The sequence below is a fragment of the Apodemus sylvaticus genome, chromosome 2, assembly GCF_947179515.1.
Source record: "Apodemus sylvaticus chromosome 2, mApoSyl1.1, whole genome shotgun sequence".
Lineage (NCBI taxonomy): Eukaryota > Metazoa > Chordata > Mammalia > Rodentia > Muridae > Apodemus > Apodemus sylvaticus.
The window spans coordinates 100949690-101008425 of NC_067473.1; the positions used below are offsets into that span (position 1 = coordinate 100949690).

The 58736-nt window shown below is 47.6% G+C and overlaps 3 protein-coding genes and 2 long non-coding RNA genes across 5 annotated transcripts; 3 read left to right on the top strand and 2 right to left on the bottom strand.

Annotated features, from left to right (window-relative positions):
• The first annotated feature begins 1364 nt into the window (after positions 1-1364).
• LOC127677505 (zinc finger matrin-type protein 1-like) lies at positions 1365-2243 on the top strand. Its single transcript, XM_052172577.1, has one exon. The coding sequence runs from the start codon at positions 1365-1367 to the stop codon at positions 1947-1949; it is 585 nt and encodes a 194-aa protein (XP_052028537.1). The 3' UTR covers positions 1950-2243.
• Positions 2244-7306: 5063 nt separating this feature from the next.
• Positions 7307-8062, bottom strand: LOC127678027 (keratin-associated protein 5-1-like). Its single transcript, XM_052172869.1, has one exon. It carries the CDS (start codon positions 8060-8062, stop codon positions 7307-7309), a length of 756 nt encoding a protein of 251 aa, XP_052028829.1.
• A 7658-nt stretch (positions 8063-15720) lies between these two features.
• On the top strand, positions 15721-32751 carry Cd8b (CD8 subunit beta). Its single transcript, XM_052173886.1, has 6 exons — positions 15721-15872; positions 18922-19266; positions 22675-22764; positions 27797-27886; positions 29415-29451; positions 32277-32751. The coding sequence occupies exons 1-6, from the start codon at positions 15830-15832 to the stop codon at positions 32287-32289; spliced, it is 618 nt and encodes a 205-aa protein (XP_052029846.1). The 5' UTR covers positions 15721-15829; the 3' UTR covers positions 32290-32751.
• A 14313-nt stretch (positions 32752-47064) lies between these two features.
• On the top strand, positions 47065-51452 carry LOC127678749 (uncharacterized). Its single transcript, XR_007976624.1, has 3 exons — positions 47065-47187; positions 47275-47477; positions 50832-51452. It is a non-coding gene; the product is annotated as an uncharacterized LOC127678749 (long non-coding RNA).
• On the bottom strand, positions 50069-58139 carry LOC127678748 (uncharacterized). The gene is made up of 3 exons (XR_007976623.1): positions 57908-58139; positions 51447-51549; positions 50069-50896 (listed from the first exon to the last, which is right to left on the bottom strand). It is a non-coding gene; the product is annotated as an uncharacterized LOC127678748 (long non-coding RNA).
• Positions 58140-58736: the final 597 nt, after the last annotated feature.

Here is a 58736-nt window from a genome sequence, read left to right on the forward strand (position 1 = left end):
ATTTTCTGTATAGACCAAGCTGGCCTTGAACTCAACTTGAAGATCAACTAAGTGAGACAGCCTGCAACACCATGCACAGCTCGATTTCAGCTTAGTTTAGTTGCATGATAGTCCCTTTTAACTTGCAATTTAACTAGAGGATTAAATGACTTATTTTTATACATTGAATAGTATTTATGGCAGAGGAAAGGTCTAAAGTTATCTGATTTTTTTAAAATAAGATTTGTGTGTGTGCTTGTATATCTGCATGCAGTGCCTGCAGAGGCCAGCAGAGGGCAGTGGATCCTCTGGAATTAAAGTTGGTTATGAGCTGCCAAGTGGACGCTAGGAACTGAATGGTCCTCTGTAAGAGTAGCCATTGCTTTTAACTGATGAGCCATCTCTTTAGTCCAAATTATCTGATTTTTAAACCTGTCATTGCAACCATGATAAGCCTTATACTCATCAGTCTATGTAACATTTGAGCTCTGGGGGTAGCTCAGACAGAAAAGTACTTGCAGAGCAAACTCGAAGAGCTGTTCGATCCCCAGCACCCACGTGGAAAGCTGGGTGTTGGTGGTACATGCGTAACCCCAGTGCTGAGGAGGTGGAGACAGAAGGTCCCTGGGATCACTGGGCAGTCATCCTAGCCTAAAGGGCAAGCCCTGAGGAATAATACCTGAGCTTAGCCTCTGGCCTGCACGTATACAGCTGCACATATAAATGCATACAAGCAAGGTGTGCATGCACACACACTCAGAGCACCTACAAACACTGTATGCTATTGTCTATTCCATTTATTATTTATTCATGTATAGATACTAACATTTATAGTGCATTTTCCACCAGCTAAGACAGGTGCTTGCATCCTAGCGCTCTGGGGGCACTAACAGAAGGAACAAGTATGAGGCCAGCCTGTTAAATAGCAGCCAAGGCTACTTAGTAGGACCAAGTCACCATGTTGAATGAAAAACGAACAGGCTTGGGAGGTGGCTCGACAGGTAAAAGAATGCACCGCTCTAAGAGAGTTTGGTCCCTGGCGCTTACACGAGGTGGTTCACATCCACCTGTCAGCCCCCAGAGGGTCTGATAACATTGGCCTCCTTGGGGCCCTATGTACAAATCCATACCTACATACATAGACATAATTTAAAAAAATTTAAATTAAAACCCAATGAGCAATCATTTTCCTCCATTGTAGTTTCCTGTCCCCAGACTATGTCAAAAGTACTCATGTCCAACACCAGTGACTACGCTCTATTTACTGTGTAAGTCATGTCAAACACTCTCTCTTAGGACAGAGAAAATGTCTTCAGTAAAATGATTCATCAACAGAGGGTCTTCTCCCATTTTTTTTCTAGAGAAATACATTCCTGGTCAATGCAATGGAAGAATCTCAGACCAATGACTCTTTTCAACTTGAACTTGAAGATTTCATTAGAAAGCAGAGGGCCCGAGGAGTACATCCAAATGTCTGCTTCAGAGAGATGCCAGAGGATTCTGTTCACCAAAAGAGAGGCAGCGTCAGCCATGGAGCTCCACTGCTGGGGTCACCATCCTGGTTCGAAGACGACTCCACATCCTCTCCTTCCTATAAAAGGCTGGCAGTGGAAAACCAGGCACCTTACAGCAGACAAAGACCGGAATCTCAAAAACATTGTCTGGAAAACCAGCCCATCAGTCAAGACAGAAAGGGGAGGACGAGGAGCCAGGAGGAAGGAGGAGCCTCCATTCAGGAGCCAGGGATGCCAAAGGGGAAACGCTACGGAGTGAGGGGTTCAGACGGAGAAAACAGCCTCAGCAAACGGAAGGTCTCAGCAGAGCCAGGGGGTACACAGCTGTCGAAGCACAGAAAGAACCACCATGACGGGAGAGACTCCACCAAAGGCGGACGCCGGTCCCGCCGAAAGAAGAAGGAACCTGAGGAGAGCGATTTGTGGGATGAAGCCATCTTGGGCAGTCGCTACTGATGTTTGCGCATTTTGGGTCCCAAAAGTCAATGTGTTGATTCTCTTGGTAAGGATGGATTAAATGACCTCAAAGCAATTAGACGCCAGGCCAGCTGCTGTGGTCGGGTGGCCCATCTACTCTACTGGTGTAGGAACTGTGAGTCTGCACAGGGATGCTCTTCTGGGACTGGCAGTGACAGAGCCTTTAGTGTGCAAGGCCTTTGCTGACAGACACAGGGACTTTCAGTCACAAGCCTGAGTGCCAGGAGCTTTAGAAGCTGGCCAGTCCAGACCTAGGTGCTGAGGCTGGAGACTCCTCTGCTCTGGGCGTTCATCATCAGAGGCCCTAGCACTTGCTCCAGAGCAGAAGCCAGCAGGAGCCAGGTAGTAGCTGCCAGCCCCCCAGCAGGCCTTGTATTGGGATGCTTAGCTTCTGTAACAGGCCAGGGCTACAGTTTTGGGGATATTCAGACGTCTGGCATCTCCCAGAAACTGTTCCTGTGATCAGGGCCCACTTGCCCTTCTACAGCTTGTTGTTGTGTCTCCAGTACCTCTGTTTTCTATTGTTTCTGCCTTTGGCTACTCTGGGACTTTGAGCCATGTTCTTACCATCATCGCTGCTATTGAAAGGGCAGTAACACTAGCTGCTGCCACCTTTGCCATCGCTACCGCTCTGGCGATGCTCCTGTCCTTCACCGTCTTCTGGCTACTGCTCAGCCCCTCTACTAATGATAACGCTCAAAAGAAGACAAGGGAAGAATCGTGATCTGCACTAATCAGGCTGCACTTTTTTTCCTATGCTGAGGGTTTAATCCAGAGCCTTAGGCATGCTAGGTGCGCTCTCTCTCTCTCTCTTTCTCTCTCTCTCTCTCTCTCTCTCTCTCTCTCTCTCTCTCTCTGAGCTACATTTCACCCCAGTTTGAGCCTTCTTCTGATGGGCCACCAAGGGATGTGCCTTGCCACACCTAGTCTGGATAAAATTGGCTGCAGGGTTACCTAACATCCACCAAGGTTTATGATAAGCGTGTCGACATTCGCTGTCTTGGCGGTAATAGCTGGGCTCAGAAGCATTCTCCACCATGCCCGCTGAGAGAGAATTGTCTTACGATACACTAGCCAGATGCTATTAAACAACAAAGATTATACATGAACATTTATATGAAATCTGTCAGAACATTTAGAAGCAAAGCAGAAGGCTTTGCTATAAAAATCTATAAAAGTTGGAGTCTTGAAAATAAGCATTAAATAAACACACAGAAAGACATAGTACGAGTTCAGGGCTCAGGAGACAAGAATTTGGTGGGTAAAGGACTGCAGTGAGGGGCTAGTGAGAGGGTCAGCGGGTAGAGGTGCTTGCCGCCAAGCCTGGCTGAAACCTGAGTTTGATCCCTGAGATTCACACTGTAGAAGGAGAGCGCTAATGCCTGCAGTGTGTTTTTATGCAGAATTTTGTTTCATATGAGACTTTTCCCATAGCTATTTGTAAAGGCAAGAAACAGAGTGGAGGGAAATTTCTTGTTATCATTCTCTTAAATGTCCTGCACCGAGTATCAGATTATCATCTCTTAAAACAGGACCTTATGTACTAGTCTGGTTTTACTACTTGGCTTTTTAAACTCTCCCGGTAGTGGGTGGTAGAAGGTCATTGTAGAGTCAGGAAAGGGAGACTGCCCCTTTCCCTGGTGCACCCCTAGTTAAAAAAGTGGGGAGGTGCTAGGGAAAGGGTCCTACCTGGGGCCTATGAGCCTCAGCAAATGGCTTTGTTGGTGGCTCTGTCTGCAGAGTGTGCATCCTGAGTGGCTGCAGAAGAACCTTTCTACTCTGCAGCACTGAGTTGTGCCTCCTCAGCCCCACCCTGGAGCCCAGCCCCAGGCAGGTCACCTGCCACCCGTCGGTCGGTCACAGCCAGCCACCTGCTTGGTGCTCTTGATCTGACAGTTGTAGCAGCTGAATCTCAACTCTGCAAAGTGGAGATGTCTTCGTTAATTGAACGGTATTCCAGAGCACGTACCTGTGAGCCTGGCGGATGGCTCAGGGTGTGGAAGCACTGTTGGCAAGCCTGGTGACCTGAGCTCAGTCCCTAGGCCCCTCACGGTGGAAGGACCGAGGACCAGTTCCCCCGAGTTCTCTGACCACCACGTGCAGCATGCACGCAACCTCTACACCCCCAACACACACAGAGTCTTTTAAAACATGCACACATTTTATCTTGGATTTCATCAATAAAATGTAACCTGTGATATCTCTGGCTGTCACTAAGTCTTCATCTGTTTGTTTAGACAGTGAGTGCTGGAGAGGCAACTTGGTGGCAAGATTCTTGCTGTGCAAGAGTGAGGAGCTGAGTTCGAATTCCCAGATTCTATATGAAGTCAGGTGCAGAACTCCTACCAGACAGGAGTTAGAGACAAAGTTTTAAGAAGGTCGGTTAGACTGGCATATGCAGCCATGAACAAGAGAGGCCCTGCCTCAAAGTGAAGATGGACACCAAAGACAGTCCTGTGACCTCCACACAGCTGTAGACACACAGGCCCCCTCCCTCCCACGAATTGTACACACACACAAATTTTAAGTTCTAGGATCAGAAATGCCACTGCCTGGAATGTATGGGGTCTGGAATAGCAGAACGTGTGGCCCACAACCACATGCGTTGTCCCACGTCGGGTAGAACGCAGAGTGTTACACCACGAGCCAGTGTCCAGAGCAGGTGCAGGTTTGCGTCTCACACTCATGCGCAGGGCACGATACAGCTGCCGCTCAAACAAGGGGGTGGCTGGGGGTTAGCGGCTAGCCTCTGCTTGCTGGGGTAGAGCAAAGCGCTAAGCCCGACAGCAAAGCAGAGATGAAGACAAATAGCTACAGCTCGAAGTCTTCAGAACATGGGCTGACTTTAGATCAACCTCTCAGAGAGTATTTTGAGCTATGAAAATAACCTCACACACACATGTAGTATTACTTTAGATGCCTCGCTACATAGATAGCGAATGATGTGTGATGTAGCTACAGACAGGTGACATTGGTGCAGTTAGGGAGATAAACGGAGATGATGTAATGCAGATAGATACATTTCCTACCAGCTGAGGATCTGAGCAAGACCTGATCCCTTAAGTAACTCAGAGCCCCACCACGCATGACACGGGGTCACATCTCCTTCCCTCTCTTCCTGCGTGTGTGCAGAGAAGGAAAGAGCAAACTGGATGGGAGAGTTAATGTAAAACCCATCCAGGGGACAGATCAGTGCTGGAATATGTATACAATAAATGCAAAATTGGTTGCTGGGTAAGAGTGGCGAGGCGGCTCAGAAGCCAAGAACACCGGCGCATCTTGCAGAGGACTCTGGGTCTGTTTCCTAGAACCCACACGGTGACTCAAAAGCTGTCTGCAACTCCAGTTCCATGAGGTCTAACACGTTCTTCTCAACTCTGAGGCACTGCTCACACTGTGTGTCCTTGCTTATGCTCCACTGTCCACTAGGATCCAGCCCCTGGCCAAGACTAGGAGAACGCTTCAACATGACTGAAAGGGTGTGGGTGAGATAGCTCAACAGGTGATGACCCTAAATGCACACACACACGCACGCATGCACACACAGGAGGGGGAAGATCTTATTTGAATATTTTCTTTCTCTTATTACATTATCTATTTATTTGTGTGAGTTTGTATGTGGAGGTCAGAAGACAACTTTTACTTTATGGGTTCCAGAGATTAAACTCAGGTCATCCAGTGTAGGAGCAAGCATCTTTACCCACTGAGCTACCTTGCCAGCTCTCTCTCTCTCTCTCTCTCTCTCTCTCTCTCTCTCTCTCTCTCTCCCCCCTCCCTCCCTCCCTCCATCCCTCCAACCCTGCCTCTTTCCCTCCCTTCTTTCTACTGAAACAGGGTCCCACCATGTAGCTCAGACTGGCTTGAAACTCTTAACAATTCCCGTCTCAGCCTCCTGAATGCTGGGATTGCAGGCGTAAGTTACCATGTCTGGCTGGATAATTTCTTTTTAATAAGAGGTTTGCTCTAGGGCCGTGATGTGAGCTGATGAAAGGACATAGGTTTCCTTGTATAAAATTTAAGGGTTTTGAGACAGGATCTTGTTATATAGCCCTGGCTGTCCTTGAACAGAAGATCCTCCTGCCTCAGTGTGAATCACAGGCATACACCACTGTACCCAGATTCAAATAATTTTTTAAAACTCCTGAATATTTGCTTTTTTTGGTGTTTATCCATCTGGAGTGATTTTTCTGGGCGGTGACCATTTCAGAAGTTAGCATGATGCCAAGGCCAGAAAGATGAATTTGAAAACAGAGAACTGACTCCCACAGCTGTGCTTTGACGTACGTGCACGCACATGGATGCATGGAATAGAAGCCTTAAGAAGCTACCATGACATAAGGGAAGCCTGCACAAACCTGACAGGGTTGTTGACTGAGGGGTAAAGCGTGTATTGAGCATACGGGGAGGCACAGAAGCAGCCTCTCTGCTTGTATGTTTTAGTCATAGGAGTTGTGAGGAATTTTGTATCAGTCTCGGGTTATTGGCACAAGCTGGAATATACACACACCTCAAACAAGGCGTTGCACCCTTTGTAACCAAGTAACTCAAATTAATGTTTTAGAGTTAAGTGGGAATCTGTAAAACTTACAGAAAGATGTGGCTGTTATGCCAGATGTGTGGGTGCTGTGCAGTGATGGCCACCTGCTGCTTTTGAATGACAGAACGGTTCAGAATTAAATACTAAGACGACAACACAACCCAGCCAGAGTGGTAGCACCTAGGATCCAGCACTTGGGACGAACAGGAAGATCAGAAGAAGTTCAAGGCTATCCTCTCTGGAATGCGTCTGTGCCACATTAAATGCTGTCTTGAATGTTCAACACCACCTACCTTCTTCCACCACAGCCACACACAAAGCCAGTAAAACACAACTTGGAGTCAGACCTGAGCAGGAAACTGATTTAGGTTGGCTCTGGACCAGGTCGGTGAAGGTCGCAAGTCAAGGTGAAGGTTCCCTTTCAGAAAGATAGATCTGGTTTGTTTGCACATGAACTGAGACACAGAGGCCCAGGCTGAGTTCCCTTGAAGCTGCTGCAATAACCTCGGTGCTGGAGAAGTGAGGGAACATGAGGGAAAGCCGTGGGCTGTGAGGGAGCCCGGTGCTAGCCCCACATTCAGGAAACCGTGCTGCAGTGCCCTCACTGAGGGAACACGGTGTGAAGGCGCAGCCTGTAATCACAGAATTTAGGAGACTGGGGAAAGAGAGTAAGAAGCTCAAGGTCAGCCTGGGGTAAGTGGCATCTTGTCTCAAAAAACAAAACAAAAACACCCCAGGTTTTGAAAGGTCATAGTGGTGCCTCCAGTCTACCTCAGATGGTGAGCCAACCCAGAAGGGGTCAGGTGGATGAGGAAGAGAACTGAAGAATAATAGCTGGGGATGTCTCAGCAGAAGTCACCAGTGCACAGCAGCAGAAGTCACCGGTGCACAGCAGCAGACAGCCACGGGTACACAGCAGCAGACAGCCACGGGTGTACAGCAGCAGCCACGGGTGCACAGCAGCAGACAGCCACGGTGCACAGCAGCAGACAGCCACGGGTGCACAGCAGCAGACAGCCACGGGTGCACAGCAGCAGCCAGACAGCCACGGGTGCACAGCAGCAGACAGCCACGGTGCACAGCAGCAGCCACGGGTGCACAGCAGCAGACAGCCACGGTGCACAGCAGCAGACAGCCACGGTGCACAGCAGCAGACAGCCACGGTGCACAGCAGCAGACAGCCACGGGTGCACAGCAGCAGACAGCCACGGGTGCATAGCAGCAGCCAGACAGCCACGGGTGCACAGCAGCAGACAGCCACGGGTGCACAGCAGCAGACAGCCACGGGTGCACAGCAGCAGACAGCCACGGGTGCACAGCAGCAGACAGCCACGGTGCACAGCAGCAGACAGCCACGGGTGCACAGCAGCAGACAGCCACGGGTGCACAGCAGCAGACAGCCACGGGTGCACAGCAGCAGACAGCCACCGTTGCACAGCAGCAGACAGCCACGGGTGCACAGCAGCAGACAGACAGCCACGGGTGCACAGCAGCAGACAGCCACGGAGTCACTGGAGGCACGGAGGCTGGTCAGAAAACCACCTCCCAGGTGCATTGAGAAGCTGCCCTCCCTCCTGTCCCTGCCCTCCCCCCACCTCCTGTCCATGCCCTTCCTCCTGTCCATGCCCTCCCCTCCTTCCTCTCCTTCTCCTCCCCTCTCTCCAGGTCTGTCTCCTCTCTCCCTGAGTATGTCTTGTATATTCTTTATGGTTTTCAGTTGAAATTCCTTGCCATTTCTCCATGGATTTGAGGCTCTGGGGCTGTGACGGCAGTGCCATGTCAGCAATGCGAATCTTCCCAGGACTTCAAGACATTTTTTCCTGCTCCCTACACAAGCTAATGGCACACTTGGTAGGTGTGCTTCTGTTTTACAGGTCAAAGCACAATTCCATATCCCAAAGCAAGGTACCTACCTATAGCAGCTTCTCTCTCTCTCTCTCTCTCTCTCTCTCTCTCTCTCTCTCTCTCTCTCTCTCTCTGTGTGTGTGTGTGTGTGTGTGTGTGTGTGTGTGTGTGTGTATGTGTGTGTGTATCTGTTTATATAGTTTGTTTTGTTTGTTTGTTTTTGAAACAGGCCTCATTATATAGCCCCGCTGGCCTGGAACTTAGAGATCTGACTGTCTGCCTTCTGGCAGGTACCACATGCCAGGCAGATGTCCACGGAAGCCAGAGGGCCTCAGATTCCCTGGAGCTGCAGTTATAGGCAAGAGTTGCCTGCTGTGGGTGCTGGGAACCAACCCTGCCCTCTGCAGGGTGGTGAGTACTCTCTAAGGACTGCTCGCCTTTCCAGGGTCACTCTGCTGTTCTCTGTCTCTCTGTCTCTGTCTCCCTCTCCGTCTCTGTCTCTGTCTCCCTCCATCTCCCTCTTCCTCTCCTTCTCCCTCCCCCCCCCCCCATCATAGTCTTCGTTGTTCTGGAACTTTCTTCATCTTGCCTCAGGCCTTCACCCCATCTTCTCTGAGTTTCGTTTCTCTTATGGGTGACAGTGGTATCCGTGCAGTGACAGTGGCCTCATTAACATTTTACATGAAGCATTTACTCTGTTCTTCCCCTTCCCCTTGGTGCTGCCATTTACAACTTTTTCCAAGGATCTAGAAAAAAAAAAACATCTAGATTGTTTTTTTTTTATTTGGTTTAGACCTGACTGTGAGATTTCCAAGTGGCACATGAACACCAACCCGGTAGGCTTGTCCCCGCAACACGGTCCCAGTATTCTCGGACAGGTTGAGTTAAGATCAGTTGGATAGTTCCTGCTCGAAGCATTTTGACATCTGTTTGTTGGGCTGTGGGACTTGAACCCAGGGCCTTGCAGGAGTCATGCTCCTTCACCAAGCAGCATCCTCAGCACTGTTGATGTCTGTATGCATTCTTTCCCTCACTAGTCATTCCTTCCAGAGCTAACTCAAGAGTTCCTGCTGGTGCCCACCACAGCTGAGGTGGGCCGCACAGCCCAGAGCAGATCCAGCCTCATCAGACCAGCAAACTGCTGTCGCTTCACTTCATTCATTTTGTTCAGTTTTAAAACAGGATCTCAGCTGGGTGGTGGTAGTGCACGCCTGTAATCCCAGCACTCTGGGAGGCAGAAACAGGCAGATTTCTGAGTTTGAGGCCAGCAGGTCTACAGAGTGAGTTCCAGGACAGCCAGGGCTACACAGAGAAACCCTGTCTCAAAAAAACCAAATCCAAAGAACAAAAAACAAAACAAAAAACAAAAAACAAAAACCAGGATCTCACGAAGCCCAGGCTACCTCTAACTCAGTGTGTACTGGGGTGTAGCAGAGAGGACCTCAAACTACTAATCCCTTTGCTGCTACCTTCCAAGGCTTGCAGGTTTGGTCCACCATCAACTAAGATGTTTTGCTAAATGTGGGAATCACACACCTTCAGTCCCACGTGGAAGCAGAGGCAGGCAGATCTGTGGATTTCAGGCCAGCCTGGTGCACACAGTGAGTTCTAGGACAGCCAAAGCTGTGTAGAGAACCTGTCTCAAATATCAACAACAACGACAATAGATGATGATGATGATAATAATAATGCTTTACTTCCTTCTTTTAACAATTCTTTGTGATGACCTGTTTACTGTCTTGAAACAAAACTCACAAATAAGCTCTTTTCTATCCACTCATGAGGCAAAGCATGAGAATTTTCTCTAGTGGGAGTGCATCCAGGGGTATCATGCAAGACCCTACTTCAAAACAACAGCGACAAAATAGATAAATCAAAGAGTATTTCACACAGCCATCTCTCTGACACAATAGTCATCAATAAGGTCTCTGGACACTCAGACTGACTTGTGCTGAGCGAATTCTGTGCTGACCAGTAGCAAAGACCATGAATGTGGGAGAACAGAGGAACAATGGTGGCTTTTCAAAACATTTAAGGGAGGAAGATGTACCTTAGTTGAGACGTAACACAGAACTCAGTTAAGTATAGCCGATGACTGAACCTCTAGACGTAGGCTTCAGGGTCACAGGAAAGGCTCATGCCACACCCCTAGAGTTTTAAATCCTACTCTAACTGCCCATAGCCTACCCAGTCAGTGTGACTGTCTGCGTCCTCAGACAGTGTCCTTCAGAACTGCTCCCATAAGCAAGCAACTCTGCCAAGTATGTGCCGCTACCCAGAAAGATGGGGCTGAGCAAGGATGACTCCTTGAGCCCACGAGTTGAAGGCCAGCGTGAGCGACATGATGAGACCTTAGGCTGCCTGAGGTGGCTCAGCATGTAAAGACCTCCAATCCCGAAGCAGTGAGTTCGAGCCTCAAGATTCACACGCTGGAAAGAGGAAACTCCTGAAAGTTGTCCTCTGACCCCCAGTCTGCTGTGTGCATGCCCCACGCTCAGCAGATAAATAAATTGTAATAAGAAAAAAATGGTAAAATGTCTTATGTGGGGGTAGGGGTCAGGGAGAATGAATAGAATACCTTCCATTGTGGCCACTGAATCAGCTCTTCAATCAGCATGCCAGTACAAATAGCACCCAGGATCATCGAGGCCAGAGGACAAGTAACAGGATCAAAGCTGACAGGACCCTTCCTGTTATCTCAGGCATGGTAGATGCTGGTCACATGTCTACTGACTTTGTTTCCCATTCCTCTCGTGGTTCCAGCTAGATTCCCAGTGATTTTTGTTTGGTTGGTTTGGTTTGGGTTTTGGATTTTTGCTTGTTTTGTTTTGATCACCCTTGCGCTTTGGTGGGATTTAGGTCTTGGTCTCTAGGGCTCTTCCCACCACGCACTGTGAAATCGTCTGTTGGCTTCACTTTGCATGAAAGTTCCTGGAGCCATGAACTGAATCTGGGGATTCCCAAGACAAAGATCTTGGGCCCACGCAGACCAAACGGAGGACATACTCCGTCCCTAGCCTGGCATACTGCTTCCAGATGGCACCAAATGTATCAGCGGCTTTGTATTGAGTGAAATCACCAATATTTAGAGGTTAATTTATCACAAGAATGAGAGTTTCCAACTGCGGTATTCAGGAATTCCCTTTCTGTGGTTTTTAACCCCCTGACAAAACAGTTACTTTTAATCATCAACTGAGAGAGCTGCTTCCTTGGCAAGCTTGGTGTTCTAGTTTCACTTACGTTTCTGTGATAAATCACTTTGATCAGAAGCAACCTGAGAGAGCAAACGGTTTATATCAGTTTAAAGTCCATCACTAGGGGGAAATTGAGGCAGAAACTCAAACCTAACAGTCGAGCAAAAAATAAAAATAAAAATAAATGCGGTAATCTTTGCTTGCTTGATCTCTTGCTGCTTTCTCTAGGTTTATGTACTTTGGGGCCTAGGGAATTATGCTGCCCATATGCTGCTTGGGCCTTCCTCCATCGATCAACTGTCAAGAAAGTCCCCATAGACATGCCCACAGGCCAACCTGATCTACATAATTCTTCAGTTGAAGCTCTTCTGAGGGGGGGTCCTAGGCCATGTCCAGTTGACAGTTAAAAGTATCCAGTACAGCTGGGTGTCCACGAGGAGTGGAAAGTCACTGAGTGCACCTGGGCGGTCACGCTGAAGAGAGGAGGCACTTCATAATGGCAAGCTGACTGAACGGATTTGAGAGAATTCTGTGTGAGTAGCAGTGAGTGGGCAGGACCACAAGAGCAACGTGCAGAGCACGGACGCTCTCCTGAAAGAGGTAGTGTGAGCTTTCTAAATCACAACTGTTTTAAACAGATGTACACAGACACGCACACGGCCAGTAAGCCACGTGAAGAGGCTTGACATCTTCAGTTGGTAACAAAATGCAACCCAAACCCTGATGAGATAACCCTTCACAAACACTAGGCTGGGTACAAAACCAAAACCTGCATGTGATTGGCCTGGCAGGGGTGTGGGGACATGGGAGCTCTTTTCCACTGTTGGTACTCTTATGAATTGGAGTCACCATTGCGGAAAACAGATAGTTCCCAAACAGATTGACCCCAAAGACCCACCATTTCTCTCCTGTGCTGGGTGTGGTGGCAGATACCTGCTGCCCCAGCACTTGGGTACTTCCAAGTTTTTAAGTTGTGGGTCACAACCCTAGAAGTGACCATGTTACTGAATGTGAGGGTGGCACAGAAGTTGGCTGTGATAAAAAGTTTCTGAATGTGCACCGATCTCCTCCCCCAAAAATCAAGTGTCTGATGAATCCAGAGCAGACATCCACGGTGCTCTGACCATTCACGGTGGGCTCTGGGCCCTGCACGTGCCACCATGCCACAGCACATTAGCAGCTGAAGTCACACTTGAGACACGTTCATGTTGTGGATTATATGTTTGTGCTAGCATACTAAACTCTCTGATGTTGCAGAAACACCATGGTTTAATTACAGAAACAAGAACTTTTAGTGTTTTATCTATCATCCCTTACCGTGCAGATATTGAATCGGTGTATTTTATATTGTACTGTGTTAGAATGTTTGATTTTTTTTTGTTTGATTTTTTTGTTTTTTGTTTTCAGACAGGATTTCTGTGTATAACCATGGCTGTCCTGGAACTCACTTTATAGATCAGGCTGGCCTCAAATTCAGGTACTTGTCTCCTAAGTGCTGGGCTTAAAGGTGTGTGCCACCACTGCCCTGCTAGAATGTTTGATTTTTATAATTGATGTTTGAGTTGCTGAGCTGTGTTTTATCTAAAACAAAACAAACAAAAACCATGCTGAGATGACTCAGTGGCTAAGAGTGCGTGCTACTCTTACGGAGGAAACGGATTCAGTTTCCAGCACACACAGCAGCTCACAACCATCTGTAACTCCAGGGCCAGGGGACCCAACACTCTTAACTGCCACAGATTCCAGAGTGTATGTGATACACATGCACACATGCAGGTAAAACACATGCATAAAATAAAATAAATACACCTTTAAAAATGTTTTAAATTATTAAATGGATTTAGGCTTGGGATTAGGCCAACACTTTCTGAACTGTTTGTCAATATCCTTCTGTCATTTGTGCTATATTTATATAAAGCAGCTTTAACTGCATTGACAACTATAAAATCAAAATGCCAGTCAACTCTGATGTTCTATGGTCTGCAGAGTCAAATACTCCCGCCAGACTTAATTCTTCGTGTAAAAATAAACAAGTTCAACCATTCCTTTAGTATAAACTTTTACTTTAATCATTAATAAATGGTAGCATCATATGTGTAGCAAAAAATTCTTTAAAATAATTTTATTAGGACCTAGAGAGACAATTCAGAGGTTAAGAGTGCTTACTGCTCTTCCAAAGGACGTGAGTTAGGCTCCCAAGTCCTGTACCAGGTGCCTTATAATGTTTCCTGACGCCAGCACATTTGATGCACTCTTCTGGCCCACAAACACACAAAAACATAGTCTTTATAAAAAGTAGAATAAAACAGATTTGTTTATGATAATTGTTTATGTCAGTAGACAATTGCTTTCTCTAAATGTCCCATACGCCTATACCTGGGGATGTGGAAAAATTTGAGGGGGAGAAAGGGATCACAAGCAGGAAAGGGTTAAGAAGTCCTGGAGCAGTAGAAGCAGGGGGATGAGGAGTTGAACGTCATCCTGGGCCTGAAACCCCTGCTCCAAACCCCGCAGAGGCTATTTTCTAAGGACATATGATGAACAGTTCCATTTGTGAGGATTAAGTACATCCAACACAGAGCAGTTTCCAGCTTCTGGCACAGCAGCAAGCGGGGAGTGAGCACACCACACCATCTATTCCTCGTCTGACATACTATGTCCTCTCGCGTGCTCCACTTTGCGTTCCGTGCATCTTACCTTGGCTTTAAGAACTACTACTGTGTGACTTTCCTAGGGCTGCCTACCCTGTGTACATCTGCTACCCTTAGCAGGTTCTCCTGGGAACAAAGGTAAGAGGACTGACTATGGTGGAGACCAGCCAGACTGTCAGAGGGCAGAGCTCAGGACATGACCATGTCCTCCTTCCTCTCCAGAACACTGGGTCTCCTGCCTCAGCTCTTGCCCCCGTCATCAAAAACTGGAAGGAGTCAGGTGGAAAGAATAACAGAGCCAGCCAGCCGGGCGTGGTGGCGCATGCCTGTAATCCCAGCACATGGGAGGCAGAGGCTGGCAGATTTGTGAGTTCAAGGCTAGCCTGGTCTACAGAGTGAGTTCCTGGACAGCCGGGGCTACACAGAGAAACCCTGTCTCTCAAAACAAAATAAATAAATAAATAAATAAATAGAATAGAATAAATAGAATAACGGATTTGGACACTGAGGTGACCGTTTCTTGACCCCACTGCCAGCTTTAGCCACTACTGTTACCCCATCCAGTCTTCTGAAACTCAAATTCACATGTGCATGGCTCCAGGGACGACTTAGCTGGTGCTCCATGACAGTCGCAATCTTCTGTGGTGCATCTCCCCTCAGTCCTTCCCTGGCCTCCCTCTCCCCAGCAAGCGGATCACCAACGGTCCAGTTTCCCTGGGCAGCCACTCTTTCAACTCACCTCTGCCAGGCTCCACAGGCCTCCCTGTTCTTCATGGGTTCTTGATGAGGCTTTGACCTCAAAACTGATAAAGAAGCCCCAGGGCATACGGCACTGTAAGGCAGGCCAGGGGAGGGGAAACAGGCAGACACCCTAGTCCGACACCCTAGTTCGTAGGGCTCTAGGTCTAGGTTTGATTTTGCCTCACTTTCAGACAAGGTCTGGGCCCCTCCAAAGCACCCCAGCTTGCTTCTCTCCCTCCTTTCTCTCTGTGTTCGTTAACTTTCCTTCCTCCCTCTCAGGGTTCTTCATCACTCGGGGGCCAGCTGAACTCTGAACTAGGAGGTTCTCCATTGCTTTTCTCCTTGCCGAGCCGCACACATGTAAAGCCTCCATCTCCTGCCACCACATGTTCCCCACCACAATGGACTGCGTCCTCAAACCAAGATGAACCCCTCCTCCCTCCAGCTGCTCAGGAAGAACTAATGTGAAGGAAAGTATGAATTAGGGCCAAGCTTCACAAAGCTGTGAGACCTGGGCATGCTGACCTCTGTGACTCAGTTGTCCCAAGGTATCAGGGTTCTGTCCTGAGCCCTTCCCAGGGGCAAGAGGCATCACACAGGTGCAATTCCTTGGCCTGACTGAGACTAAGATCTATCACTTCCTCTCACCAGAAAACAGAGTCCTGGTGGGCTCTTTGAAAAGTCAGGCTTTTGATGCTGTAAAGGATGGGGATGAAGACAGACACACACACACACACACACACCCACCACAACTCCGCCCCTCCTCTGGTGAACCCGCCCTCTTAGCTCACTTACATTCATGGTGCCCCACCCGTCTGCCCAAGCTAGCTTCTAACTCGTCTTTCGGTTGACGGAGCCCTGAGGGGAGCAGGTGTCCCCCAAAGCGCCAAGATGCAGCCATGGCTCTGGCTGGTCTTCAGTATGAAGCTGGCAGGTAAGACCCAGAATGGTGCTAGCCCAAATCTGCACTAGAACAGGGAACTTAGGCCGGGCGTCTCAGCAACAGGAGGAATAGACAGGGCTGTGGGAACAGGGGCAGCCTGTAGGCAGAGACCCTGAACAAGGAAAGGAGATTCCTCTTCATTACCCAGAGATGTCTGAGACGCCTAGGGCAGAAGTCACCTCTGTCCCACAGCCTGAACTGAAAAGGGAAGGAAGGAAAAACAGACGAAAGAAAAGGGAAGAGAAACCTAAAGCTGAAGGGGAAATGTTGTTCAGGGTGCCACAGCAATGTGCCTCATGAAGTTCCCAGAGGCCCTATAGGCCTACTTTTATTACTTCTGGGGAAGTGCTTCTGGTAACTTGGACAACTATGGGAGGTTTCTCCTGATGACCGCCCTGGCTCTCCAGTGTCCACTGCAGCATGCACCCTTCCCCCACCCCCCACCCCCCGCCCCAAGAAGCGGCTCTGCAGAAGACATGTTGGAACTGGCACAGAGGTGTGGCCTAAAGATTGTCATTGTGATCAACCCAGAGACTTTGCTTTTTAGAGGAAGACTCTTCCAATATCCACTGGTCTGGTACCCGTTAAAGCCCCAAACTGATTATACTACTGAGGGAGACAGGGGAGGCCAGTCCCTGCCTCTGAGCAGGTTAGCGCAACTGGTCAAAACTGGAAATGAAACAAGGTTATTTCAGGCCACTAAATCTACCTCTGATCATTCTAGAAATACCAGGTATCCCTGAAAATTGGGATCCTGGACTACCAAGCAGATCGAATGAGACTTGTGTGTGACCTGAAGCCTGGCTGTGCATGTCCTCTGGGCTTTTTGGGAAGGATCCTGTGTATTTGTGGCCCCACTCTGTGTATAGGTCTCCTCGGTTTGGAGGCTCGGAGTTCATTCACCCAAGTCCGTTGGCCCCAGTTCAAGTGCTAGGCCGCTTCACACAGACTGTGGGACCTGGGGCACAGCTTTCCCCTGAGCTCTGTCTGCTCACGTGTAAATCCCATAGGATTTAGTGAGGATTAAATCAGACAACGCACACACTGAGCCTGACACACTGCAGGACATATGGCAGACACCGTCACTTCATATTAACTTCCCCAAAGATGCCAGTAACCCATAGCAATCAAAATGGCTGCGATGACACAGACATGGTAGCCTGAAGCTCGGGGAAGGGAGATGGAGCATCACCTCGGCCACAGGGGAGTGGTCACTCTCTCTATTCAGGTTAGAGGCTCAGAGTGGTCTGAGGGTGGATTCAGGATTAGTTCATCCCATCAGTCCCAGGGAAGGCCGTGATGGCGTCGGAAGGCCCGAGCCACAATTATAGGCAGGGATCCGAGCCTTTAATACCGAGTAGCTGGTTCTTCTGGGTTCACACATCCTCTAGCCTCTGCTTAGCCATGTCTACCCTTGGTGTTATATCTTGGCCATGATCTGCAGGGTGGCCCTCTATTGCAAGCCAGAAAAGGCTTTCTAGATCAGATGGATTTGTTGACACCCTCGTGGTCTTTGATGATCCTCCTTGAGACTTCTCTTGGTGTCTTGAACATCTCCTGAGTCCTTTAGACTTTCAGACAGAATTTACCTGTGTGAATGCTCACATGGGTACCTACTGTTCACATATGACTTCACTTCTCTTTTTCTCCCCTGAAATTCACTATGTAGCCCAGGCTGGCTCCAAATTCAAAGAAATCCTCCTTGACTTAGCTTCTCAAGTGTTAGGATTCTAAGTGTGCACCAGCATGTCTGCCTTCCTTTCTTTTCTTTCCAACCATCAACAAGCAAGCAGGACAGTAGTGGCAAGCCAAGCTGCCCTTCTTTCACAGGCGACCACGCACTCGGTGACTTCTGAGGTCCCACAGCTGCTACAGGGCAAAGGCTATGTGCATGGCCACGTCTACAACTCCTTCTTACCTCGTCTTCCCATCTAAGGCAAAATGGACTTCCAAGCTCACCTCTGTAATAACTGCCCTGCCCTGAGGCGTGAGAGGGCAGGACTGGGTAGCCGCCTCCCAGGGTCAGCTGCTTTCCCTCGGTCCAGAAACCTCAGATTGTATAAACCACACTGTGCCTATGACTCCAAATTCCTCTCCCAGCTTGCCCTAGGACCTTTTCAGCTGCTTAGAGCCCCTGAAGGCCTTTCTACACAGACTCACAGCTAGGTGAGGTGGGCAACTAGCTTTGACTTTTGACTTTGGCTCTTTGGATTTGAATTCAGTGAGATTCCAAATGAGGTGAGCTTCATGCCAGTGTTTTCTTATCAGTGTCAGGGGGATAAAAATCTTGGAGCCAGTCTGAGACTTCCCTAAGATAGCTTATGCCAAGGGCCACACATCAAAGTGTGTTGTTAACCAAAAGCCACGGTAAAGGCACACTCAGACAGCTGCGTGCCTTGCAGTCAATGTTTGTGAATTCTGAATTCAAGAGACACTGAGTGCTACCCTGACTCTTTGACCAGGCAGATTCTTCCTATCTGCCTATGACACAAACTCACTGTGATTCTGAGGCCCTGCCACTGTGCTAGGGATTGAACTCAGGGGTCAGCCTTGGTACTAAATACCTTGACCTGCTGAGCTACCTCACAAACCCTCTTCTCTCTACCCTCCCACTCTCCCTCCTTCCTTCCTTCCCTCTCTCCCTCTCCCTTCCTCCTTCCTTCCCTCCTTTCTTAAGATTGTTTTCTAACTTTTTAAATATTTATTTTATGTGCTCTGTCTGCTTGTATACCTACATGACAGAAGAGGGCAGGTGATCATATCATAGATGGTTGTGAGCCACCATGTGGTTGCTGAGAATTGGACTCAGGACCTCTGGAAGAGCAGCCAGTTCTCTTAACCACTGAGCCATCTCTCCAGTCCCACCTCTTTTTTTCTTTTTTATCTTTTTTTTTTTAAAATAAGTTCTCATGTAGGCCAGGCTGGCCTTGAACTCATAGGCAACCAAACTTGAGGTTCTGGTCCTGTCCTTCCACCCACAGAGTGCTAAGATTGCATGTGTATAGCAACAGCCCAGTTTATTTCTTCTGGTTTCTTGTAGCTCTGTGGAGCAGCTCTGCCCTCATTCAGAACCCTGACTCCCTGCTGATTCAAACCAACAGTACAGCACAAATGTCCTGTAAGATTAAAAGCTCTACATCAGCAACAACCATCTACTGGCTGAGAGAGCACCAGGACCCCACCGAGGACAAACGCTTTGAGTTCCTGGTCTCCTGGAGTTCTTCCAAAGGAATTACATATGGTGGAGAGGTGAAGGAGAAAATAACAGTGTCTTCAGATTCTCTCATAATCATGGATGTGAAACCAGAGGACAGTGACTTCTATTTCTGTGCGATAGTTGGGAGCCCCAAGGTAGTCTTTGGGACCGGCACGAGGCTGACTGTGGGTAAGAATGTTCTCAAGGCTGTGAATGAGTACACACATACACATGTACACAAACATACATACATACATACATGTGTTCATACATGTGACACACACATACTCACACACACTCACACACAGGGCACAGAAGCTGCCGCACTCTCAGTGAGCCTCACTCTGCAGTCATGACTAATCATACCACTGCGAGACTAACTGAAAAGATACACTGAGAGTTCCCCAGGCCAAACACCTTTGAGGGTCACATACAGCTGGGTGGCTAAATCCTCCCATCCACCCAGAAGGTGGTATATTGTTCTTCTACTTTGGATGGTAATCAGATGAGAAGAAAACAGGTAGGCCAGTTAAAGGTGGATTCTTATGATTCTGATGGAGACAAAGGCAGCACTGAGTACATACAGACTCTCACTGTCTGGGCACATGCCCAGAAAAGTAGAAGAGTAGAAAAGCAGTTGTCCTCAGCATTCTTTGTGGGGTTCAATGGCTCAATTCCACCCTTGGGGCATCAAGAAACTGGACCCTGGGTCTAGTCTGCCTACCAACCCATCACATGTACTTCCCATCCCAAAGCCTCAGTTTCCATATCTGTACAAGGCAACTGCTGGCTCACCTCTACTTCTAGGGAGCTTTCAGTGTCATGAAATAAGTGATCAAATGCAGAAGTACATTGCAAACCTTAGACACCATTTTCCATTTTCTAAGAGGCATCTAATCAAGAAGAAATACATGCATTGTATTGAACCCAACTCATCAAAATAGTGCTAGCATTCCAACAGGTGACCTATTTTTCCATACATGGCACTTGATACGTATTTTATGCATCCAGCATGTCTGGGTTCAGACTAGCCATACTGGACAGTGAAGAGTCCTCTCTTGGGGTGGAAAGGGATCATCGTAGATTCTCTCAGGCCAGTGGTTGGCTATCGTTCTTTCTTCAGCTCAAGCCAGGACACGGACTCTTATTGTCTTGCTTCACATTCACCTGGGGACTGAAAGTCATGAGCACCCCCAGGTACCCCCAGAAGTTAGGCCCCTTGGCCTAAGGGGGGGACAGAGACAGCTGGGGATAGTGCCAGAGTTATAAAAACACAACAGTGACACCAGAAACAGAGTGAGGTCTCCATGGCCTCTCTAGTCTCTGGTCTCATGGGGATGGGGTGGGGGCTAGGTAAAGTAAGGATGGGAAGAAGCCCACTTTGAAACGTGGACTTTGTTTGGGGGGGGGGGGGTGTTGGTTGGTTTGGTTTGGTTTTGCTTTTGTTTCTATGAGCTCTGTACCTTCCTAATGCTTCAGGGTCTGAGAGAGGAAGATGGTGATTTTCCATCTCTACCTATCCTGGCTTCCATGTTTCCATGTCTTGTCCCACAGCCCAGGAATAGAAGTGTTTTCCCGAAGTTCCTTCTTGGATACAATCTCCCCAGTGACAGATCCCCAGACCCTGAGCCTACTTGCCTGGTTGAAGGTGTTTTAGAGGACAAACCTTAGTAGTTCACAGAGTATTGGGGAAACAGACCTTGTTCAGGCCCTCAAGCACATTGTGGATTCCAAAGACTTGTCCTTCTCAAAAAAAAAAAAAAAAAAAAAAAAAGCAGAGGGAGAGAGATCTCAAACTCACAGATCAGGGAGCGACCTGTCTTGTCCCCACCCTCCCATCAGACCAGGCTGTTGTGCTATCTTCTTCCCAGGCTCACCACTGAGTGGCTGAGAGTGCCCTGCATTTTTGAGTGTTAAGATGAGGCAAATAGACTTAGTTTAGGGGCTAGGAGCATTTAAAGACTTAACTGCCCGCAGGCCCAGACTTTTAGACCTTGGCACTTCTATTGCCTGTCATTTTACAACAGCTCTTTGACGATAATGGACAAAAAATTTGCAGTGACCAAATGTGGTTAATGTTCTCTCAAAGTGTGGTGTGGTATTTAGCCTTTGGGTTTTCCTAGCCCCTCTCCTACTTCTTTGCTGAAAGTAGTATGCAGGAGACCTGTTTCCTCGGCACTCGGCCAACAAAATGGAGTGGGTAAATGGTCCCGTATTCCACACCTCAGAACCACATGGTCTCTCTGCTCAGCGAGTCCGTCCCACTGTCCTCTCCTTCCTCTCTCCCACCCCTCAGTGAGAGACACTGGATCAAAATTGAGGCAAGGAGGAGCCATCTAGGAAAAGGAGAAGGGCCACTTATCCATCTCTCTCAACCGCCGTTGTTCATGTAGGAGGCCTTTCCACGGGCTTGCTCCATGGCCTAGGGGCTGCAGAGGAGGCTGAGATTGGTCACGCCAGAGGACCATGGTGTCCTTCCGCCTTGGTTTTTTTGTTTTGTTTTGTTTTGTTTTTGTTTTTGTTTTTTTGTTTTGTTTTGTTTTGTTTTGTTTTGTTTTGTTTTGTTTGGAGACAGGGTCTTTCTCTATAGCCCTGGCTGTCCTGGAACTCATGTAGACCATGTGAGCCTCCTCAGACTCACAGAGATCCTCCAGCCTCTGTCTCCTGAGTGTTGGGATTAAAGATGTGTGCCACACTGGGCTAGAATAAGGTCAGCATCCTAGGGTCTTCTGCTAATCATAGTCATGCCTAGAGTATACTTCACTAGGCTCACTGCTCTCCTGATTCACAACAAAGTAGAAGCCAGCTTTTTTCTTTGTTCTTTTTTTCTTTTTTCTTTCTCTTCTCTTCTCTTCTCTTCTCTTCTTTCTTTCTTTCTTCCCTTCTTCTTCTTCTTCTTCTTCTTCTTCTTCTTCTTCTTCTTCTTCTTCTTCTTCTTCTTCTTCTTCTTCTTCTTCTTCTCCTTCTCCTTCTCCTTCTCCTTCTCCTTCTCCTTCTCCTTCTCCTTCTCCTTCTCCTTCTCCTTCTCCTTCTCCTTCTCCTTCTCCTTCTCCTTCTCCTTCTCCTTCTCCTTCTCCTTCTCCTTCTCCTTCTCCTTCTCCTTCTCCTTCTCCTTCTCCTTCTCCTTCTCCTTCTCCTTCTCCTTCTTCTTCTTCTTCTTCGTTTTTTTGAGACAGGTTTTCTCTGTGTAGCCCTGGCTGTCCTAGAACTCACTCTATAGACCAGGCTGGCCTCGAACTCAGAAATCCACCTGTCTCTGCCTCCCAAGTGCTTAAATTAAAGGCTGGTGCCACCACTGCCTGGCAGAAGTCATCTTCTTTACAGCAGATGGGAAGTTGAGGAACAGGCGAGTTAGCCGAGCTACACAGTTGATGATGGACACAGGGCTCTGCTCAGGTACCGGCTAATCCCCACCCATAGGTCTCCTTCATCTGAGAACTGAGAAACCAGACATAAATTTCTGTGCTCTGTGACCTGCAATCCTGTGCAGCCAAGGCAACACTCATGAGGGCACTGATGCCTGGAAGAGAGACGCACAGTGGCCTGGAAGTCCTGCTGCTTACCTGACTAAGATATGGGTCTTGCTTCTTTCTATAGTTGATGTCCTTCCTACAACTGCCCCGACCAAGACTAATCTGAAGATGAAGAAGAAGCAATGTCCATTCCCCCACCCAAAGACCCAGAAGGGTAAGTTTTCCGTTGCTACACTCACAGTAAAAAAGGTAGCTTTCCACTTTCCCTCCCTCCCTCCCCACTTCTCTTTCGTTCGTTCATTCTTTCCTTCCTTCCTTGTACGGACACTTACGAAGTCTTGGCTCTCTAGCTTATCTCTCTAGCTCCGAACTGGTGTCAACAAAAGGTACCCCGTGTATGACAGCAACTCAGTCTCTCGGGGCCTCACTCACAAATCATTACAGAGTAAGACCTGAAGGAAAACACATGTAGCGAAACCCTGCCCACAGACAAGTGCTCACAACCCAGATGTCCCTCAACAGGACAGGACACAGGTGCTACCAGGGCGCGTGTGGAATGAAGTTCTGGAGTCGCAATCCACAGCTCGTAGCTACGCTTGCTGCCAAGCCTGGCTGTGTTCAGTCCCTGGGACCCACATGGTAGAGGGAGAAAACTGACCCCTGAAGATTGTCGTCTGACTCCCATATGTGTGCCGTGGCACTAAAATGCCCATACCGTGCACTCAATCAATCAGTAAATGTAGGGTTTTAAAAAGAGTTGAGCACTGGCCGGGTGTGGGATCCCAGGCCTACACTTGGAACACTCAACAAGCAGAAGCAAGACCACGAGTTCGAGGTCAGCCTGGGCTACGCAGAGAAGCCCTGATTGTAAAAAAAAAGAAAGAGCCCAGACGTGGTGGCCCGCATCTGTAATACCAGCACTCATAGGTAGAAGCAAGAGGATCAGGAACTCAAAGTTACCCTCGATTGTATATCACATCTGAAGCTAGCCTGGGCTATGTAAGATCCTGTCTCAAATGCCCCCCTCAAAAAAAATACTGATATAATACATGTTTAAGTTAGGATGAATCTTGAAAAAATCCACAGTGAAGGGTCAGTTACAAAAACTAGCAAAACACATTTAGACAGGTAGGGTGGCCCACATCTTTAATCCTGGCACTCGGAGGCAGAGAGGTAGGCAGATCTCTGTGAGTTCAAGGCCAGCCTGGTCTATGAAGCACGTTCCAGGCTAGCCAGGGCTTCAGAGTGAGTCTTGTCTTGATGACAATGAAGACCATGTATTGTGTGGCCCCATAGATGTGAAATGTCCATGGTTATTAAGATCTCAGAGACAAAAATAGATGGATGGCTGTCTAAAGGGAGGGCATCAGGAAATAACACAGAAGTCTTAACCAGTACAGACTTTTGGTTTTTCTGGGACTCTCGAGATGTCCCAGAGTTAGAGGTGTGATGGTTTCATACCTCTAAGAAGACTCTAAAGCTCTCTGAATGTGCGCTTTAAGTTTTCATGGAGACATGGTTTTCCATGTAGATTCAGGCTTGCTGGAGTTGTTTAACACAGACTGATCTCAAATTCACAATCTTTCTGTCTTAGGCTCTTGGGTTCTGGAATTATAGGCGTGTACAGCCTATTCAGTTATGTACTTTAAACAGCCGGGGTTTCAGGTTTACAAATCATGCCCCAATCAAGCCATCAACAAGCAAAAGGACCAGCCCGTCACTCTTTTCCAATTTCTAACAGAGGACTTAGCACAAAGGGTGGGATCCCAGCTAGAGAGTGAACACAGGCATCTCAGCTGGAGTTAGGCGCATGTGTACTTCCTTTAAAGCTTAAATGTATTTCTGGAAAAATAACCCCCCAGAGTTACTGGTAACAAACAGAAAGTTCCATCTGCTGCGACCCAGAGAACAAACCACAATACCATCCCAGGACTGCTGGGTGCAGAGTGACTTGCTTTACTGCACCATATACAAAGCCCCAGCAGAGGTGCTCCCTGTAGGGCCCTGGAGACTGAGGGGCACTGCCTCCTGAGATCACTAGGGACGGAAAATCGGAACCCGCCAGGTTTGGTGCCTTATGCGTGTAATCCCAGCACCTGGAAGGGTGACACAAGATCAGAAGTTCAAGGTTCTCCTCAGCCACAATGCAAGTTTGAAGCCAGCCTGGGCCATATGAGACCCCATCTCAAACAAATCAAAACACTAACCAAAACAGAAAGCCCAAAGCCACAAGTAGAAAAGCAAAGTATTACTGAAAATGAAGAAGACAGAGTGACTTCATTTTATAACATATTATGCCCTGAAAACATTTTTTTTTAAAGAACCAGGAGTTGGACAACAAAAATAAAAGCAAACCCCACAAAATACAGCCCCTGTTGGCCTGGCTTTTCAGAAGGCTGAGGCAGGGGGATCACCTGCACTCATAAGTTTGAGAGTTGTCTGTACAACATAGTGAAATACTATCTCAAAAATAGATAAGGCAGGCATGGTGGTTTTTGTATGTGATCTCAGCACTCAAGAGGCTGAGGCAGGGGTATCGGTATAAGTCCGAGGCTAGCCTGGACTACATAGTAAGTGCTAGGCCTCATTGAACTGCAGAATGAGATCCTGTGTATAAGTAAATTTTAAAAAGAACACACATACCTGCATGTATTTATGCATACATAACTGGGAAGAGAGGAGAGGAGGAAAGAAAGATTGAGAGGGAGGGAAGAAGAGAGAGGGAGAGAGACACACAGAGACAGAAAGAGACAAAGAGAGACAGAGAGATGCAGACAGAGACAGACAGACCGACAGACACACACACACACACACACAGAGAGAGAGAGAGAGAGAGAGAGAGAGAGAGAGAGAGAGAGAGAGAGAGAGAGAGGAGACACTTCTATATAGAGAGAGGCAGCAATCAGTCAGAATAAATAACCATTCTCCTCCAACCACTACAGCATATCTCTGGCTACCATTTTACTCCAAAGGCGCCTTGCTTACCCTGCCCTCCTCTGGAGAGGACCCTTCCACGCTGCTGCTAGCTCCACCACCTTGAAAACTTGGACATAGAGCTTGCATGACATCAGCTTCCCTCATTGGAGCTCACCAGCTGGGTGAGCTGTGGCCATTTTGCAGAGCTCTGCAAAGCGCCTCCTCAATCTCCACTCCACCAGCCCTCAGCCAGCTGAGCCGTATCCCCAGCCCAGGCCTTAGGTTCTCAGAGCTGTGATGTGCGAGGGAACCGTAAAACAAGGCCTTGCCTTCATCCCCAAGTCCACACCTAGCCCAAATTCGCTCCCTCCCTCCCTCCATCCATCCATCCATCCCTCCATCCCTCCCTCCCTCCCTCCATCCCTCCCATCCTCCCTCCCTTATATGCGGAAAGCTTTCTAGACTTCTAAACCTGGAGCCTAGCCTCCGTCCTTTCTCCCAGGAGGCTTGACTCTGCACCTCAGTCTTGTAGGGAGATCAACTATGGGGCTGACCTGAGGCCAGCGAGTATTGGAGAAAGATCTAGGACATTAAGAACACAAGCCCTGCAGCTTAAATAGCTTGCAAAAATCAGATGCGTGAACAGAAGAACAGTCACATAAGTGGCTTATGAAAGCAAAGGCTGAAACCCACCCAGAGCCGGGACTGAGGTAAAGTCAGTCGCCTCCCTCTCTCTCCCATGAAGGCACACAGGGCTGACAGAAACTAAAGCGCCATTAACCGGGGCCAGCACGGTGAAGGTGAACCGTGGGCTGTGAGTGTAAAGGGAGGCACCCTGCAGTCTGCTACAACCCAATGGACAGCTGTGGTTTAGTAGTCCCCGTTTTCAGCTTCTACCTCAGGAAGGCACCTTCATACAGAAACACGCCAGAATGTTCTCTGAGGAGCTGTTTATAAAAGTAACACACAGGAAGCAGCTAAGGTTCCCACTGGTGGCTAAAGTCCCGGGGATTTTGGCCCGACTAAGGGAGCAGGAGGAATGTGTCTGCAGAAATGGATACAGTACAGTCTGCTGTACTGAAAAAAAGAAAGCCAAGAGGCAGAGGAGGCCACTCGGTCGGTAGAGTGCTTGCCTAGCACGCCCGAAGCCCTGGTTCAACCCCTAACCCTGCATACATGGCCATAGTGGCCCACAAGTGTAACCCCAGCATTTGAGAGGCGGAGGATCAGAAGTTCAAGGTCATCTTTGGCCACAGTGAATTAGAGACCAGCCTGGGAGACAGGAAACCTTATCTTTAAAATCAAAAAACCAGAGGCAGAGGCTGGAGACATGACTTTTCACATTAGGGCGCTTGCTATGAAAGCACTCGGCCCTGAGTTCAAATCCTGGGTGCCCACAAGAAAATCTGGGCACACGACTGTAACCCCGACTTTTGGGGGTGGGGCAGAGACTCTGGGATTTACTGGCCACCCATCTGGTGCCGGGTTTAGTGAGAGATGCTGTCTCAGGAAGAAAAGGTAGAAAGTGACTGAGTAGGACATCTGCCATGCTCCTCTGGTCGCCATACCCACACATGTGTGTGCACATACCATGTGCACATTCACACACACGTATGTAAACACTGAAAACTGGGATTTTGACATGCAGAGGGGAAGGATGTCAAATTATCAGTGTTGGTCTGTGAGCATCTAACCCCGTGTACAATACAATGAAAATAGAGCTGTCTGGTTTGGTGTGTGTGTGTGTGTGTGTGTGTGTGTGTGTGAAATTCAAATAAAAGGTTTTGTTTTTTAAATGAATAGTAAAACTTATTACTATGCATGATGGGTATCTACTCCCTTTGAAATAGCACCCAAGTCTTTTTTTTTTTTTTTTTTTTGAGAAGGGTTTCTCTGTGTAGCCCTGGCTGTCCTGGAATTCACTCTGTAGACCAGGCTGGCCTCAAACTCAGAAATCTGCCTGCCTCTGTCTCCCAAGTGCTGGGATTGCAGGTGTGCACCACCACCACCCGGCTGCACCCAAGTCTTATTAGCATTTTAAAAATACAAATATAACATGGCATTTTTCTACATAAAATTACTTCAGTGATATTTAAAGTGAATTTTAAAGTGAGCCAGAAGGAAATCTGCTTAAAATTCTACCAGGAGGGCGGGGAAGAGGGCCACCTCCTGGGAGTCACACAGCTCTCAGAGACCCAGGCCAGCCAGGGTTACAAAGACTGGAAGACTGGGTGTCAAAAAACAAACTAGCCAGCCAGTGACACTCTCGGGGAGGAGGGCCTGCTCCTTGCTGCATCTGAATCTATGTTGAATGTGTGTGTCTTTTTCAGGCCTGACATGTAGCCTCCTTACCCTCAGCCTGCTGGTGGCCTGCACCCTGGTTCTGCTGGTGTCCCTCGGCGTGGCTGTCCACTTTCACTGTGAGTTGGTGCCTACGGGCCGTTGAAGGGCCCCCAGTTTGGTCCCGGGAGTGCGTACCTAGAAGTATTTTGTTCACTAAGGTAGCAGAAGCAAACTTACTCCCAACAAACCTTATGACTTGAAAGTGGCTCTTTCTGTTTTTGAGATACCTGGGGAGTTCAGGGACTTGAACTCAGGGCATTCTGGGTACTCTCGACCACCGAGACACACAGCCCTGCCCCCAACCCAGGAGGCCAAAGCGAGATTGCACCCGTGTCAGCAGTCAGATGAACACTTGGTTTGAGTCCGCTGTAGCCCACTGTTGTCCTGGAATGACTTTGATCTTGGCCTCCGTGGATCTCAGCTGCCTCACCCAGGAGTAGAACATCCCTACACACCAGAAAGGCATTAAAACTACTCTATAATGTCCTCTGGGTCCCTATGCTAGGTACATGGGGGCTCACGGCAGTACCCCGAAGAGCTCACCCTTCCCCAGTGACACTGCAGGAGATGCACATGGCTGCTGCCCTTAGCTCCCCTGTCACCCAGCTCTGCAGTCACTGGCCTCATAACAGGGACAGGAAAGCAGAGGAGAAGCCAGACCTGTCACCTCTGCCACCATGAGCACATCACTTTTTCTCCCTGGACATCTTTAAAGGGAAGCCGGAAACATCAGGGACACCAACCAGATCAGTGGTTCTTTACTTTCCCAGGTCACAGATTCCTTTGACAGCCGTGGGCCCCCACCCCAGAGAACAGCACTGAGAGCATAAACACCTTGGTACACTGTTATCCTCTGCATACCCTGTTCTAAGAACCCCAGTGGTCTAGCTGAACCTGATGCACATGTTTATAATCCCACTACTTGGTAGATAAAGGTAGAAGGATCGGGAGTTCAAGGCCAGCCTTGGCTACATAGTGAATCTGAGGTTTGAGGCTAGCCTGGGCCACCTAAGAACTTCTTTAAAACACATACAAATATTATAAGGAAGCAAACACAGCACACTTCTCTTTCCTCCCTGCATCCTAGAAGGAGTGTGTCTGCACAACTTCGGATGCTCTCTCGGTTCTGTTGCTACCTGCTGAGAAAAGCAGTGACCTTTGTTTTGTGCTATTGGTGTGTGAACTAGGCCTGCTGTCCTGCCGCTGCGCTAGGCCCCCCAGTCCCCAGGGAAAACTCACTTAAGGTAGTAGAGAAAATGCATTTAAAAGCAGGGCACAAGCTACGTGGCTTTCAGGCAAGTTATTTGACAATTCACATGCTCCGTGCCTCAGTTTCCACACATGTAAGGTGGATATAGTAGAGTGGGAACTAGTAGCATTCATGAAGGCTGTTAAAATTATGGGATGGATGACTGAATAATTTTAAACACTTCAAACCTATATAAGCAAACAACAAAAGTGTGACATGTGAGGAATCTGGGGACCACCCTAGCACCCCAGAAGAAGCCGCAGGTGTTGGCTAACCATGCCGCCTTCCTCTCCGGCTCTGAGGTTAGCGATACACCATCCAGTGCTGACTTGTTTGTCTCTGCTCTGCTCTCCCAGGTGTGCGAAGGAGAGCCCGAATTCGCTTCATGAAACAGTAAGTGCTGTTCTCCAGAAAGTCACAAATGGGGGGAGGGGCTGAGGGTTTGGATGACTGGGGGGGAGCACAGGGGGAGGCTGAGGGTTTGGATGACTGGGGGGGAGCACAGGGGGAGGCTGAGGGTTTGGATGACTGGGGGGGAGCACAGGGGGAGGCTGAGGGTTTGGATGACTGGGGGGAGGGGGAGGTCAGGGGGGCACTGAGGGTTTGGACGACTTCGCAGAGCATTTGCCTAGCAGTCCCTGGCACCACATAAACCAAGATGATGGCTTACTCCGAGCTTGTCTTTAAACCCAGTACTTGGGAAGAGGAAGCAGGTAATTTCTGTGAGTTTAAGGCTAGCCCAGTCTACAGAGTGAGTTCCAGAACAGCCAGGGCTACACAGAGAAACTCTTACTAAAGAAAAAGGAAGTTCCCAATTATCCTCAATTGCATCAAAAGTTCAAGGCCAGGCTCACTACAGATCCTATCTCTCAAATAACTAACCAGCTACATAAATTTAAAAAATACATGACCAAAAGATCACTGTATCTGTTGGCCCTTAGCAAAAGGCTTGTGCAAGACAGAGGCTGTGGTTCAGACTGCAGGTCTAAGATCTCATCCCCAGGCTCAGGTAGTGTTCCCGGATTTGATTCAGTGCTGCTGTCTCAAGACTGGGTCACTCTAGTCTCAATACTCACTATTCTCAAAGACTAACATTTAACTACCGGCCCTCCTACCTCTACCTTCTGAATGCTGGGATTATATGCACGTATAACCATGCCTGGCATATGAGTGCTGAGATCAAATTCAAGGCTTGGTGCACACAGGGAGGAGCTCTGCCAACTGAGCCCCAGCCCCAGCCCCAGCCCCAGTCCCTGCCCCAGCCCCAGCCCCAGCCCCAGCCCAGCCCAGCCCCAGCCCCAGCCCAAGCCCTAGCCCTTGGAGTTGGTTTATTTTTTTCTTCAGCATAGATAGTTCTCATCTACCTGCCATATGTATCAATTTGATCTAGAGAATACAGACCCTACACATACACACACACACGCACACACACACGCACGCACATGCACACGCACAAACACACACACAGATGGGGAAGAGGGAAAGGAGGAGGGGAGAGGGAGGGGGAAGGGAAGAGGGAGAAGGAGAGAGAGGGAGGGAGAGAGAGGGGAGGAGGGATAGAGAGAGAGAGAGAGAAGAGGGCAATAGAGCCTTGTGCTCAAGGGAGGTCTAGATCTGACCAATCCAGGTCTGTATCTGAATTGGTGGCACACATCTTCACCCACAGAGCCATCTCGCTAGCTGTGCCTACAGTATTTTATGGGCACATTGCAATTGTAGTTTGGATGGTGAGCAAGTTCTACTTTGTGGGTGGGAATTAGAAGCCACAAACAATGAAGATAACTTGAGAGCATCTAAGATGAGACCTCCAGAGAGTCCTGTGCAAAAAGCTATTCTTTGTAGGCTTTTGTAGACGTCAGCCTAACTCTGGCCGTCCCAGTGATTTGTCCCATGTCCTTTGATTGTTTCGCCTGTTCTCCAGTGTCCTGACAATGCCAAATTTGAAGAAGCTAAGATGGGACCTGAGATTTGGCAACCAGGAGTTCTAAGGACCAGGAGACAGAGCGAGTGCACAGCGTGTATTTGTGTGGAGGCGGATGGCACAAGGCTGGCTCCTGAGCCCTCCTCCTTGCTTGCCCACACCTGTGGTCTGTTTTTACATTTACTTATAAGACATAGTGGCAAACATCTGTAATGTCTACACTTGAGAAGTGAGGCAAGAAGACCAGAAGTTCAAGATCATAGTCAAATAATAAATACAAGTGTTATTATTATTTAGTCAGGCTTGGTAGTGCATGCCTTTAATCCTGCACTTGGGAGGCACAGGCAGATGGCAGGCAGGTCTCTGTGAGTCAGCCTGGTCTTCACAGTGAGGAGATCCAGGGCTATGTAAAGAGACCCTGTTTTTAAAACACCCAAAAAGGAAGTAATTTGAACAAAAAGGTTTGTAAATTTATTTTACTTGAGAGAGAGAGAGAGAGAGAGAGAGAGAGAGAGAGAGAGAGAGAGTTTAAGATAGTATCTCGAAGGCTAGCCTTGAGATCTTTAACTCTAGCATGCCCAATTGGTTTATAGCTCTGAAACCTAAAATAAAATAAAATAAAATAAAATAAAATAAAATAAAATAAAATAAAATAAAATAAAATAAAACCTTCTAGGTTTGGACACAATAGTCCCTCAGATCAGCTCAGGCCTCACAGATCAGTTGTTAGCAAACTCAAAGTGCAATTTGAAGCAGATATTGCCAACCCTCTGTCCTAAATCACTCTCCCATCAATGGCCCATCGCCTCCGGCCGCCTATACGCACTTACAATCAGGTCATCTTAGAAAGTGCTTCAAGAAGCAATATCACTCAAAGCTAGGAGGTTTTAGCGGCTTTTTTTTTTTTTTTAACATTTCTTTATTTTGTGTGCACATGTGCACTGTGGCCGGGCAGAAAAACTGGTACTGGGCATTGAGCCCAGATCATCAGAGACAATCTATGGGTCCCAAAGACAGTGGCTTTGAGCCATATTGTGTGTGTGTGTGTGTGTGTGTGTGTGTGTGTGTGTGTGTGATTTTGTTTTAGTTTGTTTTTCTTTGTTGTTGGTTTGATTTGGTTTTTTTAAATGTTAAAGTTTTAAATGATAGAAGTGGGCCTTACAAACCATCCTAGCAAAGCTCTCAGCCCAGGCACGCTGCCTCTTCCTCCATCTGACATTGCTTTTGCTATAAGAAATCCAGCTAACGCGTCATTGGCCTGAAAAGAAGAGTCTTACAACTTGCTGTTGCTTTCCAGGTTTCACAAATGATCAGCGCCCTCGACACTGATACCCTTCAATGAAAGGACTATAATTCAATAAAAGCAAGTTATAGACTAAGGAGAGACAGCATGTTCAGCAGTGGAGAGGCCACCCCCTTGCTCAAGCTGCCTGCTTTGAACTGCTGCAAGTTCTGTGCATGGTCAGGCATGTTACCTGGAGTCTCACAGAGAAGGCCCCAGAATTCAGGCTCACTCACAGAGTGGGCTGAAGAACCAAGAACTCCCACCACGACACCACCATGCACCCTTCTTGGACTGGGCCTTGGATGGCGGCCTTCCAGCCACCATCTTTGTCATTTGCTTGGTAGAGCAGCCTTATTGGCTCTTTGGCCTCTCATGGGAGAGAGCTAGCGGGGCAGCCCTGGAGAAGACTGCACATCCTCACACAGAGAAGCCACCTCATGAATAAGGTTTCCTGCAAACAGCTTCTGGGCTCTCGGTGGCCATCTTACTCTCTCAGGCCTTGCCGGGGGGGGGGGGGGGGGGGGGTTGGGAAGCTGTTGGCTCAGGAGAGACTTCTACTTCATCTCCTGGTAGGAAATTTCTTAAGCTTCACTTCTTCTCCCTCATGACTTATATATTTCTTTTCTCACTCTCTGCCCCTTTTATGAAAATGTCTTGGCTATAAAAATAAAGTCCTGTGTTAAAGACACAAGTGGTTCCAGTGACGTCCAAGGACAGCTCCTCTACAGCAAAAGTATTGACTTCAGTTGAGGAGTGACAAGGGTTGAGAATGTAGAACTCCAGCCTAAATGCACAAGGTCCTGGGTTCAGTTACCACAGGGGGTGAGGGTGGGGATAAAGGAGGGGCGGGTTCATTTTGTGTGTTCTCACCTTACATCTAAAACCCTCATTTGGCCACACATTGTGCCTATAACTTGAATTGTAGATGAAGAAATTAGGAAATACCTAGGACTTCCAAAGCCAGGCCATGCTGCTATGATTGTGTGTGTGTGTGTGTGTGAGAGAGAGAGAGAGAGAGAGAGAGAGAGAGAGACAGACAGACAGACAGACAGACAGACAGACAGACACAGAGAGACAGAAAGAGAGAGAGAGAACCAACTTCTAGAAGTGGTTCCAGGCATAGACTCAGGTTGTCTTTTGGTTTTGTCTTTTGTAATAAGATAAGGAGGGGTGGGGGGAAACCAGGCACGTGCCATATGCTGCTGACAATTACAAAGAAGAACTTTGGTAGGTCACAGGTTTTGGAGATTAGAGACATAAAAGCCTATCACCCCAGTCCCCACATGTCCCTCCCTGTCTCACCCCTGTCCCCACATGTCCCTCCCTGTCTCACCCCTGTCCCCACATGTCCCTCCCTGTCTCACCCCTGTCCCCACATGTCCCTCCCTGTCTCACCCCTGTCCCCACATGTCCCTCCCTGTCTCACCCCTGTCCCCACATGTCCCTCCCTGTCTCACCCCTGTCCCCACATGTCCCTCCCTGTCTCACCCCTGTCCCCACATGTCCCTCCCTGTCTCACCCCTGTCCCCACATGTCCCTCCCTGTCTCACCCCTGTCCCCACATGTCCCTCCCTGTCTCACCCCTGTCCCCACATGTCCCTCCCTGTCTCACCCCTGTCCCCACATGTCCCTCCCTGTCTCACCCCTGTCCCCACATGTCCCTCCCTGTCTCACCCCTGTCCCCACATGTCCCTCCCTGTCTCACCCCTGTCCCCACATGTCCCTCCCTGTCTCACCCCTGTCCCCACATGTCCCTCCCTGTCTCACCCCTGTCCCCACATGTCCCTCCCTGTCTCACCCCTGTCCCCACATGTCCCTCCCTGTCTCACCCCTGTCCCCACATGTCCCTCCCTGTCTCACCCCTGTCCCCACATGTCCCTCCCTGTCTCACCCCTGTCCCCACATGTCCCTCCCTGTCTCACCCCTGTCCCCACATGTCCCTCCCTGTCTCACCCCTGTCCCCACATGTCCCTCCCTGTCTCACCCCTGTCCCCACATGTCCCTCCCTGTCTCACCCCTGTCCCCACATGTCCCTCCCTGTCTCACCCCAGTCCCCACATGTCCCTCCCTGTCTCACCCCTGTCCCCACATGTCCCTCCCTGTCTCACCCCTGTCCCCACATGTCCCTCCCTGTCTCACCCCTGTCCCCACATGTCCCTCCCTGTCTCACCCCTGTCCCCACATGTCCCTCCCTGTCTCACCCCTGTCCCCACATGTCCCTCCCTGTCTCACCCCTGTCCCCACATGTCCCTCCCTGTCTCACCCCTGTCCCCACATGTCCCTCCCTGTCTCACCCCTGTCCCCACATGTCCCTCCCTGTCTCACCCCTGTCCCCACATGTCTCTCCCTACTCCTGTCTCAGCACTCGTTCACCAAGTTTAAGCCCCAGGACTCCTGCGTCAAGAAAGCCTTGTACCAAAGCAAATGTGTCAAACCAGAGTTGTTGTCCGCAAATCTGCCAATCATGTTTTAGCCTCTGCAGACATAGAGTGGGTGACCAAGGAGCTACTGGAGTCAGAGTGGAGAGGAAGAACCCGACATTTTAAAATGTCCCTCCATCTGTCTTCACTGTGGGTTCTAGCAGCCTATGACCAGAGAGGCAAAAACCATTGCAACTGGCCGGTGCGTTCACAGAAGCAATGTGCCTTGGTCATCTGCCTGCTCTTCAAGGTCAGTTCAGAGAAGCACGAGGGAAAACTAGGATGTATCCTGTGGGCTCTGATAGTCACAGAAGGAAATATGTGTCCAGAGGAAGGGCAGCACAGCCCGTTCCCGCATCTGAGATGCAACAGAGGCAGAGCCGGGTGAGGTGGGTAGGAGTCAGGGAGGGTAGGTTCAGGAAGCCCTCCAGTGAAGCAGATGCTTTCTGTAGATGACGGGAGAATAGCAAAGGGTCAAGATGGTCTCTTGCCCTAGCCACTCCGTAAATGGTAAGGCTGAGAGACCCGGGTTGCGTGCAGCCTCCGCTCCCTGAAGGCTCAAACCCTGTCCGCAGTGGAAGGAAGAGCACACCTCAAGGCTGTTCATCCCACCTCAGACTGATATTTGAGCATCTCCCCGCTTCTGTCTCAGCAATTTTATTTGCTTGTTTACAGGTTCAGGTGGGGCTGGGCTGGCAAGAGCGGGCTGGCTGAGTGTTGTGCAGCAAGCAGTGGCTAAGATGGCGCAGGCGGATCAAAGTTGGCTACCAGGGTTGGGGGCAGCGGTGAGGAGGTCTAGACTGGCACCTGACTGCTTTACAGAAGAGGGGACTGAGCAGTCGCTACTGCTCAAAAGTCTTCAGTATGTACATTATGCTGTCACGTCCGGCGGGGCCTTCATTTTAAATAGGCTGCCGGTCAAACACAAAAACACGTTGAACTGTTCTTGTGGTTCGGCTCGGTGGCGTAAAATTGGAAATACTCAAAGGCCCAACAAAAAATAACTTCAATCCCTGACTTCAACACCCAGCATGGTTTAAAAAAGGGGGGAGGGTAGACTTGACGGGAAACTAGGTAGATAAATTATGGAAATTATGGCCCAGCTTTATAAGTGAGTTTATGCCATTGTTAAGAAATGTGTTAGGGCCACATGTGAGAGCTTGTCTCAGTGTGTGTGTGTGTGTGTGTGTGTGTGTGTGTGAGATACTTAAGAAAAAGAAAATATCACCCCATTGGTCTACAAATCACATTTTTTCTAACAATTCATCAAGACCTGCAATTATATGTTTTATATGCATAGAAAGGGGTCTATAAGAGATCACTCCAAGAGAGAACTCGTAAAATCTGAGATAGACTAGCATGCTGGGGTGTCCCCATCCACAGTGGGTGACTTCCAGCAGGGATTCTGGAGGGACAGGATTTAGCTCCACCTGGGGGCAGCCCCTGAGGGTTTGACCATGCCTCACTGAGTAAATATATAGTTAACAAAATTGGAATTTTTCTTTTGTTTTATTTTGTTTGGGTTTGTTTGTCTGTCTGTCTGTTTGCTGGAGGATGTAAAGTAACAAGCATGGGGTCAGGACAGGGAAGGACAGTGGAAGATGTAAGATATGAATTGAGTCCCAGAGACTCAATAAAAATATCATGTTGGAAAAAAAAAAAGAATTTACTCCAAGAACGTAGTTCAGTGGTTAAGAACCTGGCTGCTCTTCCAGAGGACCCTGGTTCAATTCCCTGCATCTGCATGGTGGCTCATAGCAGTGTGCAGCGTTCCAGTGGATCCAACGCCCTCCTCCGGCCTCCACAAACTCCAGGTATGCAAGTGGTGCACAGGCATTCGTGTAGACAAAATACCATATACATAAGAATAACTTTTAGAAAGAATTTACTTTCAGTTGTTCCTGGCAGTAATATTGTAGACTTTCCATGTCTGCTTTGAAAACCATAATCCAGGGAGGGGGGCTCAGACGGCAGAGTGCTTACAGCACTCAAAAGGCAGAAGGAGGATCAGAAGTTTGAGGTCATCTTTGGCTACACAATAAATTTGAGACCTCATCTCAAAATAGAGAAATGAAAATAAAGCCCCAAGAAAAGAACATTGCAGAAGTCAGTAAAATTAGTATTTGAGCAGCTGGTTGTGTGGATCTGTGCTTTCCTATACTAATTTTATTTTATGATGATGGAGACAAAATTTTGGAAGAAAAAATTACTATTGTAAAAAGCTGCTTTTACAGTATCCAAAGTACAAGTAATTCTTCCATAAATGTAGCATGAAAAATATTGTAGTGTGTCTGCAGCCACAGCACAGGAGGCCCGTGGCTTGGGTCCTAAATGGTTTTTTGGCTGTACGACATAACCCTGGTGAGGTGGGTTCTGGAATATTGGCAGCATCTGCCTCTCTGCTCTGGGGTGGTCTAGACGGACAATAGCAAGTAGAAGCGTCTAGAAACAGCACTGCTGTCCTCTGCCTCCTTCAGAGGGGAGCAGCTGCAGGTGTGCCGCCCGCCAGGCAGATCCAGGGGCTCCGATACCAGCCTGCTCTTTCCTCCTTACTCAGCCCCAACCACAGCAGCGCCTCTGCGCCAATAGGAAGTGGGCGGCTTGTTTTCAGAAAGAGATTCCCCAGCTCTTGTGGGCTAAGAAGCAGATCCGAATCTACCACCTAGTCAAAGAGAAAAAGAGAAAGAGCCCAGGTTCACAGCCCTGGGTTCTCCAGGTGGTAAAAGACAAAGAGATTTCCTCTGTCGTTTCTTGGGAAACCTCCTCAGTTCATTCGTGACACTCTTCAGGACTTGAGTCACTGCTTCCTGGAATCACCCATAACATAGTTTGTGCACTCTGATCTGGATCCACAGTCTCGAAAATGGGACTGCAAGGCCATATGCCTGACACCTCTGATTTGGGCGGGGTGTGTGTGGTATGTGTGTTGTTTTGTTGTTGTTTTAGGGAGGTTGTTGCTTTATTCGCTTTGTTTTTTGTTATTGTTTTGCTTATTGTCCTTTTGAGACTGAGTCTCCTGTAGTCCTGGATGACAACTTGCTATGCCGTCTTGAATGCCATTGAACTGCTGATGCCTCCATCCTCCATCCTCTGTCCACCATCCTCCATCCTCTGTCCACCATCCTCCATCCTCTGTCCACCATCCTCCATCCTCTGTCCACCATCCTCCATCCTCCATCCACCATCCTCCCTCCATTTATCCATCCTCCCTCCATCCATCCTCCATCCTCTGTCCACCATCCTCCACCCTCCCTCCATCCTCCATCCATCCTCCATCTTCCATCCTCTGTCCTCCATCCTCTACCTCCAAGTGCTGTTTAAGGAAGCATGGCACCATGCCTGACAGTTTTGATTTGAGACAGCCTGTTCCTTTTAGGGAACAGAGCCCTCCTCCATGGGAGTCTTGGTACTAGTTAAAATATACCTCTTTGGGCCCGGGTTTCCCAATGCATGGATCAGTGGTACAATATGCACAAAGCAGAGCACTTAGCAAAAAGGCTTCTTAGTGTCCTTTTCATCAGTCCAAGCTGCAGCCTGAAGACGCCTGGCTTTTTCCTGTTACCTGTTCATATGGACAGTGTTCCTAAGTCTTCATGTAGGAGACTAAGCAAAGAAGCCAAGTAAAATGCCATACAGAAGTCTTCAGGATCCCAACCGAGTGAGCCAGAGCTTGCTTCTCCTGAGGCTCCCCACCATGTGCCTTCCGAGCTCACCAAGGCCGTCAGGTACTTGGGAATGTTCATCCCACCCAGAATGGGTGAGACAAGCTTTGTGGTCATAGAAGGAACACAAGCTCAGCCATGCAGCGGTAGATAAGCACGTGTATCCCAGCCCTGAACTGACATTCAAGGAAGACTCAAGGCCAGCACTTGCCTGGCTCTGATAACTACCTGCCCCAATGGCCCACTGGCTACTCCTTAGTCCCAGCCCTGGACAAGTGAACAGAAAAATTCTGGGATGGTATGACCTGAGGCAGAGGCAAAAAATGGCTGTGAGAAGTCTCAACAGTCTCTCACAGGAGAGTTTGTGAAGGTCTCTGTGGTTGGGTGGGGGTAAAGATAAGAGGGGAAGAATTGAGTTGGTGTGGGTTGGGGGAGGAGGCCCACCTTCCCCAACACTCCCCTCCCCAGCACCTCTAGCATCCTGTAAGCCTCAAGCTGGCTCTGGGCTACACAAGGCCAGGCTCAAGGCAGGCCATGACCCCTGTGCTCCACCCTCTCTTACCACAGGCTTCTGCCACCCTCGGGGAACACAATGGGGAACTCAACCATCACAAAGCTCTGCCTGCCTTCAAGCCTGAACAAGAGAAGGGGAGTCCAAGCTGACCCCTCCTTTATCCAGCACCCACCCCGAGGCCACACTGCTGCTTAAATTCAGACATGCGGAAGTAGAATGATGTTCATAGGCAAGGAGGGCTGGGTAGAAGACCTTTTATGGGTTTTCCATCCCATACCCAGTGATCTGCTTTGTGATAAAGGGGCCGACAGAGACAAGAACAAAGGCTTGCTGGACTCAGGGAACAGCCATGTTCTCCTGGGCCAGGAAGCCTGACAGCTTACCCAACGCACAAAGGAGTCATCATGGGAGAGGCAATAAGCGTGTCTGGCTTTTAACTAAAGAATTTGAGAGTGAGCATGTCTGCTCACACGCTAAGTGAAGCAAGCAAGGGCAGCGTGGGGTCCAGGGACAGCTTTCCTGTAAATATTCCTGACTGTCATGCACGCTGGCTCCTGGGTGAAACAGGTAGATGTCAGTCTTGGCCAGTCTTGTTGGATGTTAATTTCAAACATGCCAGCTGGGCAGTGGTGGCGCACGCCTTTAATCCCAGCACTTGGGAGGCAGAGGCAGGTGGATTTCTGAGTTTGAGGCCAGCTTGGTCTACAGAGTGAGTTCCAGGACAGCCAGGGCTACACAGAGAAACCCTGTTGCGGAAAAAAAAAAATTCAAACATGCCCACTTTGCTTTCCTTTTAGGATGCAATATCCACCAGGATCGAGTACACGTGTGTGTGTGTGTGTGTGTGTGTGTGTGTGTGTGTGTGTGTGTGTGTGTAAGAAAGGAAGGCTGATTTGCAGATTTGAATTTTTCTTGTTATGACCTCTGTCTACACCAAATCTCTCTTCTGTTTCTTTGTTTTGTTTTGAGACTATGTAACCCAGGTTGTTGTCAGCTGGTCATTATCCTGCCTTCTGTGTGCCCACTGCCCCATCCTGAAGAGCTCATTTTCAAAGCATGAGTTGTGACCTGGACCCAGTTAAGAATATGTTTTCTCAGTTGAGCAGTGGTGGTGCATGTCTTTTTTCCCAGCATCCAAGAGGCAGAAGCAGGAGGATCTCTGAGTTTGAGGCTAACCTGGACTACAGAGTGGGTTTCAGGGCAGCCAGAGCTACTTAGAGAAACCCTGTCAACAACAACAGAATACCTTTTCTAGCCTGGTGTACAGATATATACTTGTAGTCCCAGCATCAGGACCGGGAGCAGGAGGTTCATGATGTAAGCCAACCTGGGCTACCCAGCAAGTTCCCAAACAGCCTGGATAACATAGTGACACCTTGTCTCAAAAAGATCTTGGGGACAAATGAAAACTGTCATTGGCATACACATGTCTCCGTAGGTGAAATGTTAAAAAAGTTAAAGCCAGCCAGGTGTGCTGGAGCAGGCCTACAGCCTCAGAACTTAAGGGGCAGAGCGAGGGGGTCAGAAGGAACTGGCAACAAGCTATAGTGTCTCAGAAGTTGCTTACGAGGGAACCTGTGACCAAGGTATTGCTAATGGTGAGAAGATACACACCAGTCATTTGGCAAAGAGCTGGTGACAAAGTCTGTGACAAGGTAAAAGGCATGGTCTGACTCAGCTGCCCTGGGAATTAAGCCCGGATATGGGAAAAGCCTGGTTCCACACGAATAAACACAAAGACTTCACCCCAGTATCATTTTGGAGGTGGTGCAAAAATAACTGGTAATGAATCCAAGTTCGTCAAGAATCATGAAATAAGTGTTGGCTAGGCACACCCCAAAATATCATGAACCACCAAAGAAATGACTTTAACAGAATAAACTGAGAGTCGGTGAGGTGTTTCATTGCATATGGGTCCTAAGGCCTGATGACCAAAGTCCAATCAGTGGGACACACAATATGGAAGGCGAGAAAGAGTCCTGCGAGTTGTCCTCTGACTTCCACAAGTGCTCTGTGGAGTGTCAGTACATACACGACTGTGTGTGCATGTACACACACACACACACACACAAGTGAACAGACTAGATAGACAAATGATAGATAGATAGATAGATAGATAGATAGATAGATAGATAGATAGATAGATAGATAGACAGATAGATTGCCAGGGTAGACAGACTCCAACTGGTTGGGTTTACGATCTTTTGACTTTGTGATATTGTACATTCAGTATAGACTAAACTTTTGAGTTTTGAATTTTGATCTTTCCCTGGTTTGTAAGATGCAGTGTGATAACACTCTTCAAAAGCGGAGAAGCAAGAGCAAGCGGTGGCTCGCAGCGGGCCACAAGGTCGTCAGGGGAAGCACGGCATCTTCTGATGCACACAGCGCTGCTGAGCCAGTGCCTGGCAGGCTGGTAGAGTCAACGCCTTTTCAGCCTCGGATATTTTCAAATCAGGAAAAGTTGAACACAAGGAGAGAACCAAGGAGCACTGAGGCAGGAACAGTGGGATTCGGAAAAAGAAAAATACAGCCCTGCTTTTATAAGAACTTGATCACCAATAGGAAACAGAACCTGAATACACAACACGTGTCTCGAGCTGTTTGGGGAGGCAGATACGGCCAGAGCAGGACACCCACCTCAAGACCACACTGTGTATGAGTAAAAAGAAAATTTTCTTCTGTTAAAAAAAAGACTTAATTTCTTTAAGTAGCAAGAGATATTTATTTTTTAATTATTTCTGATTTTGTTTTCATAAATTGACTTAAATTTTAATGCAGTGAAACAATTTTAACGATGTTTTTATTCATTTCCCTTATACTCTCAAAGTTCAGAGGTGGCTCACAAAACCATACACAAAGTAAGACTACACAGAGCGTCAGAGACGGGCGAGGCGGCCTTCTGGTCCTAGACAAGATCGCAATTCACCAACCGAGCCACATCCGCAGTCCTGGGTCACCTATTTTTGACAAGTGTCCACAAGAAGACAAATGGGGGAGGATATTGTCTCTGATAAATACTGTTAGGGAAACACCCCACACTAAACGTCAGCTTGCAGCCAGCCAAGACGAAATGCGCCAAAGTCATGAATCTCCTAGACGGGTGCTTAGCAGCTATGCTCCTTGGCACTGATCTTGGTGATTTTGCAGACAGTAACAGTGAAAAGAAATTCAAAGCATCATAAACTCAGATGCTTCTGCACAGTCAAAGCATCATCAGCTGACTGAGAAGATGACACAAGGTAGCTCAGCAGGTAGAGGCTCCTGGCACCTATGGCGTGAGCCTCGCCGCCTGGATCTCATGTAAGGGTGGAAAGAAGGAAAGTGACTGAGCAAAGTTGTCCTCTGACCTCCACAGAAGCATGAGGACATGTGTACATGACTGCACATGCGTGCACGCATACACACACACATACACACATACACACACACACATCAAACATAGCCACATACCATATATCTTACACACCCCCACATTCAGGGCCCTACACTGACATTGTTTAAACAATATAAAACCGACTAGGAGCTGTGTGGAAAAGCAATCACATCATTAATAATCAGAGAGAAATTAAAACCCATGCGATGCTACCTCATACCTTAAGGGTAGCCACGATCAAAACAGACAAGTATTGCTGAGCGTGTAAAGACCGGGACCTTAAATGCCGTTGGTAAGGATGTGGCTGCTGCAGCCACCGTGGAAGATGGTGTGAGCATGGAGGGGCTTAGAGAAAATAGGAGTGTCAGGATGACTCTGAAGGCATGACCACTTGCTGTCAAACCTGAGAACTCGAGTTTGATTCCTGCTGGTGGAATCAGAGAACCTTCAGATGCTGCCCTTTGGCCGCCACGTGCATGTGCAAGTGCATGCACACACCTAAACACATAAGCATGTTCCTTTGAAAACGCTGAAGAGGGGACTGGAGAGATGGTTCGGAGGTTAAGAGCACACGCTGCTCTCCCAGAGACCCACTGGGCGGCCCACAACCAGTGACCCAATTCCAGCTCCAGGTGATCCAACGCCCTCTCCTAACCCCCATGGCAGCCGCATTCACACGCACGTACCCTAACAGAAACACATTCATATAACACATAACTGTAAATATTTTAAACCAAATTCAAACAAACTAAAAGGAGAATTACCATGTGACATAGGGAGGAATCCCTCTTCTAGTCTCTGGTGCGAATTGCAACATCACCCACAACGCTCAAGATACGGAAACAACCTACGTGTCAGTTAATTAGGAAAATCTAGTGTATGTAACACACAATGGACTGTTACTGCACTGTGAAAAGAAAGATCCCCCAGTTTGCCACAGCACGATGGGCTTGGGGACATTATTCTAAGTATGCTAGTCATGGAAGTGAGAATAATGCACGATCTCGCTTGGATGTGGCATCAAAAGAACAAAAGCTCTGTTCTCAGAGCTAGATAAGGAAATGGTGGTTTCCACAGCCGGGGAGGAAATGGGGCCATGCTTGTCAAAGGACAGCGACTACAGCCATGGAGGAGGGACAGCTTTGGGGACTGGAGTTAATTAGATGGTATTGTTTGGGGGATTTTTAATAGCTCTCGTCAAGAAAAAGCTAAGGATGTAGGGCGACAGATACCCAGTCTTCCTCACCAATGACTGTCTGTATGTCTGCCATAGGGCTGTGCCATAGCTGTCACATTTACCCCAAGCGTGTAGCAGTGAGATAAAGAAGACTACATCATGACGAGCAGCGAGGGCCAATCAAACACTGCCTTCAGGGGGCAAATAAGTGCAATAAACTAAAAGAAACCATGACTCTAAAGTCACTATGTGCTGGGATCACGGGCACCAACAACCATGCCCATTCTCACAGCGCTGGGGAGGGAACCCAGGGCGCGCTAGGGAACACTACCACCCAGCCCCACAATGAATTCTTTTATTACTTTTTGGTTTCTTTTTTGTTTGTTTTGAGACAGGGTTTCTCTGTATAGCCCTGGCGGTCCTGGAACTCAGTCTGTAGACCAGGCTGGCCTAGAACTCAGAAATCCACCTGCCTCTGCCTCCCAAGTGCTGGGATTAAAGGCATGCTCCACCACTGCCCGGCTATCTTTTATTATTTTTAAAGATTTGTTTGTTATATGTAAGTACACTGTAACTGTCTTCAGACACACCAGAAGAGGGTGTCAGATCTCATTATGGATGGTTGTGAGCCACCATGTGGTTGCTGGGATTTGAACTCAGGACCTTCGGAAGAACAATCAGTGCTCTTAACCGCTGAGCCATCTCTCCAGCCCCCCACAATGGATTCTTAAACTTCCCAAGTGAGTAGAAAATACTACACACCTAGGGGCAGTGGTTAAGAGCACTTGCTGCTCCTCCAGAGGGTTGGTTTCCAGCACCCACATCAGCTGCCTCACAACCAAATGGGACTTTAGCTCCAGCGGATCTGGCGCCCTCTTCTGGCCTCCATGGGTACCCATATACCTACACCACACATCACACAGACACACACACACACACACATACACACACACACTAAGGGCAGAGGGCCAAGAAGGAGCTTATCCACACGTGAGTATGCATTACAGAGGAAGCAGAAAGCATACGCCAAAACTCTCACTCTGATTGTCTTGGGGTTGGAAGAGGTCACAAAATAGAGATGATTTTTCCCTTCCTGTCCCTGTTTGGATGGTATGCCTTTCAGTGTAGCAGAGTTATAGCTGAACAAAACAACAAAACAGTCTTTGTTCTGAAGAAAAGGTGTGCATGTGTTTTTATGTGTAAAGTATACAATGAAAAGCACCGCTGTGTTGAAAAGTCATGGCAAGCCAGCATGGTAACATCGGCCTGGAATCCCAGCACATGGAGGTGGAAGGAAGCTAGAGGGTCAGGATTCCCAGGCCTTCCTCCTTGACGAGGCAAGCTGAGGCCAGTCTGAACTACACAACTTCCTACCTCAGAAAACCAACACAGGCTAGGTGGTGGTGATGCACACCTTTGATCCCAGAACAGAGGCAGAGGCAGGTGGATCGCTGTGAGTTCAAGACCAGCCTGGTCTACAGAGCAAGTACCAGGACAGCCAGGACTACACAGAGAAACTCTGTCTTCAAAAATCAACCAAGGAAACAAGCAAAAAGGACAAAACACACAACAGCTTCTATTACTGCTGAAAAATATTTCTTGAAAAGAAAAAACATCAACAAATAAAAATTATTAAAGTTAAAAAAACATTCCCAAGTGAATTTGAATTCCAAACGAATTGACCTCATCTTTGTAAACATGTGAAAAATGTATCTATTAGTCCAATCAAGTATATTCTCTCTCTCTCTCTCTCTCTCTCTCTCTCTCTCTCTCTCTCTCTCTCTCTCTCTCTCTCATTCACACACACACACACACACACACAGAGGCATGCAAATATGCATTTATATTTGTTGTTAGAGAAGTCAACTGCTCGCTCCATCTGACCTCATTAGAAGGCCCATGGGCAAATGTTTACTGCCCTGAGGCTCATTTATTAGTCAGTTAGTCAGTGCCTACCTTTATTAAGCACCTGCTGTACACTTGGCACCGTGTAGTTTGACTGCACTTCCATAGCCAGGTCCTTATAATCATATGCTCTTACTGTTTTACACACAGGAGACTGATCTTTGCGTAGCCACCACCAGAAGTGCAGGCCTTGACACGAAGGCCACCCACCACCCAGTGGCACCCAGTGGCACCCAGTGGCACCCAGTGGGCTATTCTTTCTACCCCAATGAGTACAAGAGCCATGGTAGTTTACCCTCAGATCCTGAAGGCTCATCTGGTCTTCCCACTGTATAAGGCTTGTGGGTCAGAGTTTGTGGTCAATAGACAGAAGCCACCAGCAGGAACTTCCTGCTGTGTGTTCCTGAAGTAGAAGCACACCTAACTGACCCCATTAATGCAGAGTGCAGATCCTCACACCAGAAGAGCCTAGCATCCACTAGATCCAACTTCTGAAAATAATGCAGGGCACTCCTTACAGCACGCGGCCTGGAAATACCTCCTGTGATGGGGAACTCACATTTCACCATGGGCTCCACTCAACTGCACTTCTCACCAACGCCCCAGATGACTTTTTGCTACCATAGAATCCACAGTGATGTGCACACCTGTGACCATGGCTAAGGCTAGCCCCAATCTTCCAGCTGTGATTTCACCCCTTACGTCCCATTCCAAGAAGCCTTCTGCCCTGCACATAAAGGAAGGTGACCTCGCCTTCGGGGAGGACAGCCTTGTGCCTGTTCTACTTCAAGGAAGTGGATAGTTTTAATTGTCACACTTCGTACCCAGCCAGTGTCACAAGAGGCATCTATGCTCAAGCTGAAGAGGGTGAGTCAGAATTCTTCCTGTGTAGCCGAGTTCTGGTAAATCCCTAAAAGCCTGTGAATGCCTGGTTCCCTGACCCAGAAGTCCGCTGATTTCAACACTGTTCTTGCGCACTGACCAGTGGTTTCTGTTTACCAAGCTTCTCAGAATAGCCCACTGTTTGCGAGCAAGTCCACCTTTGAGAGTTTATCTTTGCTCCCAAAACAATTTCGGGCATTGCCACTGTGCATGGTTGCCACCAGCAGTAGGAGATGAGACCCTATCACTGAAGACACCACATGTTTCTATTGCAGGGCATAGAAGAACCGTGTGAGGACTCAGCTGAAGGCTTTCATAGAGACAGAAGGTGCTACGCAGGCTTTCGGGGGAGAATTGTCCCCAGCAGTCTCCCTCAGCTGCAGACCCTGTGAGCTCTACTGCCAACCTGCTAGGCATGATATACCCACTAGTGTGATACTGGCACAGCATTATGCAGTAACCAGTTACTTTCTGATTGAATTTAAGGCCTTCTCTGTGGCAGGGAATCCATGCCTGCTACTGTGAACCTGGTCGCAAGCCCATGGCTGGACGTTCAGAGTTCTTAATGTACTACTGCTGGGTTCTTTGCTCAGTAGAGTTACTCTTTGTCTTGTTTTCATTGTTGGGAAACACCCATTGGTTTCAAAGTTCCATCACCTAACCACACAACTAGGGAGGAGTTGCTGTCTAGCTAGGATGCAGGGATGATCCCCTCTCTCCTGATGAAGCTCAAGATGACCTCCTCCAGGAAGGAGTAGAGCTAGAAAGAAAATGCAGGTCCCCCTAACTGGCACCGTGGAACACCTCCCAAGACCAACTTCCTCCCTGGTTTTCAAGGGTACATTAACATGTGATAATGACACTTTCTCAAAGCCACCCGAAAACAGAGGTGCCTCAATCTGCTTTGTCTACAGATTCATCAGAGCCAGAGGATGCTGTCTGGGATGGTCCCCTCCACAAGCTCCAGTCAGAGATGATGCCATTCAGGTAAGAGCTTTGGTTCAGGACCAAATGATGCTTGTGTGTTCCTGGAGGGTGGGGTGTGCAGTGACTCCTTGTTGCATGTCTTTGTAGATGACTGACAGACATGTGCTATCCCATGAAGCCTGCCACATCTGGACGAAGGCAGTAAAACATAGGTGACAGATAAACGAGAAGTGAGTAGAAGATCCAGACAGGGGCCCTTCTGGAAGGCTCCTACAACACCCATTTGGCTTATGCACCATTTAGACTCAAGTGAGAAGAGATAAATCACTTTTTCTTTCCTGATGTTGAAGGTACATTTCTTTTTCTTTATATACATGTGATCTGGGGCAACTCATCAGCCAATAGGACAATGACGAGGTTCCAGACCAGGCTTCCAGGCACACCACAGAACCTAGGTCACCTATCTACCTGCCGTGTTCTTTCCCACCCAGCATATATCCAGGTACCTCCAGCCAGGGAAGCCATCGACTCTAGAACAATCACGGGGACAGCAAGCCTACCCCAAGCCTCTGTCTCTGCGTGCCTGAGTTTGTTGTGACAGTTATCAATTCAAATGGGGCAGATTAAAATGACCAAAGAGTCCATTGTGCCATAGACTCCCAAAGGAGTTCGAAAATGGCCTAAGAGGTGGTTGGGAGGGACCTTTGAGGAGAGAGCAGTTGCCTCCCCAGAGTTGAGAGGAGTTAGGCAGAGCTTCTGCCCCCCAACCCCAAGCTCCCAGCTGCACACCTGCACCCTTTATTGTGGCAATGCTATATAGGGCAGCTCTCTACCCTACAACACCCCAAACCTTTGTGCTTGTTTGTTGGGGCAGAGGGGGCTAGCACAGAAAGGCAGACACGCCCGTCATCTTAGTCAGTTCCCAGCCTCCTGCACGTGTCCAGGCCATCCCAGGCTCACTCTTCCCTCTCCTTAGCTCTGCCCCACTGTCCTGTCACCTTCAAAGCTCACACACACACATCACAAGTGCACAACAAACATCAACATCAAACAAGGACTATTCTTGAACTAAAGGCAGAGAAGGGTTTGATCCTTATTATCCCAGAGCTCAGGATTGGTTTGGATTTTGTTGTTGTTGTTGTTATTTTTTGTTTGTTTGGTTGGTTTTTTTTTTTTTTTGGTTTTTTTGATTTTGGTTTTTTTGAGACAGGGTTTCTCTGTGTAGCCCTGGCTGTCCTGGAACTCACTCTGTAGACCAGGCTGGCCTCAAACTCAGAAATTCGCCCGCCTCTGCCTCCTAGAGTACTGGGATTACAGGCGTGCGCCACCACCGCCCGTCTTGGTTTGGATTTTTTGAGACAGGATCTTATGTGTCCCAGGTTGGCCTGAACTAAGATGGCAGGCTTAGACCCACCGCAGCCCGTTTATAGAGAACTCTCTTTTTCTTTCTTTCCCCTCTTTTATTTTAGTTTCGTCTTTTTCTCTTCTCTTTTGTTCTTCTCTGTTTTGTACCTACAGCTTCATATGGCAAGTGCTCTCCTCAACTTCAAAAAATGTTTAAAAATTTATCTTGACAAATATAATATGATTCTGCTTATAGAAGGCACCCAGAGGTCAAATTGATGAAAACAAACAAACAAACAAACAAAAAATACAGCAGAGGTCAGAATTCCCGGTCAGTGTTTGATCAGTGTTTGAAGAGTTTGAGTTTGTAGTTCAGGGAGTTGGGAATTAGGAAAGACCGTGTCTTAAAAAAACAAAAAGAAAAAGGAAGGAAGGAAGGAAGGAAGGAAGGAAGGAAGGAAGGAAGGAAGGAAGGAAGGAAGGAAGGAAGGAAGGAAAATAGTGGACCACATTCCTGAGACACCACACCCAAGATGATTCTTTGGCCTCTAAGCACGTGGTCAAGTTCACGGAAACAGAAAACAGCACAGCGGTTTCTGGCCTCGGGGAGGGGACCAAGTACTGTGTTTAAAGTCCAGAGAAGGCAATAAAGAGAGTCTCATCCACGACAGCGAGCGATGCGGCTGCCATGGAGGGAGCAGAGTTTAATACACTGCACTACTTGCTTAACACAGCAGAGGGGACACTTAGGGCATGTGTGTGTGTGTGTGTGTGTGTGTGTGTGTGTGTGTGTACCAGCAGAGCTCGGGAAAGGCAAGCTGCTTCCTTTGCTTATTTTCTTCTTTTTATATACATTGTTTCTTCTTGTGAATAAACTTTGAAGTTTCTTTAAAAATAATCAGAAAAAACATCAGGCATGGTGGTGAGAGCCTTAATCCCAGCTTCAAGGTTGTTGTGGGCCAGTTTAAGGCCAGCCTGGGCTATCTGAGATCCTGTCTCAAAAGAAAGAACATGTATATTATTAATCATAATGATACGCATTGTATGTCACTTGTAGAACTTATTTGCTGGTTGATTGGCTGTCTTACTGTGTTCTTTGGATAGTCACCCCTCACTGGATCCTGTGCAGTTATTTTCTCCCTCCTGGCAGACTGCCTCATCATTGCTTCTGTCAAAAGCTAATTTGTTTGAAATAATCCATTTGTCAATTTTTTGCTTTGCTGCCTGTGTTCTGGGCATGATATTCCAAAGATATTTCCCTGCTTTTGTATTATAGATTTTTTTGTGTGGGGGGAGGTGGTATGTATGTATGTATGTGCGAGTGTGTCGTGGAGTCCAGAAGACAACTTTATAGCGTTGGTTCTTTCCTTTCACCTTTATGTGGGTTCTGGGGATCAAAGCCAGGCCACCAGGCTTGCCCAGCAAGTACCTTTCCCTGGTAAGGCATCTCGCTGTCCTAAGTTACAGCTTTCTAATATCTGATATGAGATTGCTTTCCGGGACAGTGCCACTCCCTCCCACAGTAAGTCTCATCCTTCCCCATGTTGTGCTGCAAGCGGGAACTACCTTTTCTACACAGGTACTACTCTGTATAAGATTGCCGCATCTTTCTCCCGTTTATATAAATGATCAAATGTGCATAGTACAAAGTGACAGATTTCCGCATGGCGTTTTCATGTTTGCATCGTGTTCTTGGGTCATCCTCACATCCTCCATTACCCTTTCTGTTTCCTGTAGACCTTCTTCTGTGTTCATGTTATGTATTTCCTTCTTTTTAAAAATATAGATTCCATGTATGGGCACAAACACATGGCACCATCTTCCTAAGTCTGGTTTATTCCTTTTAACTTGATGATCCATGCCCCTTGTAATAAAATCCATAGTTTTATGTTGTAAACATGGTAGGAACTCAAAACCCGGGATCCAAAATGCTGGTCTGCACTGTAACACTCAGGGACAGATCAAGGTGTGACGGTGCTAGGTACAATCCAAGGAATGAATTTTGGAGACTTGCTGCACCCAACATTAGGGAGGCAAGGGCCCTGATCCGAGCCATGGACAGAGCCTGACATAGTGCCCAAGTCAGCATCAACCTTCCCATGAGGAAGAGAGATGGAGAAGCCCATCAGATGGCCAGCACTCAGGAGTAGAGGCTTTTGAACAAGCCCAGCCACCCAAGGATTCACCATTCAGAGAGGCCTGTCTATGTGGGGGCTACCTCTGTCACCCACGGCCATGCTGGGGTCTTGTTAAAAGTGAAACTGGCTTTCAGAGGGTGCTGGGGGCGGCTGCTATAGGAAAGTCACTGTTCCATTTCAGGGTCCAACTAGCTTCAAACAATGCCTCTCGCTTCCTTTCAGCTCCTGAGGCCCCTCGGTTGCTCTAGATGTTTCTGAGGTTACAGCAGGCCACAGCATGTTCCAGCCTAGGCAGAGGAAATAGAAAAACCAATGAGAAAGTGACTCAAGACCCCCTGCTGCTTCTACAGCACCACACCTGGAAATGGCAGTCTGCAGGCTTCGGGGTTGCACCATTGCCAGGAAGCTGCCTCCTTTTCTCCCAACCAAATGAGACAGGCATCTGAGATCCATCCAGCAGATGGGGAATAAGATCAGAAAGGCTCCGGGCATAGTGATCACACAGCATTAATAAAGTTCTGAGCTAGGACTCAGCCCCAGCAGCCTGACTTGATTTAAGCTGTGAGTGGCACATGACAGACCTCAGCGGTCCATTAGGAGCTTTGTGGATGTGAAAAGGGAACCTGGGAGCAGGTCAGGGTAGCCTTACAAGAACTTGGGGTTATTGGATTTGAGGGGGATAAGTCAACAATATAGCTGAGTCTGTAATTCAAAGCAGATAAAGTCAGAGAGTTAGAGGCAGTTGCTGGAGAGAGAGACAGAGACTGAGACAGAGACAGAGGCAGAGGCAGAGGCAGAGAGAGCTCGAAGGAGATGACTCATAGTTAAAACACTTACCACTCAGAAGTGAGGACCAGAATTTGGATCTTCAGAAACGTAAATGTTGAGTGGGCCTTGTGGCCGGACTGTAAAACCAGGCAGAATCCTCAGCAAGACCCACCTTGATGAGTAAGGTTGAAAAGTCAGAGAGAGCCGGGCGGTGGTGGCGCACACTGTAATCCCAGCACTCGGGAAGCAGACGCAGGTGGACTTCTGAGTTCAGAGGCCAGCCTGGTCTACAGAGTGAGTTCCAGGACAGCCAGGGCTACACAGAGAAACCTTGTCTCAGAAAAAAAAAAAGAGAGAGAAAGAAAGAAAGGAAGGAAGGAAGGAAGGAAGGAAGGAAGGAAGAAAGAAAGAAAGAAAGAAAGAAAGAAAGAAAGAAAGAAAGAAAGAAAGAAAGAAAGAAAGAAAGAAAGAAAGAAAGAAAGAAAGAAAGAAAGGAAGGAAGAAAGAAAGGAAGAAAGAAAAGAAAATTCAGAGAGCCTGACTTCAAGTGGCATACACATCTCACACTGGAAAAAAAATTTAAAAAGCCATTTTAAAAGGCACAAAAGCATAAAGCACAGAGGTATAATTAAATGCTGTTATATATATATATATATATATATTACATTTTATATTAAATTTTAATTATTTTATAAATTTCAGAGGGTGCTGGGGCAATTGCTAGAGGATTATATTATAAATTTTATATTAAATATTATGATACAATAATTATATAATATATAATTATATGATAAACAATATATTAAATGATATTATATAAAATATTATAATTTTTATCATATTAAATTTTATATTAAATATATATTAGATTAAAAAATATATTTTAAGTATGTAGTGTGGCTGGGTTATAGCTCAGTAGGTCAAACGTACGTACTTGGAGCCCTGATTCCATCTCCCAGGGCTGGTTTACATGATGCTGAGTGCAGAACCCACTCATGTTAGGCAAGCTCTCCACCATCTGAGCCACAGCTCCAGGCTCATTCTTAAGTCCTTGTGTTACTTTTTTATTTGAGGCAAACCTTGGGTGAGCTGTCCAAGCCGGTCCTGAACTCACGGCATAATCCAGGTAGGCCTGCACTCGCCACCCTCTGTCTCGGCCTCCATAGCAGCCGGGACAGCACCACCAGCTCCAGATGACCCGTTCACAAACCCAAATAGCAAAGATCATCTTTGTGCATTCCACATTGACATCCACCTTGATTAAGCATGGTGTTAAAACTAAATGTGACACTGCAGTCACCAAGTCTCTCTGTGTGTCCTTGTTCCCAAAGAGTTTTGGCTGAGGGACGAAGATGCATTATCAATGTCCAAAATCAGAAAAGATGTGAGTTGGGCACCGCCTTCCCTCCCTCTGCCTCCGGGCACTGAATTCCCTCCCTCTGCCTCCTACTGCAGGCTCCGCCAGCTCCCACGGCTCAGTTTCCCCCACCTTGACAGATCATGGCCTCAAACCGTGAGCCAACACACACATCCTTTCCTTAAACTGTCTGGTGTATTGTCAGAACAGCAAGTAAGATGTCTTAAAAACAGCTCTTTTTAACGCAGACAAATAAACGGCCCTTGTCCAGCCTACATGCACCTTCTCTCTGTTGAGTGCAATCACAATTGTCAAGTCTGAGTTTGTGGTTTTTTTAATTCTAAGAAAACGTTAGAAGAAACAGGGTTTTCTGGCTTCTTGGTACTGAAATGAATGGGTTTGGCCTCTAGGCCCACTGAGTGTTCTCGTCCCAAAAGGAACGTATTTCAATACCCTTGCCTGGAAACTACAAACATTAAGAAAACTTGCTGAGCAGTGGTGGTTCATGTCTTTAATCCAAGCACTCAGGAGGCAGAGGCAGGCGGATCTCTGTGAGTTCAAGGCCAGCCTGGTCTACAGAGTAAGTTCCAGGACAGCCAGGGCTACACAGTGAAACCCTGTCTCAAAAAACCAAAAACAAACAAATAACAAAAGAATAAAACTTACATCTTTCTGAGAAATTAACAGCTCCCATAAATAAATAAAATCAAAAACGCAGGGCCAGTGAGATGCTCAGCAGGTAAAGGCCCGTGCTGCCACGCCTGGCAGAAAAAGACACCTGACCCCCACGAGTCATCCTCTGACCTCCACGTGAGCACTCACATACAAACAAGGAAATAAGGCTTTACAAATAGAAGATATATATTTGTGCTAATACACAAACTCTCATACCCAATCACTCATGCAAAACTATGCTAAAGTTATTTACTAAATCAGTCATCAATCGAAAGCCTCAGATTCCAGAAAGCACAAATATAGCTATAAGCTCCGACGACAAAGAAACCAAATTATATCCGAAAGGCAATATACTCAAGAGCGCAGCGAAACCGTAGAACTCAACCGTTCCGTGGGTAAAGGGAACGATTTGCTGGGGATCAAACTCCCCAGGCTGTGGGGGAGGAAGGCAGAGAGAAGAAGCAAAATGGCGGAAGAGCATGCACATTTGATGTGGCAGTCAGCAGGGGGCGCTTTGAGCTGAGCCAGGTTGTCCAGCAAACCCGGAAGTAGATGGCCTTGCCCACGGAGGCTGACCTGGGAGGGCAGATCAAGGATCGGTCCTGGGAAATCGGAAGCTGCCTGATGAGATCTGCTTTTCTCAGAAAGAGAAAAATGCCCCAGGCTTCTCTGTACTGCCAGAGTCCTGTTTGGGAGCAGTGCCACCAGCTCTGCCCTTCTGGGGGCTACTTTGGATCTAAGAGGAGGGGAAATCTATCCACTTGGAAATTATAAACTTATTTCTAGTAACTCTTAGAATAACGAACCAACATTGAAATTGCAGAATATAAGATTCAACAAAGAAAGAGAACTTCAGGCCAATTTCCCTCATGAATATCAATGCAAAAATACTCAATAAAATTCTTGCCAACCGAATCCAAGAACGCATCAAAACGATCATCCACCACGATCAAGTGGGCTTCGTCCCAGGGATGCAAAGTGGGCTTCGTCCCAGGGATGCAGGGATGGTTCAATATACAGAAATCCATCAATAGAATCCACTACATAAACAAACTCAAAGAAAAAACCATATGATCATTTCATTAGATGCTGAAAAGGCATTTGACAAAATTCAGCATCCTTTCATGCTAAAAGTCTTGGAAAGGACAGGAATTCAAGGCCCATATCTAAACATAGTAAAAGCAATATACAGCAAACCGGTAGCCAACATCAAACTAAATGGAGAGAAACTTGAAGCAATCCCACTAAAATCAGGGACTAGACAAGGCTGCCCCCTCTCTCCACATCTTTTCAATATAATTCTTGAAGTCTTAGCTAGAGCAATTAGAAAACATAAGGAGGTCAAAGGAATACAAATTGGAAAGGAAGAAGTCAAACTATCACTATTTGCAGATGATATGATAGTATACTTAAGTGACCTAAAAAACTCTACTAGAGAACTCCTACAGCTGTTAAACAACTTCAGCAAAGTGGCTGGCTACAAAATCAACTCAAGCAAATCAGTAGCCTTTATATACTCAAAGGATAAGCAGACTGAGAAAGAAATTAGGGAAATGACACCCTTCACAATAGCCACAAACAGCATAAAGTATCTTGGGGTGACTCTAACCAAACAAGTGAAAGACCTATATGACAAGAACTTCAGATCTCTGAAGAAAGAAATCGAAGAAGATCTCAGAAAATGGAAAAATCTTCCATGCTCATGGATTGGCAGGATTAATATAGTTAAAATGGCCATATTGCTAAAGGCAATCTTCAGATTCAATGCAATCCCCATCAAAATCCCAACCCAGTTCTTCATAGAGCAAGAAAGAACAATGCTCAAATTCATCTGGAATAACAAAAAACCCAGGATAGCTAAAACTATTCCCAACAGTAAGAGAACTTCAGGGGGATTCAGTATCCCAGACCTCAAACTTTACTACAGAGCAATAGTGATAAAAACTGCATGGTATTGGTACAATGTCAGGCAAGCGGATCAATGGAATAGGATTGAAGACCCAGAAATGAACCCACACACCTATGGTCACTTGATCTTCGACAAAGGAGCTGAAAGCATCCAGTGGAAAAAAGATAGTCTTTTCAATAAATGGTGCTGGTTCAATTGGAGGTCAGCATGCAGAAGAATGTGAATCGATCCATTCTTATCTCCTTGTACTATGCTCAACTCCAAATGGATCAAGGACCTCCACATAAAACCTGACACACTGAAACCAATCGAAAAGAAACTGGGGAAGACCCTGGAGGACATGGGCACAGGGGAAAAGTTCCTGAATAGAACACCAATAGCTTATGCTCTAAGATCAAGAATTGACAAATGGGACCTCATAAAACTACAAAGTTTCTGTAAGGCAAAGGACACTGTCAAAAGGACAAAACATCAACCAACAGATTGGGAAAGGATCTTCACCAACCCTAAATCTGACAGAGGGCTAATATCTAATATATACAGAGAACTCAAGAAGGTAGAACCTAGAGAACCAAATAATCCCATTAAAAAGTGGAGTACCGAACTAAACAAAGATTTTTCACATGAAGAACTTCGGAGGGCTGAGAAACACCTTAAGAAATGTTCAACATCATTAATCATTAGGGAAATGCAAATCAAAACAACCCTGAGATTTCACCTCACACCAGTCAGAATGGCTAAGGTCAAAAACTCAGGAGACAGCAGGTGCTGGCGAGGATGTGGAGAAAGAGGAACACTCCTCCACTGCTGGTGGGATTGCAAGATAGTGCAACCACTTTGGAAATCAGTCTGGCGGTTCCTCAGAAAACTGGGCATGGCACTTCCAGAGGACCCTGCTATACCACTCCTGGGCATATACCCAGAGGATTCCCCAGCATGTAATAAGGACACATGCTCCACTATGTTCATAGCATCCCTATTTGTAGTAGCCAGAAGCTAGAAACAACCCAGGTGTACCTCAACGGAGGAATGGATACAAAAAATGTGGTATATTTACACAATGGAGTACTTACTATTCAGCCATTAGAAACAATGAATTCATGAAATTCTTAGACAAATGGATGGAGCTGGAGAACATTATACTAAGTGAGGTAACCCAGTCTCAAAAGATCAATCATGGTATGCACTCACTGATAAGTGGATATTAACCTAGAAACTTGGAATACCCAAGAAATAATCCACATATTAAATGATGTCCAAAAAGAACAGAGGAGTGGCCCCTGGTTCTGGAAAGACTCAATGCAACAGTATAGGGGAATACCAGAACAGGGAAGTGGGAAGGGGTAGATGGAGGAACAGGGGGAGGGAAGAGGGTTTATGGGACTTGTGGGGAGTGGGGACCCAGAAAAGGGGAAATCATTTGATATGTAAATAAAGAATACATCGAATAAAAATAATATTATGTTTAAAAAAAAGAATTTGCAGAATATTTCTAAATCACTGTACTATAATAAATAGATAGGGACCAAATGCCCACCTAATTAGGTAAAATTAATGAAATAACACTCAATTACCCCTGGGAGCTTCAGAAAGACAGTTATAGATATTGGCTAAAAATGAGACATAAGCATCTTTTCAAAAGCAGACTGGAAACTGGGATATTCATCCCCAACACTTTAACTCCTCTCAGATCAGCTCCTACCAGTTTCATATCTTCTTTTCAGAGTCCATTTTGTGCTAATTTGGGTATTGCTTTTGCTTGTTGTTGGGTTTTGGAAATTCCACTTCCCCATTTATTTCCCACCCCAACTCCATATTGCTAACACAGATCCAACACAGCCCATGCAGTGCTGGTGGCACTATTATTAAAGACATGGGGTAACTTGGTAGAATACTCATTTTTCCAGGACTTTGATATCTTTCATATATTCTTCCCCTTTGCCACTGTGCTGCGACAACACACACCCCTTTCCTGTTTCCTTAAAAGGAATAATGTTGCAGCAGGACATGGTGGCACACACCTATATAATCCCAGCACTTGATCCAGCAAGAGGATCAGGAGTTCAAGACCAACCTCAGCTACCTAGAGTTCAAGGCCAGCCAGGCTAGTTTAGACACTACCTCAAAAGAAAAAATGTTGGTCCGGATCTTCTCTGAGTGCCAGCCCCACCTATTCCATACCCACTAAACCCCTAACCCATCAGGACACTCAGGGGATGTCTCCCTTTTATCCCTGCCCCCAGCCCCTTAAGTCCCAGTTTCTGCCTTGGTGCTGCGACCTGTGCTCTACCCACTGAGTGTAGCTGCCGACCTCTGGGGCAGCAGTGGAGTCAGTATTGGGGCCTCTGCTTTGGGGCTTTCTATGAACAGAAAAATGAATTCCCGTGCCATAGGGGAGGGGGTACCAAGGCTCTGTATCAACTAAGGTGGATATTTTAAACCCTTCCAAGGCTAGCCCAGAGCCTGATGGACCTTCAAGCTCCTCTGCCTGGCTGTTGTAATCCCATCTCATCTCTCCAGCCAGCGGGCTCTGTGTCTGTCAGCCAGGATCCCTCTGCCCTCCACCTGCCTAGCTAGCTAAGCTCTTACCCTGCTCAGCTCCACATTCCAGTCTGTCAAGGCATTGTTTCTTTTGATTCTGTCCTGGGAGCCAATGGCATCTCTCACATGGTTTGGAGCCCTCTGGCTGGGCTCCTGCCCACCTAAGAGGAGCTATGGGCTTCATTCTATCATCACGTGTTCTCTTGTGGCTGTAGTCTTGCTCCTGTGCTCCTCAGTGCAGAAGACCGCCAATCACGTGACTGATCAGCACAGAAGCAGTCAGCTACAAACAACCACATCTCCTGCTGCTGCTCTTAAGGAGCTGCGTAGAGGGCAGGGGGTAGACTCAGGGTCCTGGCTCTGTCTCTAGCCAGTTGCAGGGACATCCCAAAGGATCCTGCATTAAAAAATGCAGAAGCTAAATTGGGAAACATCAAGTAGAAAGAGCTTCCCAAGAAAGCCTCTCCCTCCACACCAACCAAAGGAGGATAGACCACCGGGGACCAGGGGGAGGAGAAAGGAGAGCAGTCCTCCATCTTTCCTCATCTTCATTCTCCTCACTGAGGAGAATTTCTAACTTTCATTTCTAACTTCCTCTCTCTGGGTCTCCCAGAGAAGACATTCTACATGTGTGGTTCTAGACTGCAGGAGTTAGGCCCACGGGCTCTGGTGGGTAGTGGAAACGAGGCACGTCTCCCCCAAGCTGCCATCATAACACTCTCTGTCTCACACAGCTCAGCTCAGGGAGCAGACTGCTCAGATCCCTTCAGCGACTGCTCCGGCTTGGCTCGCACCAGTAATGAGGTTACAATTTGTAGAATGAGGAAGGGAAACATTTATGGTTGTGAGGTGAGGTTGCTATCCGCCTCCCTGGTCA

Coding starts and splice junctions, on each gene's coding strand:
- LOC127677505 (XM_052172577.1), top strand. CDS start 1,365: ATGGAAGAATCTCAGACCAATGACTCTTTTCAACTTGAACTTGAAGAT.
- LOC127678027 (XM_052172869.1), bottom strand. CDS start 8,062: ATGCACCTGGGAGGTGGTTTTCTGACCAGCCTCCGTGCCTCCAGTGAC.
- Cd8b (XM_052173886.1), top strand. CDS start 15,830: ATGCAGCCATGGCTCTGGCTGGTCTTCAGTATGAAGCTGGCAG. Junction 22,765..27,796: donor CCACCCAAAGACCCAGAAGG/GTAAGTTTTCCG, acceptor TGTCTTTTTCAG/GCCTGACATGTAGCCTCCTT. Junction 27,887..29,414: donor CGTGGCTGTCCACTTTCACT/GTGAGTTGGTGC, acceptor CTGCTCTCCCAG/GTGTGCGAAGGAGAGCCCGA.